We start from the raw sequence: 72,089 nt of genomic DNA on the forward strand, positions 1-72,089 counted from the left end.
GTACCTTCATGGGAAGAAAATACGTGGCATTAAAGGGTTCTTTAATCTAGAGGAGAAATGCATAACAAGAACCAATAGCCGGGAAGCTGAAGCCAGACAAATTCAAACAGGAAATTAGGCACATTGTTTTTAAAACAGTGAGGGCAATTAACAAATTACCAAAGGAAGAGGTGGATTCTCTTGGATGACTTTCTGAAAGATAAGCTTTAGCCAAATATATTATGCTTTAGTTAGACATAGTTACTGGGCTCAGTACAGTGGTAACTGTGTGAACTTTAAGGGCCTTGCAATACAAGGGGTCACACTAGATGATCTAATGATCCCTTCTGGCCTTAAACTCTATGACAACATCTCTTATTCTTCCCTTTATGAAGAAAGTTTCCATTAGAGTAGGTGGCAGTTCCTGGATTATGATGATAAAGCACTGTAGAAAGATAGAACAGCAAGCAAGAAAGAAGGAGATGATTATCACTGAGCTTCCCTGTTCACGTCAGAATGGTTTATTTTTGCCCCGCTTGATAGCCTTGGAAATCTCAAATTGGGCAAATACGCCAGCTGTTTCCTGAATCTTGCAGCCGTAAGCAATGGCAGGTTAGGGTGTGCATTGCTTGATACATTTGAGGTGTGGTCTGAGGCCTCGGGCCTAAAGTTAAGGGCTTTCAATGAACTGAAAGTTCACCAATAGCCATGTAATGTACAGGGGCGGCTCTAGGCATTTTGCTGCCCCAAGCACGGCAGGCAGGCTGCCTTCGGCGGCTTGCCTGCAGAGGGTCTGCTGGTCCCACGGCTTCAGCACTCCTGCGGGAGGTCCACCGAAGCCACAGGACCAGTGGACCCGCCGCAGGCTAGTCGCCGAGGGCAGCCTGCCTGCCGCCCTCGTGACGTCGGCAAAGCGCCCCCCACAGCTTACCGCCCCAAGCACGCGCTTGGCGTGCTGGGGCCTGGAGCCGCCCCTGGTAATGTAAATCTTGTTGTAGCTTATTGCTGGTACAGTATGTTAAGAAATGGCAACAGATGTTTTGGAACATTAACAAGTTTAATTTGAAAAAGAAAGAATCTTATGTAGATATCACTATGCCAGAAAAAATAGTCACTTACAAAAACAAATTAGAGGGCCTATTTCAGCTCTCCCACCAGTTTTACACTGAAATAACTCCTCTGACCTTGGGAGAATTGCTCAGATTCTAAACTGAGGTAAGGTGGAGGAAACCAAGCACAGAATGTTTAAGAGCAGGAGCCTGAGTTGTTCTCATACTAGTTTTACTTCAGTAGAGTAACATTTGGTTTATAGTGTGGACAAAAGGTCAGAAAGAGGCCAAAACAGCCACGTTGCAACAATCTGTACTGGATGGCATCAAACCAGTGATGGGGACACTAACAGCAGCATTAATTGGATAGCAGCTAGGCTACTAGACAAAAATGCTTTTCATTTAGCTAAGTAACAAGGCTTACTTAGGCCTGTCTTAGGCCTGGTCTACACTACGCATTTAAACCGATTTTAGCAGCGTTAAATAGCTTTAACGCTGTACCCATCCACACTACGAGGCCCTTTATATCGATATAAAGGGCTCTTCAAATCGGTTTCTGTACTCCTCCCCGACGAGAGAAGTAGCTCTAAAATCGGTATTACCATATCGGATTAGAGTTAGTGTGGCCGCAAATCAACGGTATTGGCCTCCAGGCGGTATCCCACAGTGCACCACTGTGACCACTCTGGACAGCAATCTCAGCTCGGATGCAGTGGCCAGGTAAACAGGAAAAGCCCCGCGAAATTTTGATTTTCATTTCCTGTTTGCCCAGCGTGGAGTTCTGATCAGCACAGGTGGCAATGCAGTCCCAAATCCAAAAAGAGCTCCAGCATGGACCGTACGGGAGATACTGAATCTGATTGCTGTATGGGGAGACAAATCTGTTCTATCAAAGCTCCGTTACAGAAGACGAAATGCCAAAACATTTGAAAAAAAAAATCTACAGGCCACACAGTGCTGCGTGACAAGTGTAACGGAAAGCCAGAGACTCAAATGGACGCTCATGGAGAGAGGGAGGGGGTACTGAGGACTCCAGCTATCCCACAGTGCCCAGCAGTCTCCGAAAAGTACTTGCATTCTTGGCTGAGCTCCCAGTGCCTGTAGGTTCAAACACATTGTCCGGCGTGGTTCAGGGAATAGCTCGTCAATTTACTCCCCCCCCCCACGTGAAAGAAAAGGGAAAGAAATCATTTCTTGACTTCTTTCAGTGTCACCCTATGTCTACTGAATGCTGCTGGTAGACGCGATGCTGCAGCAGTGAAGAGAAGTATCCGCTCCTCTCCCCTCCCCGGTGGCAGATGGTGCAGGATTGGTAACAGTCCTTCTTATCAACCCGTGAGTGCTCCTGGCTGGCTTTAGGTGAGGCTGGCCGGGGGCGCCTGGGTGAAAATAGGAATGACTCCCGGTCATTCCCAGTAGATGATACAGAACGGCTGGTAATCGTCTTCATCATAGCAACTGGGGGCTGAGATTCAATCAGCCCCCTCCCTTTCATGTGAAAAGAAAAGATTCTGTACTGCCTGGACTATCATAGCAGTGGGATGCTGGGCTCCTCTCTCCCACACTGCTTAATGTCCTGCCTGGACTATCATAGCACCGGGAGGCTGCCTCCCTCACATTTTATGTCACTAAAAACTCAGTGTTTCTTATTCCTGCATTCTTTATTACTTCATGACACAAATGGGGGGGGGGGACACTGCCACGGTAGCCCAGGAAGGTTGGGGGAGAAGGGAAGTAATGGGTGGGGTTGTTGCAGGGGCATCCCCCGTGAATGGCATGTAGCTCATCATTTCTGCGGGATCTGACATAGAGCAGCTGTACTCTCTGATACACTGCTTCTCTAGTATATTTGCCCCATATTCTAGGCAGGACTGACTCTATTTTTAGAAACCATAAAGGAGGGATTGACTCGGGGAGTCATTCCCAGTTTTGCTTTTGCGCCCCTGGCGGATCTAAGCCAGGGGCACCCATGATAGCAGCAGACAGCACAGAAGGACAGATAACTGTCATCTCATTGCCAAATTACACTAGCAGCAGACGGTACAGAACGACTGGTAACCATCTCTGCTATCATGCAAAAGCAAATGAATGCTGCTGTGTAGTGCTGGAGTATCGCCTCTGTCCGCGGCATCCAGTACACATACGGTGACAGTAAAAAAAAAAGCTGAACGGGCTCCATGGTTGCCATGCTATGGCGTCTGCCAGGGCAATCCAGGGAAAAAGGGCTCGAAATGATTGTCTGCCGTTGCTTTCCCGGAGGAAGGAATGAGTGACGACATTTACCCAGAACCACCCGCAACAATGATTTTTGCCCCATCAGCCACTGGGTTCTCAACCCGGAATTCTAAGGGGCAGCGGAGACTGCGGGAACTAAGGGATAGCTATGGAATAGCTAACCACAGTGCAACGCTCCAGCAATCGATGCGAGCCTCGGACCATGGACGCGCACCGCCGAATTAATGTGCTTAGTGTGGCCGCGTGCACTCGACTTTATACAATCTGTTTTATAAAACCGGTTTATGTAAAATTGGAATAATCCCGTAGTGTAGACGTACCCTTAGATTGGCTGATCCTAGATCCCATATAATCCAATAAAAATAAGATAATTTAAAGCAGTAACTGAAAGCAAGAAAATTACATTTTTTAAAAATGTATTAATGCTCCAAGTTGGGTCATTTGTGAGGACTGAATCTTTTTCTAAAACAATGGTAAATTAACTTAGGGAAGAGTTAAAGCACGTACAGTTAACATTTATATGACTGACTGATGTGGGATGCAGTATCCTGTCCAGGGGGGTTATTTTTGTTCCATTGGTGTCTGTGATGGTGCATCTTCCCCCACTTCCCAATCAGGAAAAGGCTAACGAACAGCTCTGGGATCAATCAGCACTAAATAGTTATACCTACAGAGCCTGCTGCACTTGGATAAATTAGCTTAAAAGGGAGAGTTTGTCACTGGAAGGCGAGGCAACCAGAAGAAAAGATGCTATGCACCAGAGTTAGCAGACTCTTCCAACAGAGCTGCTGAGAGGAAGAGAGCTTGTGAATCTTTGCTGCCAGCAAGGACTCATCAGACCAGGTGCAAGTTGATTGCTGCTAGGAGGCATTGAAATAAGCCCTGACTCTGAGTCTAGCTGTACCCCGTCTTCACAAACAAGATTCTTTTTTAACCACTTGGAGACTGAGCACCCCGATAGCTGGAAGGACTTTTTGAAGGAGGACAGGTCTCTGATAATGGCCAATGTGACTAAAAAGAGCCCAGCCTATGTGGTAGCTGAGAGAGAAAGACATGACAACCTAATGAAATAAAGGAGAAGATGAGTTTCAGAAGGTGAAGATACCATGTGATGCCAACTGTTAGTCCTGCTGTTAGCAAGAAGCGAAACCTATTCCCAATATAAATATTAAAATAATACTTTGCATTTCTTTTGGGCATTTTGTCTAAGGATGTCAATGCCCTTTACAATCAGTAATTAATTTAGCCTCATTAGCATGCCTTTGAGGTAGGTGAATATTATTTCAATTTTACAAATGGGAAAAGTGAGACAGTTAACATCCGACTATCAATGTTAAACAAACAAAGTGAAGGAGAAAATGAGATGGCAGGAAGTTGACATATAGACTTGCTCCATATTCTCTGTATGGTGCAGAGTTAGCCTAGAAAAGGGATGTCTGAGACACAGTCTAACTTCCAGCTATTCTGAGAGACCAAAACCCAACATACAGTGACTTTGATCATCTTGTCTAGGATTGAACTCCAAAAATTACAGAAATGGCTCCAGGGACTTTCCCAGCATTCCATCACACATGCTATCTTTAGAATGCCCTAATATAGCTCCAGACTGAAGAATCTGTTTGTTTCTTTTTCTGAAACTGCTGCTCCCTGCTTCACCCAACTCAAAACAATAGAGTTCTTTGAGTGCACAAGTTTAAAACCCTGGTCCTTTCCACAGCCATATATATGCACTGACTACTTGCCAGTTTCTACTGACTTCCATCATCACTCTCCATGTTAGATTTACCCCATGAAATCTATATACTTATTATTTCTAGAGTATCCAACACTATATTATCTATAAACAAGTTTTCTTCATTCTTTTATAAGATATTTAGAAAATCTATACTAGGCTAATTTTTCTACTGTTTACAGAAGAAGTCCTGATATGATTTATTTAAATTATATACAAAACTGAAAAGATTTATTTGTACCACACAGAAGGTTAAACACAGTAAAGGAAACATTATGATGAAAGAATATTATGAAATAAACCACAACACTGAGAACTAGATTAGAGGCATTGGTAATGCAAGGAGGAAAAGAAGCTATAAAGAACACAAAGAGATAAAGCCCAGTCCTAACTGCTCTTGTCACCTTTTGACTTTGATAGGAGTTTAACTTGAATAAGGCATGTGTAAACAGTATATACATTATACATATAAAAGTAAATATACAACCTCACTCTTTTGGGGTCCTCATCTAGAGATTTTGGTGTCTCTGGCAGGTGAGAGCACTGGAATCCTGGGTGAGAGCAAGCCAAAGCACTGTTTTCCCATATAAACCATCAGACCTCCCTCACTTGCCCAAGCTTTCTGGTGGTATTAGCCAGGCTTTCCCTAATAGTCTCAGATAAAGTCACATAACTTTGGGTTTCATCAGCTTGGTGCTGGATGAATTTTTACAATCTAAATGTGCTTTCTTTAGTAACTCTAGGGTGTCAAACAATTCCTTTTGTGAACTATAAGTAGGTCCTAGGGTAGATAGGCCCTGGGATAATTAGATATTCTCTTGTTTTCATCACGTGAAATCAAGTGTACAAGTCCTGAGTCATTATTCCTTCCATTACAGCATACCAGTTTCCGTCTAGTCTCAAATGCAGGTCTGCACTCTGAATAAGGGGATTAAAACATTTAAGAAAGGCAAGCCACCTGAAAAATATGTTGTGTAATGATACAATGATGAGTAAGAGTTTAGTTGGCATTTGTAGTAACAGTGTGGCCCTTTCTCACAATTTTGGCCTGTGCTGAAAGCAGCCTCATGATAACACAAAAGGTTCCAGGGAAGTTTCAGACCAGCTAGGGGAAACCCCCCTCCAATTGGCTGCCTTCCCCACTTCCCTGCCTCCTGAGGAGGAATAGCTCACCGTAGCTTCAGCAGGAGGCCAAAGAATCCACAGAAGTTTATGGGTAGGGGAGCAGAGAAAGGGAGCAGCTGATATCATTGAGGGAATAGGGGAAGATGAAGCAAAGAGACCAGCAACAAAAAACAACCTTACTCCCTCCTCCCTTCTTGTTAAAATAGAGTGGTTCTCTGCACTCCTCTCTCCTCCTCCCCTCCTCTCTATCCCAATACCACCAGGCCTGGGAAGGGGGAGAAGCAGAGCCCTGCTGGAGGTACCTCCTGCCCCAGGCCTTGGGGGTGTAAGAATCCCAAGAGCTGACATACTGCCTAGTCTCGTAAATATCTGAATCTGTGATAAAAGAGGCCGAAGTGAGGGCGGACGGGTACAGAAATAATTAATTGGTAGTTTGGGCACTAGCTCCAAGTTCCACACCATCAGGCAGGCAACATGTCATACACTTTTGTATCAACTTTACTGCTTGGTTCTTACATCCAACACTTCAAACAAATGAACAGCTCCCCCCAAAACTCCACTGCAAGTCTCAGAGCCTGGGTCAACTGACTTGGGCTTGTGCTACAGGACTAAAATTAGCCATGTGGATATTCCTGCTCAGGCTGGAGCCTGGCTCTGAAACCTGGTGGGGGAGGAGAGTGGGTGGGTGATACTCTGGAACTACTCCATACGAAGCCAGTCAAGACTCTAGGGGACCATGCAGCCTCTCTCTGAGCATACTGTCTCTAGGGCAAGAAGCTTACACAGCTTCGACCTATCTGGGTCTGACCTCGGAGCATTCAGCATCCCCTTCCTCACCGTGCACTTCCCGCAGCAAATCCGCATGGGTGGGGCTCCTGGGGAAGCCAGAGAGCCTTGCACCCCAGCTCCGCAGTCAGACTTGACTCTCAGCCAGCCAGTAAAACAGAAGGTTTATTATTCAACAGGAACACAGCATAGACCAGAACTTATTAGCACAGAAATCAATGACTTTCAGCCAATTCCACCTTGGGGAGTCCTGGACCAGATGCCCTGGACTCCCCCTCTTCCTGTCCCCCCAAGCAGACTGCCAATTTCCAGTGACCCAACCTCAGACATCCCCGTTGCTCCTCCTCCTTGTCTTTGTCTTGCTTTCTGGGAAAAGGGTAACCTGATAGTCACCCGGTTGCATCCCCCTCCTGGGTCTCAGATTACAAAGGGCACTGGTTATAGCATATGTGCAGGCAGCTGAAGCAGCCTCACCTGCCCCAGAGGTCTCAGACTAAGTCACACACCCCTATTCCCACCACCGAGGTATTGGTGCAGCACACAGGGAAACTGAGGCACACACCGTATTCATGCAAAATGGTAAATCTTACATAGACTCAACAGGCAGATAGACAGCTGCAGCCACACAGGAGCCAGCAAACAGAGCTGTAAACAGGGGAGTCTAAGTGGGAGTTTGCAAGGGGAGTTTGAGGGGAAGACTAAGAAAGCCAGGCTAGTGAAGGGAGTGCGTGGTGATCTGGCAGTGTTTTGGTGCTCGTTGCGGGTTTGTGTTGCTGTGGCTCATGGAGTTTTGGTTTGGTTTGTGTTTCCCAGACTAACAGGACTTAGGTGGGAAGGCTATGACAGATACAGAGGCAGCAGTGGTAGTGACCCAAGCAGTGGAAGATGCAATGAAGATGACTGGATGTGGAAGCTGCAGCACGTAAATGATCCTGGAAAGGGTACCTGAAAAGAGCTTTGTCTGCATGAAGCGCCGCCTTATAGAGCTGAACGAAGAAAAAATCTGAGGATAGGAGATGCAGGTGGAAACTCTGGTTGAGTTTAGAAGGGGGTTCGAGCGGATGATGGAGCAAAGACAGGAGGAGGCTGAGGGGAAAAGCTCAGACTTGCAGATGGAAGCAGGACCAAAGATCTCTGAAGAGAGACTGCTGGGTGAGGAAAGTGGACATTGGAAGCATGTCACTAAGAGAACCAGGCAGAGGAAAAGATGGACTAGTGAAGGAGAAACAGAGCTCAGGGACAGGTTTGTGGAGTTGGAAAATGAAGAGGGGGCACAGCAGGTGGTGGATGCAGGTAGGAGGGCAAGGAAGAAAAGAGCAGCTAGTCCTATAGGAAGAGGGGAAGAGTCAATGGAGATAAAACCAAATATGAGCCCCAGGAGGATACGGAATGAGTTGCGGAGGATTGCAAGGGACAATAGGAATCGAGAGGACTTGCAGCTGGAGGGAACAGGGGATAAACCAGAGAATCGCACCATCACCAGGAAAAGGCAGGTCTACATGACTTGGGACTCCTTACTGAGAAGAATAGTCAGGCCTGTAACTAGAGCTGATCCAGAGAACAGAAGGGTATGCTATCTGCCGGGTGGTAAGATATGGGATGTGGACCTGAAGCTGAAGAGGATCCTAACGGGAGCGGGAAAGAATCCACTGTTTGTCCTTCATGTGGGAACAAATGATACAGCTAGATTCTCGCTGGAACGTATCAAGGGAGACTATGCCAAGCCAGGGAAGACGCTTAAGGAAATTGAGGCTCAGGTGATCTTCAGTGGGATTCTGCCTGTTTCTAGAGAAGAGCAACAAAGATGTGACAAGATTATGATAATCAACAGATGGCTCGGGTAGTGGTGCTATAAGGAGGGCTTTGGGATGTATGGCCACTGAGAAGCATTCATGGACAGAAGACAGTTCTCTTGGGATGGACTTCACCTGAGTAGGGAAGGAAATAGATTTCTAGGATGGAGGCTGGCACAACTGATTAAGAGAGCTTTAAACTAGGAATTTGGGGGAGATGTCCAGGTAATCTTCACACCGGATTTTAACATTGAGAGGGAAGAAAACAAAGTAAGAAAGGATACAGCTGTGAGTAGGAGAATGGACATAAGGAGGAAGGGTACTATAGATAGCATTCTAATATGTGATACTGGTGGTAGAATGTCTGGGCCTAATCAGGTAAAGAATGTGAGAGAAGCCAAACAGCAAAAATTAAGATGTTTGTACACTAATGCGAGGAGCCTAGGTTACAAAATGGAGTAACTAGAGCTACTGATGCAGAAATAGGGATAACAGAAACATGGTGGAATAGTAGTCATGACTGGAGTACAGGTATTGAAGGGTATGTGCTGTTTAGGAAAGATAGAAATGAAGGCAAAGGTGGTGGAGTAGCGTTGTACATCAATGAGGAAGTTAACTGTAAAGAAATAAGAAGTGATGGAATGGACAAGACAGAGTCTGTCCGGGCAAAAATCACACTGGGAAAGAAAGCTACTAGAGCCTCCACTGAGATAGTGCTTGGGGTGTGCTATAGATAGCCGGGATCCGATCTGGATATGGATAGAGACCTCTTTAATGTTTTTAATGAAGTAAATACTAATGGGAATTGTGCGATCATGGGAGACTTTAACTTCCCAGATATAGACTGGAGAACAAGTGCAAGTAATAATAATAGGACTCAGATTTTCATAGATTCGATAGCTGATGGATTCCTTCACCAAGTAGTTGCTGAACCAACAAGAGGGGTGCCATTTTAGATTTGGTTTTGGTGAGTAGTGAGGACCTCATAGAGGAAATGGTTGTAGGGGACAACCTTGGTTCGAATGATCATGAGCTAATTCGGTTCAAACTAAATGGAAGGATAAACAAAAATAGATCTGTGACTAGGGTTTTTGATTTCAAAAGGGCTAACTTTAAAGAATTAAGGAAATTACTTAGGGAAGTGGATTGAACTGAAGAACTTGTGGATCTAAAGGCGGAGGAGGCCTGGATTTACTTCAAGTCAAAGTTGCAGAAACTATCAGAAGCCTGCATCCCAAGAAAGGGGGAAAAAATCATAGGCAGGAGTTGTAGACCAAGCTGGATGAGCAAGCATCTCAGAGAGGTGACTAAGAAAAAGCAGAAAGCCTACAAGGAATGGAAGATGGGAGTGATCAGCAAGGAAAGCTACCTTATGGAAGTCAGAACATGTAAGGATAAAGTGAGAAAGGCCAAAAGCCATGTAGAGTTGGAACTTGCAAAAGGAATTAAAACCAATAGTAAAAGGTTAGTAAAAAATAGCCATATAAATAAGAAGAAGAAAGAAAGAAGAAATGGGACTGTTAAACACTGAGGATAGAGTGGAGGTTAAGGATAATTTAGGGATGGCCCAATATCTAAACAAATACTTTGCCTCAGTCTTTAATGAGGCTAATGAGGAGCTTAGGGATAATGGTAGGATGACAAACGGGAATGAGGATATGGAGGTGGATATTACCACATCCGAGGTAGAAGCCAAACTTGAACAGCTTAATGGGATGAAATCGGGGGGCCCAGATAATCTTCATCCAAGAATATTAAAAGGAACTGGCACATGAAATTGCAAGCCCATTAGCAAGAATTTTTAATGAATCTGTAAACTCAGGTTGCACCGTATGACTGGAGAATTGCTAACATAGTTCCTATTTTTAAGAAAGGAAAAAAACGTGATCTGGGTAACTACAGGCCTGTTAGTTTGACATCTGTAGTATGCAAGGTCTTGGAAAAATTTTTGAAGGAGAAAGTTGTTAAGGACATTGAGGTCAATGGTAATTGGGACAAAATACAACATGGTTTTACAAAAGGTAGATTTTGCCAAACCAACCTGATCTCCTTCTTTGAGAAGGTAATAGATTTTTTAGACAAAGGAAACACAGTGGATCTAATTTACCTTGATTTCAGCAAGGCATTTGATACAGTTCCACATGGGGAATTATTAGCTAAATTGGAAAAGATGCGGATCAATATGAAAATTGAAAGGTGGATAAGGAACTCGTTAAAGGGGAGACTACAACGGGTCATACTGAAAGGTGAACTGTAAGGCTGGAAGGAGGTTACTCATGGAGTTCCTCAGGGATCAGTTTTGGAAGCAATCTTATTTAATCTTTTTATTACTGACCTTGGGACAAAAAGTGGGAATGTACTAATAAAGTTTGCAGATGACACGAAACTGGCTGTAGAGTTGAAATTAGATGAAGGTTTCTAACCACTCAAGGAGAAAGCTCTGGCATAGCCTTCCAAGGGGAGCAGTAGAAGCAAAAGACATACCTGGCTTCAAGACTAAGCTTGATAAGTTTATGGAAGGGATAGTATGATGGGATAGCCTAATTTTGGCAATTAATTGATCTTTGACTATTAGTGGTAAATATGCCCAATGGCCTGTGATGGGATACTAGAGAAGGTGGGATCTGAGTTACTACAGAGAATTATTTCCTGGGTGTCTGGCTGGTGAGTCTTGCCCACATGCTCAGGGTTTAGCTGATTGCCATATTTGGGGTCGGGAAGGAATTTTCCTCCAGGGCAGATTGGCAGAGGCCCTGGGGGGGGGGGGTTTCGCCTTCCTCTGCAGCATGGGGCACGGGTCATTTGCTGGAGGATTCTCTGCACCTTGAAGTCTTTAAACCACAAGTTAAGGACTTCAATAGGTCAGACATAGGTTAGGGGTTTGTTACGGGAGTGGGTGGGTGAGATTCTGTGGCCTGCGTTGTGCAGGAGGTCAGACTAGAAGATCATAATGGTCCCTTCTGACCTTAAAGTCTGTGAGTCTATGAGTAAGACTCACATACAACATAACAAGGGAAAATCCCCATTTCGTCATAGGGGAACCTCAGAACCCAGGCTCAAGCCTGAATGGGAATGTCTTTGCTGCTAATTTTAGCCTCACAGCACAGGTCCCACAAGGCCAAGTCAGTTGACCAGGGCTCTTTGACTGACTGCTGCAGTGGTGGTGGGTTGTTTTGTTTTTTGGGGTGTTTTTTTTTTTTTTTTTTGCAATGTAGACATATGCCATGCTGTCTGGAGTGCTTCACGACCATGAGTGCCAACCTCAGGGCAGATTGTCAAGAAGGAGGGCCGAGACTCCAAACTGGTTGTACATTCTATAATTAGATTCCACCAACCTGTTAACAAATGTGAACTCCTCAAGCACTATAACATGAAGTCATAGATAGTCCCTTGGGCATTCCAGTCTATCTTGTCACCCAGGCAAGCTGGACTTTTGGCAGTTAGTTGCTATATACCAAAGATCACAAAAAATTCAGGTTGCTTCCAGTCCCAAGAGGCCAGTCACTTACCCCAGGTCAACTAGTACTGTAGTTCTCAAACCAAAGACAAACACTTGTAGCTAATTCTACAGCAAACTAACTAAGGATTTATCAAAAAGAAATGAGAGTTGTTTACAGGTTAAAGCAAGCAAATGAATTACACAAAAAATAGTTACAGTCTATAGTTTCAAAAGTTGACAGAGTAGTAATCTGTCAGCACTGAATGTCTTTTAGGGCTAACTCAGGTTGACCCTGGGATCTCTGCTGCTGTTTCATAGTTCTAGCCCTGTCAGTGTCCAAACAGCAAAGAGATGAAGATTTTTGTCATTTTTAAGAATTTCTTTCTTCTAAAATTCAAGCTGATGGGATGAGCCCCTTTGCATGTTGCCTCTTCATAAATCTGAAGGGGAAATTAACAAAGGCTTTGTATTGTGATTTCCCATTTAGTTTTGATAATCCTTCTTGATGAGCAGGAGATGTCCCTCCTGATAGGTTCACAGTTCCAGAGCAAAGGTTTTTACAGTTAACTATGATTGTATAGCATCTCATAAAGTGACATACAAGCATTTCATAAAGTCTAAACACTAAACAGTGTTAGAAGTTCAGTACCTGTTTTAGCCATATTAACACACAGGTGAGCTGGACTAGTTTCCAGCAATGAACATGTCAGTACTTGACTGTGGCCTAAAGCTTTGGCAAGAGCAGGCACCTGGTCTGCCAGTGTCACAACACACCCTTTGATAAAAGGTATTTTGCAAGATTTGGATTTTGGAGAAGCAAATGTGTGTGTGAGACAACAAGGTATCTCAAAACTGCTCACATGTTTGCAGTGGGCAAGAGAGTTCAACCCCCTCTCTCCTAAAAGACAAAAAAAACATTATTTCATTTTGTAAATCATGATGGGATGTGTGTGTGATGATGATGATGATGATTTATGAACTTTCAGGGTGTAGGTTTGAATTCAAGTTGAATCTTAGTTCCTGGCTTCTATTACAAAACCTGAGTGAGGGTTTTGAAGGCAAGCAACTTTGTCACTGCCTCCAGTGGCTACTCTTTTCAAAAAAAGCTCTGAAAATTATCATCCTTTTAGGACTAATGCAGCCTGGCATGTGTGTTTTAGAAAGAAACCATGCAGCACTAGAAGTTTATATTAGACAATGGATTACAATAGATGAGTAAAATATTAGAAAGTCTTTTTCTTTCAAATAGAACTTAGTTTTAGTCTAATTTAAGCTCATGATTAACTATATAAGTTTTTTGAAGAGGTTTTATATAGAGAATTAAGACCCTGATTCAGCAAGGAACATAAGCATGCACCTATCTTTAAGCACAAGTTGTCAATGAGACTACTTGGCCTTAAGCATCTTGCTGTATTAGGACCCAAAACACTGCCCTGGTGCATTGATGATTATATATATTTATTCAATCCAAGTTGCACAGAAGGAGACAAGAAATCAATTACATGAGACAAATTCTGATCTCAGTTACACCAGTGTTAGTCTGGAATAACTCTGTTGAAGCTAATGGAAATATCTAATTATTACTCAGTCCTGCCTTGAATGCAGGGGTCTGGACTAGATGGCCTACTGAGGTCCATTCCAGTCCTATACTTCTATGATTACAGATTTAGACCACTGTAACTGATCAGAATTGGTCTAAAATATCTAGCAGGTTTTTCTGCAAAATGCAGTTCTCTCCCCAGTGACTTAGGTAAGAGGAAGTGAAATGACTCCTATAGAGATTTATTTTAGTAAGTGGGGATTCTGTCTGTGTGACATCATTCCATTAAAATTTTAACACACTGGGCCAAATTTTGTTTTAGTTACTTGATGTATATCCAGAATAGCCAGTGGAAAAAGAACTCAGACCAGCGTATAAAACACTGAATAGACTGATGTCACACACACACTGAATCCCCACTTCAGTCAGTGGAAGTACTCTGGATTTACACAAGTGTTACTGAAAAAGAATTTGCCCCACTATGTTAAGTGACACGAAACACGCAGTACAAATATTTAAAAAATGATAAAACTCTAGAGAGATTAAACTCAGCCAGAACATTTGGGCAAGATGCACATATTTTAGTAGCTCATGAATCCCTTGAAATAAACCCATAACCAGACAGCAAAACCTAAGTCCCCTGCTGTGGTAATTCACCAGGGGAAATCTTACTTCCTGCCCAACACTAAGCATTTGTATAATCATTTAACTTAAATGCCAATAGCCAAAAGAATCATCATGGTTAATCATCAAGGAGTGGGGAGGGGAGATAGGGGGATGACACTTTTCTACATGTCAAGTTATTCAGACAGCACAGGCTGGAGGAGGGGTAGTCTGGGTAACATGATGTAGATTGTCTTTCAAGATGAGACATACGGAGTTTTTTGAAAATTAACATTGGAACAAAAGGCAGTCACCATAAAACTCCCTAGTAAAATTACCTGATCTTATTTCATGTTTCTTTTTGAAACCCAAAAGTTATCAGAGGATACAGCAGGTTACCTAAAGCTACTGCTTGAGAAAAACCCTTTGGTCCCTAGCAAACACTAGTGTCATGACAGTATTTATCACTAATGAGGGAGAAAACATGCACTAGGACACAAATTGCTATATATAGTCATGCTAATTTTTAACCCCTTCCCATCTACAATATGTTTGCTGTATGACATGTGACTTTAGCAAGATGAGAAACTGAGCAACTGGTTTTTAAATCCTCTTATTTTTAATCCTCTTTTAAAAAAAGCCTTGTCAGTATAACACAAGTTGAAATTGTGACTGTTCGGTGGTGTGGTTTTCTACTGTGTTATAGTGAAGTATGCTGCAGTAAAATGGTATGATTCCTGTTCCCCTGGGGCCCTCCCCAAACCAAAATATGCATCTCACACCTCCTCACTTAGGCACATGCATAAATTTGTCCAAGATCAGCACCTAACTTAGTGCAGTGTGGTTCTAGTCACACTGTATAAAGGTAAGGTCAATGTCAGGATTGGGGCCTTAGATACTACACTGCTATATACATTAGAAATACTTAAGCTAGCTAAAAAGACACAGCTATGCCAATGACCAACACTGTAAATAAATAGAACTTCTATGTTAGGTACTTATATGGCTCTCCCCATATCATAGTATCTGAGACCCTCACAAGCTAATAATATATTTATCCTTACACCACAACTCTGAGATAGAGAAGTGTTATTATGCCCATGGGAAAGCGAGGGTATGGCTACACTACAATTAAACACCCAGGCTGGCCCGTGTCAGCTGGCTTGGGATTGTGAGCCTGAATCAGGTGACATGGGACAGCAAGGAGTATTTCATTGCCGTGCAGACATACCCAAATGGCCCAGAATCTTAAAAGCATCTAAGTATCTAGCTGCTTCTTTAGGCACCTAAGTCCACCATTTAGGCAACACTGATATTTTCAAAGCCACTTCTCAGTGGCCCCCTAACCCTAGGCACCTAAGTCCCTGAGGCACCTATGTTTCTGCTGATGGGTGGCAAATGGTAAGTCCTGACACTGCTCCATAGCTAATGAGCTACTCTGAGCCCTAACTCAAGTCAAAGCCCCAGAGGCCATGAAGAGGGATTTTCAAACTAGGCTGGGGAACAGCTATTTTACCAGTGAGGCCCAATCCCATAGGCATGATCAGAGCACACCTAACATCAGTTACCTGCCCAATCCCCTCATCAGGAGGCAGGCAGTGGGTAGGTTGAAGGGCAGCAGAGCACCTGTACAAAAGACAGCTTGGTACACAGGCACACCTAGGGCAAGCATGGGAGAGGTACTGAATGAGAGCAGGAGGCAGAGATACCATTTCAGTTCCTAAGGCATAGGACACTGCATGAGAGGGTTCACAGCTGAGGATCATGAGCAGAGGGAGGCACCAAACTTTGGCACATCAGTGCACTGATTTCAATGGTAATTTTGAAAATTCCCTCTGAAAAAAATATGAAAATCAGGCCATTCATGGCATTTAGCATTCTACAAATTAATATAAATATCTAATTTTAGGTGCCCAATTAGGCTATAATGAACATAAACAGGTAATTTAGGAAGTAGCTACCCTGCACGTTATGGGCAAGAGTCTCAGGTGTGTGAACAGGTACAGCTCTTCTGAAGGCAATGGAGCGATGCTGATTTACAGCAGCTGAGAATATGTATCATCTGCAGCCTATAGCTAGTAGAAACCCCTTATGTTGCATGTGGGATCACACTTTATTTTTAGAGATCACTGTATGTGCCAAGGCCAGGCTGTGGGCAGCTTGGCCTAGGTATTAGCATCAGTCACAGACCAAGGACACAGGAGCCAATTAGCAGGAATTAGGCCAAGTCAAGATAGTGGGAGGGTAGGAGGCCAGGATCAGATGACAGAACTGGAGGACAGGAACCAGAAGGCAGTTACCAAGAGCCAGGCTGAACCAGGATACCAGAAGACAACAGGCAGGATGCAGCCCCATGGTTCAGAGAACTTCCAGTTTCTGCCTCTTTCTTAATTAGGGGCTGTGATGATGGGAAGTATTGATACAAACCCGTTTACTCCTACTCACATGGCTCTATGGCCTAAAGTAAAAAATGTGAAGTTTTATGCTCTTGTGTTGGTGTACTGCCTCAGCCATGATCTGGCTCTTATACTGTAAGCATTTCAAGATAGGGGCCACCTCTCCTAAGTTATTTGCATGGTACTACCACAATGTGGCTGTGACCCTGACTGCAGCCTTTGGAATATCAGTGTTAAAAAGTAACTGTAGTTGTTAGGTGAAGTCTATTTATTTCATGAGTCACATGTAGTTTCACTGTTTCATGCTGTCTCCTTGCACTGTTTCCCCACTCTGCCTAAATGGTCCATTACCGTAGATCAGCACTCTGAAAGCTGTCTTGCAGTCTAGTGAAATATCAAACACTGACATTTCTTCTGTGACCTAGGTTAAAGGATGGCATGTGACTTTCTTCTTTTCTGGACCAGAAGTTATCTACTAGCATAACATTGCATCACAATGAATTGTCATGTCCGCTGGTGTTTAACCTCAAGGTCACAACTAACATGCTGACCATTCATTTTCCCAGCTTGACTCATGTTAGAATCACTGTGTAGGTAATAAAGCACCCTGGCCCTACCAAAAATAAAAATGACTCGTGTTGCACTGTATTACAGGGATTTATAACGCTCCAAAAGACTGCATCCAAGCCCATTATTTCATAAAAGTGTTACTTTTTTGGCAAGAAAAGAAATCTGGCCAAATTAGGGTTTTTATTTAGTCATCTAACAGCAGAGATCTTTAGTAGTGGTCGAAAAGGGAGAAACCCCAACTATTTTATTCTCTTGCAATACAGGAAAGAAAAAGCATAGAAGCCCAAGGAGAAATACTAGGTGCCCAGGCAGAGGTCATCAAGCTTCAGACGATCAAAATCCCCCATAAGATTAGGGAAATACCAGGGTGTGTAAAATGTATTTGCTTTGTCGTTCCCCCACAACTAAATCACACGAAACAGAGTGCGTGGTCATTTACATAAGAGACATCAGAATGATATAGAACTTCATGTGACTTTAGAGTTATGACTAAGACCCCAGAAAGCTGCAGAGAACATATCATGGGGATTTAATGCTTTCAGTTGAAAGAATTTTCTTCCCAGGCTGAGAAATTCCAAGCAACATGACTGACTGTTCTTCGCTGTCCTTTCATTACTCACCGTAGGTTCAGCTCCTGCTGAGTGTCCTGAACTCACATAGACTTCAATGAGAACTATGGATGTTTGCTTCATGTGCAGGATCCTGAAAGGTGTGAAGCTCTTTTTGCAAGGCCACTGACTTCAGTAACACCTGAGCATGCTCAGCAGCAATAGCACTTTGCTCCTCAAAGGACTGTGCTACATGGTTCCAATTCAGGAAAGCACATTCTTCAGTCTTGTTCAGGACTACGCTTCAGGGCATATTTAACTTGAAGCACATGCTGCTGTGCTGTCCTGAACAGAGAGGCTTTCCTGGATCAGTGCCTGTGAAACCTAACTATGTTCTTTTCCCACCAATCACGAATGTAAAATATCAAAGTTAATCCGTCAATAATTTATTTCTTTATATTGGAGAATTTTTTTTCAATTATACATTTACTCTGTCAAAGTTAATGAGTAAATTATTATACTAAAAAAATTCCTAAAATATGTACAAATTTCGAGGTACATCATTTGAATAATATAAATATCTTAACAGTTTTACATATGGCAGAAGTTCACAAATATATACAGAAAAAGTTCAACACCACAATAGCAAAAAATTCCATTTGAAAAGTAGATCAGAGCAGCTGTTGTACATGCTGCTTCCTCCAAAATAATAGCAGCAATAAAAGCTGAAAAAAAACTGAGGGATAGGGTGGGGTGAAAAGCAGAGGGAAACAAGAGCAGTTCTGGCACAGCAATCAGACAAGTTTGCTAGAGAAAGAAATGTAGCTTGAGAAGTGGAGGCCTGAACTCCAGGAGTGAAATCGTGGCCATACTGAAGTTCCTGGCAATGCTCCCTTTAATTTCCAACCTCAAACAGCAGCAACAAAAGCCAGGCCATACCATTCCTGCAAATGTAAATCCCAATCTCATTCTAAAACCAGGAGAGGTACAAACTTGCAATCATTAGACATGGACAGCAGCTACAGGAGCCACAAAAGTGGCCATTGTTGTGTACCGTGGAGTTTACTTTTAAAACCTTCCTTACATTTTGGGTTTGGTTACAAAAGTAATCTCTAACATATGAAAGAGTAGGCAGCAGAATTGGTCTCTCAGCTGCAGGGCATGGGCTGGATCTCACGAATGATTGCATGTCTATATTACGACTAGGATACCCTGCCGCTGTAGAAAACCAAGTGTTACAAAAATAAAACAAAGTCCTTCAGCTGAGCAAACAGATACCCTGGAAGGCATAAAAATATCTGAGCAGCAACTGCAGAGATAAGCAGGGCCCAGTCCTGAGTTGTGCCCTTAACTTCCAAAACAGGAGATGAGCGCCTCTTGTACAGCGTTGGGAACTATCATCATTTTGCAGGATCGGGCCCTTGATGCCAGAAAAAGGGGGGAAGGGGGCAATAAAATACGAAAAGAGCAGCTTGCACAGACCTGACTGCTACTGTGCTTCCTCCTACACCAAAGCAAACAGGGTCAGGTTGGCATCAGCATTGAAACCTAGGGCTTTTCATACCTTGTGGTGGTATTTCCTTCCCTAGGGGATGGGGAGGGGAGTGTTCAGGCCTCCCTTCACGTAAATGCATTTGTAGCTAATGGTCATGGGCTTACTCGTTGGGTCCCTATTATTTTTGCATTTTGGAAAGGGAGGTACATTGGTTAAACATGTTGACTGGGCAGGCAGCGAGTTGTCCTTCATTTCTGACTTCTTTCTGCCCAGGGCTCAGCAAACACAGAACCAACCAGAACACTCTACATGCAAGACAAAGCTCTTAGACGAAGGCAACCAAGCAAAAGCAAGTTTCTTAACTACATCCTCACCCCTAGCTTGCACCAGACTCCTCTGGTCGAGAATGGAGTCCTCTCAAGAAGGGCCAGCCTCACCTTGAGCAAAACACTGATGTAGGTCAATTGAAGCAGCTCTGCATATCACACATTGGTTGAGTGTCCTTGCACTCTGAATGGTCAGTTCTGACAAGGTGCAGGGGAGGTATTGCAGAGGCAAAGTTACAAAGTCTTCCGTATTCAAATGCTTCACTCTGCCACAGTATGCACTCTAGGAATTTTGAAATCCGAGAGGAGAGGGAGTTTGGAGTCAGCATTATAGCAGACCATTCCTGCAAGATTCCTCTGTGCAGAAAGCAGACTGACTTCTCATTGTTCCATGTATGCAGTGTTTGTATTAAGTGGATATTTATTCATACCCACGGGCATAAATAGGTACAAAACCAGACAGCTTATTTTCCCCCCAAAGCCATATATACGTCACACTGTTCAAATGGACCTTGCCATGGCTTGCCTCTTAAGTGTTTTGTACATAGCACCATTTCAGCGAGGTAGAAGCAGTTGTTGCTTCCTTGCGCTTTGCCAGCATTTCTCCACTAGCCATACATCTCTTTGAACTGGTAGCATTCATTGCAGTAGCCGCTGCACTTATTATTGCCATAATGATCACAGCCAGTGGCTCGGCAGCACTGTTTTGGAGGCTCTTCTGCAGCAGGGCCTCTAGGATTCCCAGACTGAACTCGCTGGCACTCCTGACACAGCTCATCGTTTCTGCAGGCTAAGTTGTTCCTACAAGAAGCCATGGCACACTTTCGCTTCTGGCTCCCTGCTGTTGATACCTGTAAGTCTCGGTGTTGCCCAGTTCTCTGTAAAGGTTAAAAAAAATTGTCAGTTGCAATGCTGACTACATAAGTGGCTTTTAATTGCCTTGGACGCTGCTATGTTTTGATATTTAGCCACTTCAGGTTTGTTCAGTACACAGTGGCCGCAAGAAGTGCTGCAGCACTATTTACAAGAGCTTTCCAAGTTTCTGATTTCCAAAGCACTGGTCTTTTCAATTTCTAGGTAGAGACTTCCTTCTTCTGAGAATACAGTAGAGCACAAAGGTCCATGCTGGTTATGGGCCAGGATTTATCACACAATTTTAAAAGGCTTTCATTTATTACAAAAAGTTTCCTCCCTGAAAACTCTGCTCAATACTTCCACCCACCTTCTCTCCAAATTAACTAAATAAAAAGGTGGTGCTGGACATTATTAAAGCTGACTAACTTGCCTGATGTGGTTTCACAGCTGTGAAGTGAGAGATCTCCCAAAGCACTCAGCACTGGCCCATCTGTTCCTAGTGAACTCGATGATAAAACTCCCATACACTTAAATCTGAGCAGAGTTAGGGCAACACTGAACATGGTTGAAAAATCTTCCCCCTGCCTTGGAATCAATATGAAGCAAGGCTAACTCTTAAATACAGTAAACTTGATGTGTTGTACTAGATTTTAGGAAACTGTGAAATGGTTTGGCTGTGTTGCTTCTTTTATTTTCATTTTTAAATGAAATCTCAAAGGAGTAAATGTGTTAGTGTCTAAGGTGCCACAAGTACTCCTCGTTCTTTTTGCTGATTCAGAGTGGTAGCTGTGTTAGTCTGTAAGAAAAATTTGTAGCCACTGATGCTGTTCTTCTAGGATGCTCCAAGGCTTTTTATGCTAATGAGACAAAGGCTCTTGCAAGATATTTTGTGGTGTTCATCACCACAGTGTCTGCTGTAGATGTAACATGGGAAAGACTTACACACCTCCCTAGTGCTCAGTTCTGGAAGGCAGAGTAGTGACTTACTCAAAGTTTTCCTTTTCAGAAAGTGGAGGTGCAGTAACGTGGGGATTTTCTATTCTACAGTTGAAACTGTTCATTAAGATATATTAGGGTGAAGGGTACAGGGTTCAGCACTGGGGGAAGTTCACTTACTTCAGATTGTCCCACTAGCTGCTGTTCAGTCCTTATGGCTTCACGGAATCGCTGAGTCTGTGCTTCAATAAAACATTTCTGACAATACCCTTCAAGCATACTGCTGCCCAAGGTACCACATTCTCGCCCCAGGCAGGAAATAGTGTTGTGGAATGTGCCAGCAGAGCTCCCAGGCTGACCAGAAGCAGAAGAATTCCTTTGAGACCTTCTCTGATGAAGTAGTGAGGCACTGTCTACCATACAAAGCAAGAAGAGAGGTTATTTCAATGAGCACAACATTTCTGATGACAAAAATGGCAACATGGAATTCTTTGGTCTCCAAAACAAGTCATCTAGCCTCAAGTAGATATGAGGCCACCCCAAATATTCAGAACAGATTCACCTTTTTTAAAGATATATAAATAATGGTGGCTACTAATCTTATTTTTAAATTAAAAGTTGTTGAAACAAATTCAAAGTTTGCCTCCTTCTGTACTTTCAAGTTAGATCGCAGTTGCTTAAAAAGGACCAGGAGCATAAACCTGACCTTATTGAAGTCAAGGGAAATTTTGCTGTTGACTTCAATGGATCCAGGATTTCCTCCCAATATTCTCCCTCAATTTCAGTGGAATGTTAAATAGAAATGGTAGCGCAAAGGACCAGCAATGAATGGGTTACATTTCACTGGTTTATTAAAAAGCCTACATATATAGATTGTTGTGGAATACAGTATACACAACAGGGAAAAATTATATTGCGAATGACCTTGGAAAATAAACTACTAGCACACACAACTGCTACCACATGATTTACCAGGGAGCTTCCATAACCTGAAGATATGTGAAAAAAAGTTTCAGACTCTAGTCCACTAGTGTCATAAATGAGCTATTCTGCAAGACAGATGCATTATTTCCCCTCCTACAATCATCTCTCAGGTACTACCCCTGAGAGTTCTTTGCTCATTTTAGAGAAGAGTAGTAACATGGGAAGGACTGTATCCTTTGATTTAGCTACAGAATATTGCCCATATGAGGGCCTGACTTCACATAAAAACACAGCACTAATAAAAAAAAATGGTTAAAAGAAGTACATTTTAATAATGTAACTTCCCAAACGTGACCACTACTAAAGTCACTGCTGATCTTCTAATATAACCACATTTCTTACAGAGATTCTCTTGCACAGGTAACTTCAACAGCTACATCAAGGATGAACGTGGCCCTTGCATTACTAATGAAACCTGACTTTAGGCAGTGACAATGAAGTGGTATTTGACTGAGTCCTACAACTCCTATTACTCTGACATTAAAGCACTTTAATTACAGACAATTTGCACTAAAACACAATTGAAAAGTGGTTTATGGGTGAGATTTTCAATAGCACTCAGTGCTGGCCTAGCTCTCCTTCCACAGTAGTCAATGGGAATTTTACTATAGACTTCAGTGGGAGCCGAACTAGGCCAGTCCTGAGTGCTTTTGAAAATCCCACCCTTATCCTGTACCCTGGTTGACACAAAAATAAGCGCGTCAAGCATATATTCTCATCACATTAATGCCTGCTCTACACTACTGGTTGGCCCATCCTTGATATTTCTGTATTAGCAACATCCCCTCTCCCCTACAAAAACACCCTGTATCTTCAGAGACGACCTGAAGCTAAGGTGTTAGGGAACTAAAACTAGCTTCACTTACCGTTGTTTTCCTTGTACTCAAAGAAGCATAGAGTGCAAAAGCCTTCATTCTGAGGAGTCCCAAAAAACATGCAGCCAGGTTTTCTGCACTGGCTACTTCCATTCCTTTCCTCCGAATTGTGAGGAGCTGGAAGCATTACTGAAGAAGGCAGCTCCTCCAGCTCGTTGCTGGGTGCTGCATGACAGGAATGCTGGAGGAAGCTCTGTGATAGCTGTGAAGGGTCGGAGTGAGATCTCTGATGGAACATAGGCAGGAAGGCAGGATTGACAATTGAGGGCTCTGTAGTCCTTTTGAAACAAGAGCTGCAGATGCCATTAAAGGTCCTATTTGTGTCCTGAAGGCAGATTTTACATGTCACACTGTTTATATGTCGGAGGTTGTCCAAGTTGTTAGAGGGACTGAGCTGTCTGGAATTGTAGCAGCGTTCACAGAGTCCATTGTGTTGCACATTTAATGTAAAAGGGCAGTCTGGAGTCCTGCATTTCATAGCGGTGGTTTCACTATACAGAAAAAGGCTTGGAGCTGTTGGAGGTGCAGAATGAGGCCCTGTCACTGGCTCTTCAGATGGCCCTCCCCCAGGCTCACAAAACTCAATCCTAGATGAGCCTGCTCCAGTCTTCCGGGACTTTTCAGATACTGTTTTGGCGCTCGGTCTCCTTGGTTTATTTCCCTGTTGCCTCTGCTCAAAGCACTCATGACAATAGGGCTGGGTGCTCACAGACATAAAGAAGGGGCAATTGGGAGTTTCACATTTCACCTCTACAAGAGACAGCTGGGGTAAAGACAGTTCCAGTATATTCCCGGTATACGGCTCCCTTGTCATAAGCGTATTGTTCTTTTGCCATTTCTTGTACTCGTGCTGTACCAGTTGAAAGTAATCTTCCACCAGATTTATCTCTTTGGGTAAGTTGCCTTCATCTAACCTGAAGGCCAAATAAGAAAACAGACAATCAACATGTATATCAGTGTCTGAAAGGGGCAAGGAGTGGGCATGCTATTGAATATGAGCAACACTGGATGAGGAAATGTAAATTTAAGGAGGTAAAGAGATAATTATTACATATCCATATTGCTGAATTAAAAATACATGATGGTAAACTATAGCTTAGAGTGACTTATTTTGAAAGTTAGGTGTCTAGTAAAGTTCAATGGAGCCTTTCACCTCTAAATAAGCCGTCTGATGCAATCCTAGTTGGTAGTATTCTCAGAATGCTGAATGCTGGCCAATGCGGTTTTCAGCATTTAGTTCTAAGCACACTACACCTAATTTGTAATGCAGTAAATTGATGTTAAAAAATTCCAAACTCTTAGCTGCCTCTGAAGTCCAGCACTCAGCTCAGAGTAAACTGGGAGTTTTGTAGGTCCCACCAGCCCACTTTGCAAACAATTTCCATCTCTAAAGATGTTGATATATATTTTATAACACCTACTCCCATTTTTGCTTTGATATCTAGAACTGGAAACCCTGCTTATGTGAAATGAGCAGATGGCGGCTCAGAGAAGTTCCTATTTGTCTAATGTCCACATCACAAACCCCCTCCCCCCACCGCAATGATGTTAGAGGCCACAACTGAGCAAATGTGGAGAAGTAATCCCTTCAGTACAGGGTTGAGACATGAGCCCAGCAAAACTGGGGAAGTGATTTTACCACTGCCCATGCTGCACCTGGGCGGGGGAATTTTAATTTTCAAGGCTGTCAATCCAGAACCTTTCAGGAGCAGAAAGAGCTCTTCCTCCACAAACGGACAGGAGTGAAAAGAGTTGCAGGGAGTCTCTCCCTTATGCATCTGTTTGGGAACGAGGCAGAATGTTTCTGTTAGTGTGCCCTCAGAGCAAGGAGGAGGTTAGCACAGCCAAAAGCCCTCCACACCCAAAGGGGCATATACTAAGCATAAGAGGGCGGGCATGGGGTCAGTCTCCTGCTCCTCCACACTACACCCCTGCAGTGTCCTGCCTGCAGCTGCACTGCACAAGCAGAATGCCGGAAGCCACATGCACTTGGTCACAACAGCTGCACACTTTCCCTAATGCAATGAATGCGCTTCAAGGCACAATTTGCCCAAAAGTTGTTTAAATAAGAATGTGAGCGTTTAATTATTATTTCTCCGAGTTCTCATTTTCAGTCACACCCCTTTAGCTACCTGGCTGATAACAGGACTAATTTATTAACTAGCTTCTGAAACTGAAGACTGGAAATTTCAGAATTTAAATTTGAGCCTGCTTCAAGCTAGAGTCTTACGCCACAAAAGGTACATTATTATTATTATTAATTGTGACATGATTTCATAATGGCGTATATAAATATGCATGTTGCTGAGAAAGAAATAAAAAGTCTTATAGGATAATGTATTCAATCTTTTATCAGCAACAACTAGAAAGCTGTAGGAAGAGGAGAATACCACTCACTTTGCAGCATAAATTAAATGAGTTGTACCATGGTCCCAGCCTTGCACTGGAATCTCTATCACTGTCAGGTATTCTTTCAGTAGCTGCTCCTTTCCCATCTCCTCAGTGTCTGTCAGAAAGTGCACCTTCAAGTCTTCAAACCTGCCTCGTTCACTGCTGACCAGTGGGACAGCCCGAATTTCTGTGTGAAACAAAACAGGTGAGTTTTACCAAATGGGAGTGACCGTGAAATATGATAAGCAAAATATCATCCCCTCATTTGGTCTACTCTGATATTCAGCAATATTGCCTGTAAAGAGCATGCATGATTACATCTGTGTTCCCAAACAGTGCAGATGGAATGAAGATGCTCACTGGGGCATGCTGAGAACCATTTGGGGTTCAACGTCCTAATACATTTTTTTTTATACTTAGCGTGGAGAGGACAGTAGGTTTAGTTTCTTGAACATTATTACAGGACAATTTCCCAGTATGGATCTAGAAATGTGTTGTCCCATCCACAACAGGATACACAAAAAACACACGGACACAGCTGTCACTAACCCCAACAACATGATGTAGATGGGGCCCTAAAAAGTGCTTCCTCTGCTGCAGGGCACACAATTAAAGTCAGTGCGTTGCAATAAATTTCAATACTCTGCAGAAAAGGCAATACTTTAGATTGAACCCACCTATAGATAGGCATCCACTAAATGGTGCTTTAGTAGCAATAGGCGCTTTGGCTCCATATGATGCAACCTTTAATTCCTTTGGAAGCCCTAGCACAGTGGTCCCCATCCCCTTTAATCTGTAATGTAATCTGTCCCTGCCCGCTCCTGGGAGTCGGGACTGGGGGCTGAGTCTGTGCCTGGAGCTGCTGCTGGGGCCGTGACCAAGGCCAGGAGCTGTAGCTGTGAGCGGGAGCTGTGGCTGTGAGCAGGGCCAGGGCAGGAAGGCACGAGCAGGAGATGAGGTCGGGAGCGGGGCCAGAGTTGGCCCAGCATTGAGGTTGGGAACTGAAGCCAGGGCCTTGGCTGGGTGCAGGGCTGGAGCTGGAGCACAGCTGGGGGCAGAGTAGTACTCCCTCCCCGCCCGCCATATGTGCTGACCCAGGCCCCCATGTGCCCCCCAAAAGTGTTACTCTGTACCCGGCCCCCAGGGGGCTTATCCCACAGTTTGGGGACCATTGCCCTAGCAGGTATATATATATCATGTAAACTATTTACCTTTTGAAGACTCTGTCGAACATATAAATAGGAATAACTCATTTACATTTGTTGCGTCCATTTTTAAAGGTAACTCGATCAGATTATATTTTAAATGTTTTACTGTCAATAAGGGGGGAAGCAAACACACAAATACCAAAAATCCTACATACAGCCCAAGTAGATAACATACCTGGCCCGCTGTCCTTCAGAGTGACCAGTGGTGTGAAATGCATTCTGTCATAGCCCAGGACAATAGGATATCTATAGCATTCTTCAGCTGGCCAGTGGAGAGGCAAGTAAATTCCACCAACGTTCAGAGGGGCAAAGCTTGAACCGGACTCCAAGCTTCTCAGCATTTTGTCTATTGAAGGAAAAAACACTGAATATTAGTAACCTCAAATTCCTTTCAACTATGAAAAGTGCAATATCTTATTTCTAGGGTTTTAAAATACTGCAATAGAACATTTACAAAAGACATATTTTGCACTTAATGACACCGTCCTTAACATGAGGTCAAAGGCAACTGGCATGGAGGACTCACCTGCAAGAACTATGATCGGCCTTCTGAGGATGTTAACAAGGACAAATATATGGATTTCTTCCAATGCATTGTACTGAAGCCCGTTTCGGGCCACTGTTGATTCTGGGGATGTCATACTGACGAGGTTCTCCCATTCTTCTTCCCAGTTCTGAGGCAAGAATTAAATATTCGTTAGCACCAGCTCACAGACATGTAGATCAAGAAATGGTTGCAGCACAGCATGTCAAAACCTGTCCCCAAGATAATCATCTTTTTCCTTTTCTTCCAAAGAAGAAATTACTCAAGCTATCTACATACAATCCATTTTATTTTCTTAGGATTGTTTTCATAATTGTCTCTCAGCCTATAGTCTCACCCAAGCAAACCTAACCAAGTAAACATGACCAAGCCTTCGCACTTCAGTTAGCTTGCCCCAATGTCATAGCACTACACAGTCAAATTAACTTACCCTGGTGTTATAGTGGAGTCCTGTTTCTACAAACTCCTGCGATTTAACAGTCTCTAGTTGCCAACGAAGCTTAAAGTTGCGGGTATCCACTTCCTGCAAAGCGATGAATAGTGTTTTCCTCAGGACCAAGTCAACATCTTGAACACCCCACATGTACTGGGATGCAGCATGCAGGAGGCAATTACCATCACCTATGGGAAAGTTACTGGTTAATTTAAAAAAAAAACAAAACAAACACACAATTCCTGAAGAAGTAGCAAAAGGAGCAACTGGCTCATAAAGCACAATGAACAAATCCCAAATTATATAGTTCAGACCTGATCCTGAATTCCTCTCAACAGCCTCCACTAGTGGAGTTCCTAAGGTGGAGATTAGAGCCCCTCTCTTTAGGAAAACCCTGAGGGGATGCCAAAAACTACCACCCGTTCCCTCCTCTCCACTGGATGCAGGGGGGCAGCCTGTGGCAGGGAGGTATAAATCCTACTTTTCCTGCTCCAATTTGGGTAAACTAGCCCATTATATTTGACACTGATGGGCAAAAGGATGAAAAATTATAATAAAGCAACATGAGCTAAATTTTGGGGTTATTTGCAAATACCTCATACATAATTAAATTTGTCTTTACATTTATGATTTGTTAAAAGGATAAATCAAACTACAAAGTTTAAGAGAACATATTAAATAAACCCAGTAAACAGAGGGATTTCCTCTACTCCACAAGCACTGTTTACAATTTTTTAAGATGCAACATAGAAGACAGGGATTGAAAATACACTGGCCCAGATTTGGGGACTGTGCCAAAAGTGTAATACTGCACAGCCGGGGGACCAGTCTAGGGCTCAGCTCTAACGGATGACACTGCACTGCATTTTGCTTTGTAATGTATGACAGAAGAGTCCTGTCAAGAGGAAAAGCAAAAAGAAAGTAGTAAGTGACCTACATGAAACAAACTCTGCTGCTTTTCTAAGGCACCTCTCACTCTAATACTGAAGTGTATTGTTCAATGTCAGGTTGGTGAAAAATGTCAGACTGGTTTCTTTTTGAAAGACAGACTAAAAATGAAGACCAAAACTTTATTTTATTTATTTATCATTTACACATAGCCCCTTCCATTTAAGAATCTCAAAATACTTTACGAACATTATTGACTGAAGCCTCATAACTCCACGGAGAGGCAGGAAAGTATTATCCCATTTTTCAGAAGGACAGGCAGAGGCTCTGGGTCAGGGGTGGGAAAACTATGGCCTGCGGGACGCATCCGGCCCCTTAAACCTTTTAATCCGGTCTCCTGGGAGCAGGGTTGGGAGCTTGTCCCGCTCTGCCTGTCTTACGCTCACACGTGTTCAGGTGGGACCTGCATGAGGGCACACATGTTACTGCGGCTGCACAACCCAAATGCACCATCAGAACCTGGAACGTGCAAGCCCACGTGCCTGCTACTTGTTAGCTTAGGTGACTCTGCTGTTTAGTAGTGTTAATTTTCCATTGTTGAAGATAAAACAAAGAGTAGTTGGCCACGGAGTGCCAGCTGTATTGTTCACATTAATCAAAGAGGGCATGGAAAGGAGGTAAGTTTGGTTTAATTATTGTAATACTTCCTTGTGATAGTATATTTTTAATTGTAAGTACGGCTTAATCTTTATAAAACTAAGTTTATTTGAATCTCTCTGAATTGTTAACTTCATGAAAATTCATGGCCTACCACACAATTTCCAAACCCAGATGTGGCCCTCAGGCCAAAATGTTTGCCCATCCCTGCTCTGGGCAGTTAAGTGACTTGCCCAAGGTAAACACAAGAAAGTATGGTAAGAGCTGGGAATAAAACCCGTTTTTAACCCCTCCCCCAATCCTGGGCTTTTAACCACATGCCCCTTCTTCCTCCCCAAGGGTATCCTGAAAGGAAGACACAAAGAAACTATTCTTGGACACCACTTGGATTCAAGCCTGGGATTTACTGTTCACTGCAAATGCACTTATGTATCAGAGGGGTAGCCGTGTTAGTCTCAATCTGTAAAAGCAGCAAAGAGTCCTGTGGCACCTTATAGACTAACAGACGGATTGGAACATAAGCTTTCATGGGTGAATAACCCACTTCGTCAGACGTATGAGGTATTTAAGTCATCTAAGGACACGAAGACACATTAATCTCCTTGCAAGATTGTAGTACAAGGAAATTAAAGCACCAAGAATTTGTACTTGTGGTAATTTTTTTTTGTTTAAAACCTGAAGATACCAACAAGAAATTATTTCAGATTATTTTCCAATGTATCAGTTTGTTACATACATTAGGAGCTTTAAACCCCTTCTCATTCTCTGCTGTTCTCCAAAGGCCTAATCAAATCAAAGCCATGCACAATGCCCGCACAAGATCTTGAGCGCTCTATGAATCCTTTGTAAACTTGTAATTGGTTACAGACTTGCTGGATAAATTTCAGACCTTCTGAATAGGGTGAAATTCATTTTCTGGATTTCCTAACCTTCTCTTGCAAAATCTCCCTTAAAATGAGACCACACATTATGGGCTCAATCAGGGGAAAATACACAATATTAACTGAAAAAAGTCTTCTGCCTGAACTAGAAGAAATTTGATATAAAAGTAAGAGAATTAATACATCCTGTTAAAATTTTCCCTTTGCAAAATTGAGAGCAAAGATAAGATTTTTTTTTTTATTTTATTTTAGCACTTACTTTCAGTTCTTTATTGAGAACCACCAGTACAAAATTCCCTATGCAACACTTGGAATTCCCCAGGGTTAAGTTATTTGACTAGCAATTGAGCAACAGCTATTGTACTTCTTGTTCTGATGTATTCACATTTGAACTATGAAGTACATACTGGACTTTCCAAGTGGGTGTGGTTAGGGTGAGCTGGAATGACTGCCTAATCATTATACAAGTGAAATCTCTACAGCCAATAGACACTGGAATTTTTTTTTTTTAAACACTGTTTCAATTTTTATACCTCCTACTCCCTTCCTCATTTACTCCATTCTCATATCCTCAGAGCATACATGGTGAATCACCCAGATATATACTCTTTTGTACATATTATGTAAAGTTAACGTTACCAAAATCCTAGAAGAAGCATTTGTTTCCTTGGCTTTCAAAAAACTGAAGCCGTAAGGAGTTCTAAATAGTAAATCCGTCTTTGACTAAAAGAACTGTCAAATTCACTCTGTACACATCTAAAGGTTAAGTAAATGAACTCCCTTAAAGTTTTTTTATGCTATGTGAAAAACTTGTTCCATTCATTAAGACTTAACATTGTTTCCAGGGAAATTAAGGGGTTCCTGCAAGCCCCACTCCTACTCTGAAGCATCCTTCCCTCCAACCCACACTGTTTATCTTCTTTGTCCTGAACAGGCCTTGTGTTGTGGTGATTTTGCATAAACCACAGAAGGTAACAAGATGCATTTCTTCTTCCCCAATCCCTTGCAGTACCAACAACCCCTACTGACCTGACAGCAGTGGACTGAACTCAATAAAATTTTAAAAAAGGGGCAGTTTTAACATCCCAGAAACGCCTCTAGTATACATATGTACAGGTGGTATATAAGTCACATCCTGAAACCATTGCATTATTTCCATTTCAGATAATGTCCTCCACTCCTGATCTAAGCCAGTAAAATGTATTTAGTGGGTGCTGTGCAGCTCCCTGTTATTTTAATAGCAGAATTGGGCCTAAAATGTTTCTCTTCATTTCAGGGAGCAATCCACTAGATTATACATTTTTCTTAGTAAATCTGTTTGACTGAAATATATTGTGGGTGAGGTAATATCTTTTATTGGACCCCCTTGCCTCTCTGATATTCTGGAACCAGCATGGCTACAATTATACTGCATGAAATAGAGTGTGTGATACAACACTCGTGACAAGATTACTTATTTAATGTTTGCAAAATGCTGCAACAAGTGCTAAATGTGGCCTCAGTCCTGCGATGAGCTCCATGTGTGCGGACCCCACACAGAGGCTCATGGAAGTCAGTGGAACGCTGTGCAAGTACAGTGGACGATCTATGTGGGGTTCATTGCGGCACTGGGGCTTCTGTTACAGACTTATAGACCTTTATTGTTTTCTTAGTCGTTGGGTTAGTTACGACTAGATGATGTTTCTATGCTCATGATTAAATTTGTATTAGTCTTTGTAAAATTTAAACATATGTAGGAAGAACAGCAGTAATAGGACACTGTAGATTTTGAGAAAGAAATATGAACTAGGAGGGCTGGGTAGTGTGCATGTATGTCCACATGAAAAGAAATGATTGAGGAACATGCAATATTTCACAGCTCACACTCTCATATTTCATTAGAACTTACCGCTAATTAAATACAAGTCTCTTGCTCACAAAATCTTTGGACTCTAGCCCCATGATCTACTATATTTGCCTTGTTTTCTTTGGGGCTATAATAAGACACATTTATGAAACACCTCTCCCAAGTCATTCCCAAGGCCCTGAAATAATATATTAAAAGCAGCACCACGTGCTACTTTTCTTTAACTCTTATTTAAAAATCAAGGGGAATTATGTACCTGTCATTAATAAAAATAGGAACTATGCACAAAAAGTGGGGAAAAAAGAAAGCCCTCTTATCCCATAATGCGATTCAACATTAGCGAGCTTAATCAGGGGCTGACTCCACAGCCAGAGAGCTAAAGGCTGGAAATCTAAGACACTCCAACTGATATAGTACTTAGAGTTATACCAAAAAATCATTAGCAACTGAGTTCAGCCTGCAAACTACAATGAGGAGGGGTTATAATACTATACTATCTACTATTACAGAATCAGGTTCTTAGAAGGCATCATGGAAAATGACAGCATTGTAAGAGTTGAGGTCCTCATTGATAAAGACATATCACTCTACCATACCACAGATTTATGATATGATTAAATATCCATGAGACTTTCAACCTGTTGATATATCAGCGAACAAACACGGTATCCTTAGAGATTAAGAATTCGTTTGGCATATTGTGTTAATAGGATTTTAATTTGTGTTGCTAAAATAAAAACAGACATGTTTATTTTAATAAAGCAACTATGTTTTTATCTTAGCAATGCAAACTACAAGCCTATTAACACAACATGCTACATCCTTATGACCCTGTCTTAATACTAGTGGAGTGACACATACAACTTACCATTAGTCTTTAACGGCACAAGTTTCCTAACTTCCCTGCACCAGTTCAGCTTCCTCTGATGTTCCAGTGAGCTCTGGGTGGATCGGTCAATTAAAGCTTTCTGAAGGATTTCCCGAAACTGAGGACAAAACTGGCACATTCTGAACATTTCTACTGTGTATCTGTACATTGTTTTAAAGTGATGAATTATTCCATTGGTGGGTATGACAAGGTCTTCAGGAATTCTCTCCCTAATCTTCACGGCTTTCAGCATATTGCTCAGATACAAAGCTTGGGGAAGAACTTGTTGGCCAGCCATTTTCTGAGAAGAAACCTGAAGGAAAAAAGAAGAAAAACAAAAAAAACAGACAATTCTTTTAGTCTCACTTAATGTACATCACAGGACTCTTGCTAGTATCGAGATTTAGTCTGCAAATTCTTTAGGAAGAGATCTTGTTTGCAACTTTGTCTGTAAACCACACAGTCCACGGTGAGCACTATATAGTTAATATGAAATATATACCTAAGAATCTCTTAGCATTACTCGGCTATAGATCCTCAACTACTAAATCAGTCTCTTTACTCGGTCTTCTCTTTAATAAAAAAAGAATATATTCATAATGAAATTACAGTACTTTTAAAAGGAGAAGTTTAAATGGAAGTGGGGTGAAGAGGAGGGGAGATCAAGAGGCGGGGAAATTACAACAAGAGCTTTGTCTAATCAACAATGGAGCAGGGTAAGCTCCAGTGAACCTGTTGAACTTTTAAGTTTTCAACTTGACCACATGCCAGAGAAAACGGATTCTGATCACTTCAGATTTATACATGAGTAGCAGAGCATGCATAAAGCAACATGATGCGCAGTGCAATATTCAAAAGCGCTCAGACATCTAGAATAGTTACATGGAATGTTAGCACCCAGCGCGGGCTTATAACTTCATATGATGTTTAAAACTAACCAAGTAGCAAATGAAACATTTCTAACAAGGCAGGCACCTGGTATTGAATGAGACACCTACATAAGAGGAACATTCCTTAGGTTATGTTAATGCTAGAATTATTGCAGAGGCACATGCATGTGTGCGTGGGGGTGAGGAGGTACGGAATTAGAGGCCCATTATTACTCAATGGTAAATCAACAGAGCTGAAGAAGCATTTCCACTTTGCTCAAAAAAACCCCAATATTTTTCCGTTGTGGGGCAAGTAATGCTCACCGCCATTTGCCCCTTTCCTTCTTATCACATTGGATAAGGCGAGGAGAACGTAAACCCATAGATATGAATGGTATTCCACTGAGGACCAGACATCTCATGCTTGTTCTAGGCAAACCAGGTTTTTTCACAGTGTCAGGCTAGAGCCAAGTGTGAACACAGAGTGCATCCACACGCATGTACTTTCGTTGGTTCTCTCAGTGCTCACCCTCATTCAATGTTTTAAAATTAACTTTCTAGGAAAGCAAATGCATATAAACCTTAAACGTTCTAGCACTTGAGAACTCAGGAAGTCTTTTCTCATCAAATGTCTTAAAAGAATATGACACCTACAGTGTGATTTCTAATTTTGGGCAAAACAAAGAGGGGCCAATGGCAAATGAAAAGCCAACTTCACATCTGTCAGGAAATTCTCTCTAGTGATAAGAGCCTGGAGGGGCACAGAGCAAGCAGGTGGAAAGGTATTACAATCTCACAGATACACCAGGAAGGGAATCATGTATCTGCAGAGGCAAAGATATCCTGCATGGAAGACTGCTCCTCCACATAGCTATATGGCCTCCCTCTACATCTGCCTGGCTCTGGTAGCTGCCATTGTGATAGTTCCCCTGAAGCTGGTCAATAGCTACAAAGGGAACTGCCTAGCAGTTATTATTGCCCCAAACTGCTCTGCTCAGAGCTGCTTTGTACATCCCCTACCAAGAATCTGTGACAGAAGACCTCAGTGGGCACATTTAGAAGAGTTTCTATGGCGTCCTGGGTGGAAGTGATGGGGTGTCTGATGTTGAAGAAGCTGTATACCCCATTTCTGCTCAACCTGGGGGAGTTCTGTCCACACAGGATCTTCTTTGCTCATACAAATGGGGGTGGGAGATTCGGCCATTTGTCAAGGCCATTATGGCTTGGAACATGCAAAGAAGGCACCTTTTATAAGCAAAGGCTGTGTATTAAAAACATACACACGACTGGATGTTTTTATAAGGTATATACATCGCTACCTCGATATAACGCCACCCGATATAACACGAATTTGGATATAACACAGTAAAGCAATGCCCCGGGGGACGGGCGTACGCACTCCGGTGGATCAAAGCAAGTTCAATATAACACGGTTTTACCTATAACGCGGTAAGATTTTTTGGCTCCCAAAGACAGCGTTATATCGAGGTAGAGGTGTATGTTAACTAACTCGTTTCCTATCTTGTCCACTTCCCCCAGTCCCAAGCATCAGTAGAACCGCACCTATTTTCCACATCATACTAATTTTTAAAGTTAAAAATGGAATGAGAGAATAAAAAACAATATAAAAATGTCATCAATTATATACTATAATCCCAGCTGTACTTTTCTTTACCCTCTTCAGCAGCTTCCAATCCCTGATCCATCAAACTCTTAGTACGCAAGAGACTCACTGATTCAATAGAATTTTTTGCATGAATAAGGACTCATCACCTGATTATGTGTTGCACACTTGGGCCCTGGAAATGGATCTTTCCAATATTAAGAAACAATGGAACACCCAATTTGTTTAAAGAAGGCATATTAAATCTATGGGTTATTCAGAACTAGATTCCCATCTCCCCTTTATTCTAAGTGCATTCCCCCACCCCACACTACATGTGAAAACTGCTGTCTGTGCCATTTATGATTATTAGTTGTCAATTTAAAAAGAATGATTCTTTAAAAAAAGATAGTGCTTAAAACAGTACAATTTAAAAAAAAAAAAAAAAAAAAGCAGTTTACACCCAGATACGATAAAGAAACCAAAGCTCAGAAAATTCTTGAGGTGTTAAAAAACAAATAAAAAAATCTGATCTAAGTCATTTGTAAGAACTCCGTGAAATGGAGCAACCAAAATTTTAAAATCAGCCTTTGTTTTCAATAATACTTTTCATATTTATGTAACTGTACACAGAGCATTGGATGGGACTCAGGAGATCTACATTGTATCCCTGTCTCTACCCTTGGCCTGATGAGTGACCTTGGGACAGTCACATAACTGCTCTGTGCCTCAATTTCTCCATATGTAAAATGGGGCTAGGATAATGTTACCAACCAAAGCATTTTGAGATCTACTGATGAAATGTGGTATATAACAGCTGGGTATTATTAGGGTAATCTTGCCTGATACTTAGTACCCCCAAATTTCATTGACTTCAGTGGGCAGGGATGATCTTTGTGTGGGCCTTGTAGTGCATGGCACATTGTCAACGTTTAACAAATAATAATTTTAAAAGAATGGAAGGTGAGAGTATTTTACATCTCACACAAGGCAATCAACATCTAGCTGGATCTGGCTTGTTGGTGCACTATGATGGCCTGATTGTGAAAGAAACAAATGGGTGGTTGTGTAATTCGCCTAGCAGATTGAGGGGACATTGTTTCAAGGTGAAAAGTTGGTTGTCAGGCATGAGCAGGATTTGTAAACCTAATAGAAATATAATAGCAGAGAAACCAGAATAAGGCCTCCCGAGGCCACTGGGGGGCAGGATGTGGGACACCACGTCCAAACAAAATGGGCGGGCCAACAACTTCAGTAGAAGCCTTTTACGTAATAAGTATATAAACCAAAAAATGTAACATCTCTGAATGCTAACTACTGTAACACTGGATAAAAACTAATAAAAAAAATCAAAGTAATACCCAAAATTGTCACTGCTGATATATATCTACTGTATTTAATCTTCATAAAGTATCATAGTACACTTTACAGCAAGGGGTGGAATAAGGAACATACATTTTACAGAACTGGGTACAAGTAAACAACCAATTACGCTCCCTTTTCCATGCAAAATTCTTATTAATTTATACAGTGTTGTTTTCCTGTCTTGCCATAGTTTCCTACCTAGCTCATGAGCATGATAGGAAGTTTGATTTACTGATATTTATAAAGTACAGTATGAATTAGTGAGTGTTTAGCAACTTCCATTCTAGGGGCTCATATGGAACGTGCTATGTAAGTGAGCAGTATTATGTATGAATGCACTCTGTAAATAAGGCCAGATTCTTATTTTAAAAAGAAACCTGGAACTACTAAGTAATAACAAGGAGGTGCTTTTTTTTTTTAATATCACAAATAGAAGGTTTAAGCATATGTTTACATACATTATACTTCAGCTGTAGGTTTTAACAGAACAGACCCTGGCTCTGAGTTTGCAGTCCAGCTCTGTACCCCCTACTGCGCAATTTGACATGTGTACATGCAGGTTGTTTTTCTTCAAAATTTCTCACTGCTGCAAGCTAGCAATGGTGGGAACACCAGTGCAGACAACCCATTGGTGTTTTACCCGCTGTGTTGTTGAACTCTACCCAGTACAGGTCCAAATGACAGTGGCAACCTGTCTAGACTAACACTCCACCGGTGGAACTGCACTAGTGGTGTTATAATGGTGGGAAATTGGAACAAAACTGCTAGTGTAGACAAGACGATAATAGCCAATCCAATTCTCCTCATCCATCGTTAGTATTCCATAACCCACCAAATAGTTATACAAGTTTTTTAAACGTTCAGAACAATAGGTTTTTCATAACTACCTACAGGAGCGGTCATCAATAATTATGTAACTTACAACACCACAGCTGTGTGTCAGTACATAACTACACGTATACCTGCCCCTTCTTCTGTCTGTTCTCCAAATCCCCTTTCCTCCTCGTATTTACGTTCTAGAAAGGCCAGCGAAGTTTTTAAAGTTAAGAACACACTAAACTTCCCGAGATGAGGGTCCAGGGGGAGGGGAGACATTAAAACACAGCTCTATTAGATCTGCTACATCCTGCTGCCTCCGCGAGAGTCTTCCCTTCAGAGTATTTGCTCGTGTTACCAACCGGCCCTCCGAACTGCACTCTCACCTACAGAAAAAAACCCGAAATCCGGGCCAGGGCATGCTCGGGGGCCACCCCCAAAGCCCCTCGGTGCTCCGGAGCAGCCATCACGGAGCCGGCAAGCAAAGCCATTGCAAAGAGCAGCCCAGAGCCTGGTACCTTTCTGCCGAAGGGCTCCTCCAAAAGCGCAGCGCGGCGGATAAAATCCTTCTCAAATCCAGTGCACCAAGGTTAGGACAGAGCCAAGCTTGGGAGCCATGAATGCCCGACCAGACGGGGTTGCAAGAGGATCAGGCTCCTTAGTAGCGCCTGGCTGGGCTTCCCTCAGCCACCCCCTCCCTGCTGCTGCTGCTGCTGTGCTGGCTATAAACTGTAAAGACTCTTGTTTTTTCCTTTCTATTTTACTAAGCAGAGAAAAAAGCCCCAGCAGAGCGGGGATTTCCACCCCCAGCGCCAGGGACTTTCCGACATGTGACACGCCGCCGAACAGCTGCCCTGCCGCAGAGCCGGCCCCTAGATGGCGCTGCGCGAGAGAGTCCGGCCGCTCGCACCACACCTCGGCGGCAGATCCCACGGGCCCGCCTGCTTCGCAGCCACTGCCCCCCTCCCCGGTGCGTCTGAGCCGGAGAAATTCCTCGCTGCTCGCAGCCGGGCTTGCCCCGCCTGAGTCACCGCGGCGCGGGGCATTTCGGCGCCGGGGCTGTAAGTTTTTGGGCATTATTCCTTTTTTCCTCTCCGCGCAGCAGCAGCAGGGCGGTGATTAACTGGCCGGCGGGCTTCGCCTGTGCCTGGCCCGCTTCAGCCCTCCCTCGCCCTGCAAAGCCCAGCAGCTGCTGCCGGCAAACCCCCGGGGGCACCTGTGCCTTGTCCTGCACCTCGCGCGCACACAGCCGCGTGCTTAACTAATGACAGGACTAATTAAGTACAAACATGACCCAATCGTTAATTGCTTGCCCGGTGCCCCGTAGGTGAAAAGTGTCCCGACCTCTGGGCTACCCACCAAAATTGTCCCTGTTTATGTGGGTATCGTTAAAGCCGTTCAGCCTTCCCAGTGTGTACCTAGTGGTAGTAATAGGGATGATACCAGATCAGGAAGGCACCCTCATACAGGTATAACTGCATTTGTGCTGGTATAACTACCTAAGTACAAAGCCATACCTCTGACCAACAGATACACCCATACAAATGTGCCTGTAACTCAAGCCTTATTTGCACCATTAACTACCTGGGGTGAATAATGGCAGTCTGGTTCCTAGGCACTGTAACTCTTCCTGCATGGCCCTGCCCTTGCACTGGTGACTCTTCCTCCCACTTAGAGTGGCACTGATATGGGGGGTGGGGACTTTCTTCCTTCCCAGAAAGGCAGGGGGCAGCAACATGCGGCCCTCATCTCTCCCCTGCCAGGAATGACAGTTGTCCCCCCTTTCATGATCAGTGTGAGTTCCCTCTCACCCTCAAGACAGGTACAGGTAGCAATGGAGGTTCCCAGTATTTACCCCACCTGCTGGGATATATCTGCTTGGGCAGGCCAGGACCACTACACTCTTCTCTTGCCACACAAAGCTGTCTGCTGGCAGGGTCCCCCAGAACAGTAGGTAGTGGAGTTGACACTCCATTAAGATGCACGGGCATTTCACCTCATTCATAACTATTGTTTCACACTGTCCGCACTATATAGCATCACTACTTTGGTTATACTTGGTTCACATTTTCAAGCTTTGCTTGGTAACCCTGATAGAAACTTACTATTTGTTTCAATGAAAGGTTAGATTCTGATGTAATCCCATGACTTCAGGCCTTACGCGTGGGCCTATAATGCTTTAATATGCCTTAATCTGGTCTTGCAGGTGAATAGTTCCATTGTAATTGACCACAGAAATGCAGGACTACTTGCATAAGTAAAGTTACTCATATGAGGACTGGGGCCTAACATTGTAAATTCATCAAGACAGAGATCTGTAATTTGTATCTCTTTGTAAAGAGTCAGTTATATTTATCAGGCTATATATATATATCATGCTAATTAATAAGCACCAAGTATTTTTTAAAGCAGTACTCTCAAAACTGTGTGTTGGAAAAGCCCAGTAGCCGCCTTCTAACATACCATAAACAAAGCAGCCACCCATTATTGCTGTTTGTGTGATTTGTACAGAACAAACAACAGGTTCCTGCCCAGAAAGCTGACAACCTACAGGCACACACACGTGTAACAGAATCCCGCACAATGGAATGTCATGTAGTAATAAAGGGCCTGATCTCCCAAAGCGCTGAACTCCTCTCAGGGTACTGAGCACTCCCCATTGACTTCTCTGGGAGCTGGGGTTGCTCAGAACCTTGGTGTATCTGGCCCAAAATCTGGAATATTATCACAGAAAAAGTGGATTTTTTAAGGAAGAAAGTGGGATTCGGGCATCCGTATGCCCTCCCCTTCTCTCTGCCCTGTGTTCACTGAGTCAGGACTGTGCTTGGGAAAAAGGTAATCCCCATATAGATTAAACTAACTGATTTATTTTTACTTTTTTCACTGCAGTTCCTCCTTTAAAGTGCCCTTCTGCCTAGTGTAATCCACAATCCAAAGTTATTTGCACAGGCTCCCTACACAAGGCATGGAGAGAGTTAGGCGCCTAAGAATGGGAAAAGCCAGCAAGATGAGCAGGGAGCTGCCTAACCTAGGCAGTAGGAAATGTCAGTGTAATGGATGGGGCTTAAAACCTGCCCTACAAAGAGATTTAGGTGCCTAACTCTGGGCTGTCTTTTTGGGATTCACAGCCACGAACCCTCTCCTGGAGTTATGCAAGGCAATCCTTTCTCAGAAAACACTGAGGAAGTGGTGGTGCCCCCTCCCTGTATAACCAGGTCCTTTGCTCACTCACTCATAATGCAGGAACCCCAGGTTCAAGTCCACCCTCTGTGTGCTTTGGAAGAGGGACTTGAGTCCATATCTCTCATATCCTAGGTGTGTGCTCTAACTGCTGGGAAATAGAGTAAAATGGGGCTCCTCCTTCAGCTGTGGTTTGTGCAGGGTCCAGTCTGGTAGGCAAGCCCCATAGATGAGAGAGGTCAGGGAATGCCTAATTTGAGAATCTCACTGGCTTCATGTCCACCAGCAGAAATTTAGGAGCCTAGAGATCTTTGCTAGTAGAAATTTAGGCACCTAGAGAATTTAGATGCCTTCAGGGTTAGGCAGATGAGCAGGGCTCTAGGGGAATCTACATTTTGGATTTAGGCACCTAAATGGTAGTTGGGCACTTAAATTCCTTTGTGGATCTAGTCCTAAGTGATTTACCTGGTAAGCAGGGCAGACCTAGAGGTGTGGTCTATCCAATGTACTTGATATGTGCAAGAAGCAGCAGCAAGTGGCACTGCTCCCCTTTAATTTTAGCCCTGGAGGGAAGGAAGAGTGAAGATGGGTATGAGTAAGGAAGTTATGTAGACCCTGTCAGGTATTACCTTTCTGTTCTGAATAATGAGAGTGGTGGACTCACAGTGAAGCCACTGACTATTAGAAAATACCTGTCAAGACAAGATGTCATGATTGCTATTACAAACCATGAATATATCTAAACATGTATAATAATCTCCTTAGCCTTGATTAGCTTAAAGGTGAGCTGCACATTGCTATGGATAGACATTGAGTTTATAGTACAGGCCTTTTCCTAGCAAAGAATGACTGGTGCAGTAACCAACAGCACGGCAGGAATTCTTTTGGGACTATCTTTTTGTTCTGTTTCTGTACAGCTGACTGAGATGAAATTACTATAAGGCAGGTGAAAAACTGGTTGAAAGACCATACTCAGCGAATAGTTATCAATGATTCATTGTCAAATTGGGGGGAACGTATCTAATGGGGTCCTGCAGGGGTCAGTCCTGGGTCTGGTACTGTTCAATCTTTCACTAATGATTTGAATAAAGGAGTGGAGAGTATGCTTATAAAATTTACAGATGATACTAAGCTGGGAAGCACTTTGGAGGACAGGATTAGAATTCAAAACAACCTTGACAAATTAGAGAATTGGTCTGAAATCAGTAAGATGAAATTCAATAAAGACAAGTGCAAAGAACTACACTTGGAATGGAAAAATCAAATGCATAACTACAAAATGAGGACTAACTTGCTAGGCAGTAGTATTGCTGCAAAGTATCTGGGAGTTATAGTGGATCACAATATGGCATCTTAGTCAACAATGTGATGCAGTTATGAAAAAATTAATGTTATTCTGGGGTGTATTACAGGAGTGTCATACATAGGACACTGGTGGTAATTGTCCTGCTTTGCTTGGTCCTGGGGAGATCTCAGCTGGAGTATTTTGTTCAGTTATGGCTACTACACTTTAAGAAAGATGTGGACAAATTAGAGAGAATCCAGAGGAGAGCTACAAACATTATAAAAGATTTAGAAAACCTGACCTGTGAGGAAAGGTTAAAAAAACTGGGCATGCTTAGTCTTGAGAAAAGAAGAATGGAGGGGGACCTGATAACTGTCTTCAAATATGGTAAGGGCTGTTATAAAGAGGACTGCCGTTGATTGTTCTTCATGTCCAGTGAAGGTAGGACAAGAAGGAATGGGCTTAATCTGCAGCAAGGGAGATTTAGGTTAGATATTAGGAAAAACTTTCTAACTATAAGAGTAGCTAAGCTCTGGAACAGGTTTCCAAGGGAGGTTGTGGAATCCCCATCATTGGAGGTTTTTAAGAACGGGTTGGACAAACACCTGTCAGATATAATCTTGGTTTACATGGTCCTGCCTCAGTGCAGGCAGCTGGACTTGATGACCTTTCGAGGTCCTTCCAGCCCTACATTTCTATGATGTTATGACCACAGCTCCTAGAAACTATGGTATACAAATAATAATTATTATAATAATAATAAATTTGGGTTATAATAACCTCATCAGCCAGCCAGCCTAGAGACTTTTCATGCCCCAGACAGTCTTGGAAAAGGTGTGACTCACCTCTAAGGGAGGAAGAGGGTGAGAGAGAGAAGAAGGAAATTCCTTCTGTTACAATACCACAGCCAGAGGTCATGCTTGAGTTCGGCATCCATGACTTCCAGGGTTCATGTGGCTGCTTCACTGCTTGTCCTGACCAAAGAGCGCTGATGAGACATGCCTAACTATGAATGGGAGAAGGAGGGAGGAAAATCCCTAAAATATCTGTCAGACAGAGAACTAGTACTTACTACTGAGTCAGTTACTACTGGCAGAAATTACCCAAACTCACCGCCGCCACTTAGCAAGAGCTAAACTGTTTTGCTAATTTTCCATTGTACTCATTCAAATACAATAAAATAAACTCAGGATTCCCAGCGAGGCTTTTGGAGAGCAGTCCGCATTAGAGGCTACATTAGAATGTAGGGCATTCCTTGGTCCCCAATCCTGAGCTCATATCACTGGATTGTGCTTTGCTCATCTTCCCCCCCTTCTCCCCCCAGCACACTATGAAAGTTTGGGAAATAGTAACAATTCTAAATAATAATATCTTTCCACCTAGAGTTTTGGATGGAAGCCATCACTATGGTTTCTGAACACTGGAGGCCCAAAAGCCTCTGAGAGTTGCACAAAAATATATAGCTAAAATTTTACACTTTGGACAGAGAAACATTACTCGGAATTAATAACCAAATGCAATATGCGAGCCAGTGTAGAAAAACCTAACAAGCCACTAGCAATAAAGAAGCAGTGCAACACACAACAAAAATGTTTTTAGCCTTATCTAAAAAGATGCCATGAATGGATTTTGATACCTAGTCAGAGAAGTGGAATGGTTATGTGGCTAAGCTACTTGATTGGCACTTGGTTCTGAGTTCTGTTCTCAGCTCTGCCAAGGCTTCCTCTTTGACCATGGGCAAGTCAGTTAATCTCTTAGACCCAGATCCTCAAAAGTATTTAGATGCCTAACGCCCATTGATTTCAGTGTAACTTAGAGCAGGTCTGCACTTACAGCGTTCAGGCACTGCATGCCCCCCAGCATGGGTATAAATAACAGTGTAAATGGTGAGGCCCTGCTTAGGCTAGTAGGATTCGGTTAGTATTTGCCAGAACCCTAGAGCATGTACCCTACATGGCTCTCTACATGCCCGAGCAGTGCCTCCCATGTCTACACTGCTATTTTTAACAGCGTAATGTCCTGCTGCTGGAGCCTTTCCCTTCAGCAGTGAAAGGCTCTGGCAGTGGGGAAAGATCCTGGCAGGGGAGAGGCTGCCAGAGTCTTTCCCAGCTGCTTGCCCGCTGCCAGAGCCTTTTATTACCACGTGTAGCTAAGCACCACAGCTTGCCTTTTATTGTGTGTGGCTACACATGCCTTACATGCCTTCTCAAGTGTTGACAGGGCCTTTGGTGCCTAAATACCTTTGAAGATCTGGCCTTAGTGCCTCAGAGTATGTCTATACTTGGAGCCGGGGGTGTAACTGAGGACACATACAGATACTAGCTTTGATTGAGATAGCGGGCAAAAATAGCAGCGTAGTACAGCAGTACTAGTTACAGGAGGGGTTAGCCGCCCTGAGTACGTAGTTGTCCAAGACACTAAGCATATACTTAGATTACCGTGCCCTCCCTCCCATCCCACTGCTGCAGCTACACCTTACTTGTAGCATACTAGCTTGATCAGAGCTAATGCAAGTATCTCTCCTTAAGCAATGAATCGCACCCTCAGCTCAAAGTGTAGACATTTGTAAAGTGATAATAATATTTCCTTTCTCTTACTTTTACCTGTCATTTCTGTTTGTTAGATTGTAAACTCTTCAGTGTAGAGGCTATTACTTATTTTTTGTACTGTAGTAGTATCTAGAGGCCCCTACCCCATTGTCCTAGGCCCTGTACAAACATTTTTTAAAAATCCTCTCTGCCCCCCACCCCCGCAAGCTTACAATCGAAGTAAACTAACTTTCTCCGACTATGAGTTTTTGTATATCAGAATGGGACCCTGATGTAAGTTGTGAGCTTTAACCACTGCTGCAATACAAATAATCAAACATTTGAAAGGAGAATATTTCATGGTTGTGGGTTTGTGACAGAGATGAGCCTATCTTCTCAAAATGGGATGATTAGCACTTCACACCCCTCAACTGCACAGAGCAACGGACTGTCCCTTAGCTAGGTGGGCCAATGTTGTTTTAGGTCTTATATCCGCTTACATGCTGGGGTAGCTGTTCTATTGCCCAAATCACAGTAGGGGGCTCTAAAATAGTATCAGGAATTCCAAGAGAGAACTCTCACTTCAGTGAGCTGCTTTGCTGCTGTGGAATTGCACTTCCTTAATAAGAAAATGTGCAACTGAGGCGAATTATAGACAGTCTCATCTGAAGTGTGACCTAGCGTTACAACTGTTTTGTTTTCTTCTGGGTTTCCTATTTACCTGTTCACCAGACTTCATGAGACCTCAACACCTCTCATCTTGTGACTATGCTCTATGAGACGTCATCAGATCAAAGATATCGGGTTAGGAATTATCAGCAAATCAAGCTATTAGGAAGCCCAAAATTGACTCTGAAGTTGCCAGTTCTGTGAATCTCTTGTGCTGTGTTGCCACAAAGACCAGCCCTTCTTCTGAAGGAGGAAGTTCCTCCTTGGCAGTGCCCATATTACATGGCCACTAACCAAATTGTGTGGGTAGTTAGGTTTATGGAAATGGGGTCCAAGGACACACATTCAATACATTAATATGGATGAAGGGTCTGCAATAATTGACTCATAACAGTTAGTCATAGACCAAAATTTAAAGGGATTCCATGGCATGAAAACACATCTTTCTGGAGAAGAAGAGGGATCACCGGGCCACAAATTCCTCCCTATCAATGGGAAAGTGGATGAGGAGGAAGCATTTCTCAACCAACCATGTCAGCCCAGCGTAGCAAATACCGTGATCAGGGGCAGGAGTTACCTTGAAAAAGCTAGCAAGGGAGGAGAGTCCCCTTCCTCAAACTCTTGTTTTTATTAGACAAAAAGGCAACCAGAGAGAGATCCATCTGTTTGACTAATAGGATCATTTGAGGGAGTAACTCCCTACGGTTGAAATAATTTGCGAGATCGAGGCAGCCAAATCAGGGAAGAGGACTGAGTCCAGGATCCAGCTGGGAAGTTGCAGAGCTAGTAAAGACCTTGTCTGTTCTGTCTCCCATTCCCTGTACAGCTCCACAAGCATAATGAAATGGGCTGAGTTTCCTTGGACAGATCAGCTTGTTGCCTCTTTGGCTTTTTCAGATTTCCTGGTCATACATAGCCCTGGCCTTTAGCACTTTGGCTGAATGTCCCTGAGTCCTTTCCAGTCACCTTTCAGGATGAAATCTGGTTTCTCTGGTAGCTATTATTCTGTGCTATAACAAATGCTGTTTATCTAGCCTGAGTATCACTTTTTCTTACGTCTCCCATTGTATTTTCCTTTGCATTTTCATTTTTTAAGCCATCATTAAGCTCCTCTTTGCAATGTTTTATTTTTGTGTGTGTGTGTGGTTCAAATAACACTATTTTAGGTAATTTCCATATGCTCTGTGAACATGTGTATGAATGACTCTGTATCATTCCTTACTAATGCGGAAGAATCAGTGGAGCCTCTATAAGAATGGAAACAGCCCCCTCTCCTCATCAAAAATGGAGTTGTTTAGGGCCTTCTTCATGAATCTGAAGTGATCACATTAGGGTAACCATTAGTGGTGAGTCACTCGCATGTTCCCCTTCCTCCTGTGTAATTTACAGTTTTCCCATGATTCATCTTGCTGCTTTTCCTTTTGGCAGGGTGGAACTGTTTGTCTTTTGCTAATGCAGTCCAGATGAAGATTATATTTTTATTGGTGTTTTTTTAAAGAAGCACACAACATTCATAGAGTTTCCATTTAGAAGGATCCATTGTCATAATCCATTCTGAGCACCTAAGTAACCCTAGCCAAAGAAGCTCACCCAATCATTTCTGCATCCTGTAAAGCCACAACTAGAGCAGGGTGGTAAATTGTTTATCACCCTTCAAAAACATTTAAGATTTCAAATAACTCTCCCATTCTAGATCGGGATGAAACTGAGACCTTTCGAGGTGAGAGAGAGAGAGACCCGTCCCGAAGAGCCAGGTGTTAGGGCACTCACTGGAGATGTGGAACAGCTCCAACAGGAAAGATTGAAAAGAAGCCACCTGGTTAAGCACTCACCTGGGAGGCAAGAGACTCAGGTTCTAGTCCCTCCTCCAAATCAGGTTGAGTAGGGATTTAAACCTGATTCTCCTACAGGCCTATGCCTAGACCACCAGGCTGTTGCCGTTTTTAACCAGAAAGTCCATTCTGAACCTAAGAGACCTTCCCAATGGAAGTTTTATCAAAACCAAATCTTCTCACATAACATTTCCATTTTAATGATTCAGCATTTGCCAACAAAAGCAATTTTTTAAACAAATTCCCAACCAGCTCTACCCTTAACTTCTTTTTGAGCTATAGCCTGTCATTTAAAAAGAGATTCAGTCTTGATTTAATCAGTGTGCAAAGAGGTCTCTGACCCAAAAAGCTTACTCTAAAGCCTAATTCAAAGTAAGTCTAGGAGATACAGACGAGACCAGCAAAGCAGTGTTTTGCCCTAGGACTGGTATCATTTTGGGCCCAAGAGCTTGTATTTTAACAGGTTAAATAAACCTGGGTTATGTTCAAAGTTCAAATATGCAGACACATTTTATGGCAATAAGGAAACGCAATTCATTCCTGTTCTTTGGAAAGACATTTCCCAAATGTAAGGCATATCCTGTGCACGGGGAATAACCAGCCACGACAACGTGCCCTAATAAGTGTCCAGGAAATCTAGCCTAATGTGTCATATGGAGAGAACCGAATTCACCCTGAATCAGTGCAGTCAGAATTTTCCCAAGAAAAATCCGCCAAAGAAGGATGTTTGGATGTGGATGGGAATTACAGCACTTTGTTCCCAAATGAAACAAGAGTGCCATGGTTTTGTTAATTTATAGGAAATAAACCTTTTGAGGGGAAATCAGATATTTGCTGTACATATATGGGTTCAATGTAATCAACTCCAGTGGGCCTGATTCTGACCTCACTTGACCAAGTTTTACACTAGCTTAAGTCTATTGTGTTCAGAGGAATTTCTCCGGATTTGCACCAGTGTCAGAGAGAGGAGAATCAGGCGCATTATCTTGACAGTGACAGTGTTTATTGCTGAGACTAATAATATCCTTTATTCCAAACTAAAATAGAGATTTATGTGTAAGATCTTGGCATCCCCAAATAGGGAATGTTTTGGTAGATTTGTTACATGCCCCGACTGCTATAACTGCTGCTGCTATAAACCACAACCCACAAACTGCCTGCTATAAAGTACTATCAGCCTGGTGCTGTCCTCTACATATGTGGGTGGAGGGAAGCAAAAGCTGATGAAGATGGTTTTGAGAACACAGAAGATGGAGTATCTTCTCAGCATGCTACTCCATTCATAGAATCCCACGTTATTATCATCGTCGTCACACCTCTGAGTCCCAATCATGGACCAGGATCCCACTGTGCTAGGTGCTGTACAAACACAGAATAAAAAGCCAGTCACTACTGCCTTCATCACTGCTTCACATGATTGGCAATACCTGGGTTAAAAGAGGGCTTATTACTCTCCTATCTAGTATTCCTATTAATTGCCTTTAAATCATCAAGGTCCTCATGATGGAGTATCTATCCTACACAAGGCCTGAAGAGGTAAAATAGACCAATTAACTTTATAGGCTGTACCTGGAGGGAAGCCAGGGACTGATGAGACTAATGAAGCCCAGCAGAGGGAGGAGTGGGGTTAGGTATAAAGAGAGGAAGTTGTGGTAAGAGGGGGCTTTTGGGGAGCTCTGGAGTCACTCCCTAGAGGGGAGGGGAGTCAGCTAGGTACAAAGAGGCAATCTAGGGAAGGAGTAAGCCCTGGAATCCTACCTTGGACTATAGATTGTGGCAAGAACCTGAGATGGGGTGAAGTTGCCACACGGAGTGGAAGCCCAGTTGTAACATCATAGACCCTGACTCCATGGGTGCTCAGGCTCGAACACCCCTGAAGAAAAAATAAGGGGTGCTCAGCACCTCCAGGGCTGTCCGGGGCTACTGCTCTGGTGGCCCTGGGGCTGGCTGGCAATCAGCTGCTCAGTATCTAGCCCTATGCTCGTAGCAGCTCTTCAGCAGTTGCCTCACCCTTCAGCTGTTGGGGGGGGGGTGCCCCACCGCTCGCTGCTCTCTACTCCCTCCTTGCCCTTAAGGCAGGAGGGGGCAGGAAGGAGTGAGAGGCAGGTGGGAGATGCTCAGCAGAGGGGGTCTTGGGGGAGGGGGCAGAGCAAGGGTGGGAAAAGATGAAGTGGGGCAGGGCCCTGGGGGCAGAGAGGGGGTGTGGCCTTGGGGGAGGGGGTGGAGCCAATGTGGTGCATGCACTGGCAAAATAAAACGTCAGTGCCTATGGGTAGGGCCCTACCAAATTCATGGTCCATTTTTGTCAATTTCATGGTCATAGGATTTTAAAAATTGTAAATTTCAGGATTTCAGCTATTTAAATTGGAAATTTGACAGTATTGTATTTGTAGGGATACTGACCCAAAAAGAAGTTGTGTGGGGGGAGGCGGTCACAAGGTTATTGTAGGGGGGGTTGCAGTACTGCTACCTTTACTTTGCTGCTGCTCTTGGCGCTGCCTTCGGAGTTGGGCAGCTGGAGAGTGGCGGCTGCTGGCCGGGAGCCCAGCTCTGAAGGCAGAGCCGCCACCAGCAGCAGCACAGAAGGAAGGCTGGCATGGTATGGTGTTGCCACCCTTACTTCTGCTCTGCTGCCTGCAGATCTGGGCCCTCAGTCAGCTGCCACCACTCTCCGGCCACCAGCTCTGCAGGCAGCAGTGCAGAAGTAAGAGTGGTATGGTATGGTATTACCACCCTTAATCTGTGCTGCTGTTGGCGGGGTGCTGTCTTCAGAGCTGGATGCCTGGCCAGCAGCCATTGCTCTCTGGTCACCCAGCTCTGAAGGCAGCACAGAAGGGTGGAAATATTGCGATCTCCCCCCCAAAAAATTACCTTGTGACCCCAGTGCAACTCCCTTTTGGCTCAGGGCCCCCAATTTGAGAAATTCCAGTCTCCCCTGTGAAATCTGTATAGTACAGGGTAAAAGCACACAAAAGGCCAGATTTCACAGCCTGTGATGCGTTTTTCCTGGTCGTGAATTTGTAGAGCTCTTCGTATGGGTAACCTGACGGGGGTTGGAGGGTGGAAGATGGGGAAGAAAGGTAGGAAAAAGTCATGGGAATCAGCAGCAAGGTCAGAGCTTGAGTAGACCATGGTTACTGGGCATAGGGTCCCTGGGCTGGAACCTGGAGTAGTGGATGAGTCTAGGTTCTGCCGGCCACTGGGAAAGTCGCATGGGTTGGGAAGTGGATCAGAAGACAGAGACTGCAGATAGATTGTTTGGCTGGTGGGTCTTTGCTACCCTGGAAAGGGAGAACTATAGTGATGTGGCTGGAGGGCCAAGCCCAGAGAGAGGGAGAGCAACCAAAGGAGGGGGGCGTCAGCCTGGTCGAGAGCCAATCCCCAGATGAGCTGCCAGGATGCACCCCAGTGATGAGTAGTGACAGTCCTACAGTATAAAAATGAGGCTTGCTCATTGTTCTGTATCAATGATACCCAGCAAAAGCACCAGTCTGACTGTTTCCTGTATTTTCAGGGAATAGAAGAATTCCATTTCAGAAGATATTTCAGACTCTGCATTGCAGGGAAATTTTTGTACTTTTTGAGTGACTAAAATTATTTCGCCTTTGGCATTGAGCTATAATTGTTGATTGTTCGAAAAGGCACTGTAGGTTTTGTTTAATTTTGTAATCAGAGAGATGAATTTCGACCACTATTTAGACTAGGAACATTTTATTTAATACACTGGATTTCTGTGCCTTTCTTATTACTAAATTAAATCATTTAAACTGGAGAGCTTCTAAAATGAAACTCAGTCCATTAAGAGCAGTCTGAAAATTTGTTTACGATTGAAGTTCTCTTTCTATAGAAGAATAGCTATTGCGTGTAAGAAGATTTAGCAGATTTTTGTTATTGTTGCTTGACGGTATGAATCTAGGGATATTTCCCATTGTGGCCTGTTTCAAGGCTGGTCAAAAGTTCAATAGTGGAAATACAGATACGTACCTAAGGCTTTATTCCGGTAAGTGCTTGTCTGCCTCCTGAAGCAGCAATCGAACAATTAACCTAAAAGGCCAGTGCACAGCAGTTTCAAGTTGCATTGCAAGTTGTTCTTTGTATGTACACTTCCTCTCTTCTTTTAATGTCATTTTTCCCTTGTATGTTTATATGTATTACAAAAACAAACACTCTCCTCCCAAAAAAACAACCCCCAAAAGTTTTTTAAACAGATACAAAAAAAACCTAAGTAGATGATTAATTTTCCAAAACATTGTCATGAAACTTTATGAAAATACATGAGACATAAACACAAGATTTTCATGGTCATTAAAGATTCCATGGAATTTTTTACAACTGTAGGGTTATTAACTTTGCTGTCTTGATCAAACTTCAACTTGGGTAATTACAGTACATCTGCCTACCTAGGTTCCACTGGTGATTTCAGTTGGGTCACAGCATTTTTTCATTTCCTGTCCTAATGTAATGTCCTTGTGTAATTTTGTGCACTGTTTAGCAGCTTCCTCATTCCACCTAAGAGGAGTCTGCGTTTGAGTGGTAATTGTAGCTCAAAGGAATAGGGAGACATTATTGATTTGCATTATCTGAGGACAAACAGATAGACAGTTTTATGTAATGTAAATAAGAAAGAGCTTAGAAGGGCCAGGTGGAGGGAAAATAAAATGACATAGTATAGTATGCCACCAAAACTAGGGCTGTCTGCAGCATATGCATGTCTGCAAGGCACTGTGGGAACATGGATGACATAACCTTCAAAAAGGTGGGAGTCATCAGGGAGCAGCTCCTAAATACAAAACTTTGTGAGATCAGAATGGATTTCCTGTTTAAACTGATTCTAACTGAATTAGTAACTTAGTCAAGCAGAATGTACAATGTAATTCCTGTGTTTATCAATGGTTTTATCATCACCAAACAAATACAGGGACATGAGGGTGTGGGAGGAAACAAAGGAGGACAGATGTCAGGGTGAAAGACGCAACCGAACGTGAATGACAGGAATAGAGATCTTGGAGCTCTCCCAGACTGAGGGCTGAAACACCATAGTTTGGAGAAGTCATCTCCATAAATTTCCCAATGACACTTTTCCCTTTTGATGCCCTCAGCAATGGGTTTCCTGACCATGCCCCATGAGCCCTTTGACACCTTGTGATTTGTGAAATGTTGTGTGCATGTGGTCTACTCAAATGATTGCTACTATTACTACAGTAACAAAAATGATCCAAACTGAACTGAACTTTCACATCTCTCAATCACTGCTTCTGCATCAGCCCTCACTCACCTGAACAAGAAAATACCAGATTTTGAGTATCACATGGGTTTAAAAACATTGTGCTCAGTGATGAATGTGATTCAGAGCTAAAACACAGCCAAGGCAATAACCCGATTCATTTCAGAGTGACAGAAAATAAAGTGTGGTGATAAGCTTCAGACTCTTCTTCTGATAGCACCAGACAGATCATCTGTTCAAGGAACTGTTTCTCAACCTCCATATGGCTCAAGAGGTGCCCTGTCATATGGTCATTAAAGGCAGGATTGTACAAATTATACACAGCCTGGAGTAAGTGGTCATGTGGAGCCGAGATACACTGCCTCTGAGGCAGAATTCCTCCATAGTTGTTACGAGCAGTGGTAGTAGCAGCAAGTAGTGCCCAGAAGCCAATAGTGCCCAGATGCCTCATCATAAACCAGGGCCTCATCGTGCTAACATTGTACAAGCACTGGACAAAAAGACAATCTCTGAGCTCCTGCTCCTACACACCTTTAGTGGTGCAATTACAGCATACTCTCACCCTATGTGCTGCTCCTCTGTGGGCTAGAATGAGGCTGTAGGCGGGCCTTCACTTGTCTCCTTTTGTGGTTGAGTGCATCCCTCTGGACGTAGGGAGGGAGCAGTCTCTGTTCCCCATCTTGCATTTTTGGGTGTCTCTTATACATCTTGCATAAGAAAGGTTCCTCGTGCTTTTCTGATTCCTGTGCAGCTGTATAAAGACAAGCTACAATCTGGCCTTAACAAAGTAAGGATCATAGCAGTCATCCTGTTTTACAGTGGAAACACAGAACAAGTGACATTGCAGCAGGTTCTGTTTACTTTAACCACAACAGCTCTTTTACTCCAGACTTCAATGATCACTGGCTGCCACCGTCATTTTAAAGCACCGTGTTGATTATTGTTTGGATATGCCTGAGACAATGAATCCCAGCAGGGTAAGTTAACATGTCAAAAAATGATTTGCAGCCCTTACTTGCAATTATAGGCAAGGCTAGCAGCGCTGCCTATTATTAAGGTTGTCTAGCACTTCCCATTATAAAACTGGTTTCAGTTGCTGATAACTTTGCCAAACTTTAACATTTTATGCTGAAATTTTCCATATCAGGTGTCTGCCTCAAGCTGAATTTTTTGGAAATTTTCAGCCAAAATTGTTCAGCTGTTTCTGAGAATAAGGGTAGGAGAAAATTCTGGTAACCTTTTCTTTGAACAGCTCTAGTGCTTCCTTGGTTTGGAGCAGAGGCTTGAAATTTGGCAGGGATGTGTTAGGAATGTGCCTTTGGCAGAGTTGGGTTTCCAGTTAGGCACAGTAGGCACGTGCCTAGTGGCACCAGCATTCTAGGGGCACCTAAAAGTAAAAAGTGGGTTAAAAGTTTAATTTTTTATGGAAAACAACAAAGGTTAGCTGTAAGCAGATGGAGAGGGGGGCGCTGAAGATGCTGTGCCTAAGGGGGCATAAGGTGTAAATCCGGCCCTGGCCTTTGGCCACCTCTATGAAAATCTGTCCAAATTTGCCTAAGCCTTTGCAAAATCAGAGTTTGCACATGATCAATAGAGTCTTAATGTTTAACAACTAAAATCTCAGAAGAGTTCATCCTCACTAAGCATGCTCTGTCCCCGCACAGCTATTGTATCTGAGAGGACTATGCATGAACCCCTAGAGCCGCTGATTATGATCCTTCCAAGCTCAGGAGTTACAGGGGTGAAGCTGGCCTTTCCCTATAATGGCTCCTCCCAGCTGCTCTGGGCTGGGGTGGGCCTGGGCACTAGGACTGTGAACAGGGACCCTGTCTCTCTTATGCTTTTATTGACCTGTTCTGCTCCCCTGCTGTCTTGCTCTAACACTGTCTGTATCAGTGTTATCTTGGATTGAGCAAAATTAGCAAAGCTTTTGATATGGTCTCCCACAGTATTCTTGCTGGCAAGTTAAAGAAATATGGGCTGGATGAATGGACTATAAGATGGATAGAAAGCTGGCTAGATCATCAGGCTCAACGGGTAGTGATCAATGGCTCCATTTCTAGTTGGCAGCCGGTATCAAGCGGAGTGCCCCAAGGATCGGTCCTGCAGCCAGTTTTGTTCATATCTTCATTAATGATCTGGAGGATGGCGTGGACTGCACCCTCAGCAAGTCTGCAGATGACACTAAACTGGGAGAAGTGGTAGATACACTGGAGGGTAGGGATAGGATACAGAGGGACCTAGATAAATTAGAGGATTGGGCCAAAAGAAACCTGATGAGGTTCAACAAGGACAAGTGCAGAGTCCTGAACTTAGGACGGAAGAATCCCATGCACTGCTACAGACTAGGGACCGAATGGCTAGGTAGCAGTTCTGCAGAAAAGGACCTAGGGGTTACAGTGGACGAGAAGCTGCATCTGAGTCAAAGTGTGGCCTTGTTGCCAAGAAGGCTAATGGTATTTTGGGCTGTATAAGTAGGGGCATTGCCAGCAGATCGAGGGATGTGATCATTCCCCTCTATTCGACATTGGTGAGGCCACATGTGGAGTACTCTCCTGTGTCTAGTAGAATCTCTATCCTCTCATAAATAAACCTTTTGTTTCATTACAAGAGCTGTATTATACAAGAGTGGTGGGTTATGGTTAAAGTGGGACATAATGCTTCTTTGGGGACAGAGCATCCGGGATTTCTGTGAGTAGCCAGTGTCATGGGGTTGGATATCAGAGGAACACTTCAAGGGACTGGGGTGCACCTTCTGTTAATCTGCAAGACAAAGATAGGACTGGAGTGACCCAGAAGAAAATGTTTCAGTGACTGAAAGTCTGGTGGTGCTAGGGAACTGACATCTGGTTACCACAAGCGGTGCTCGTTCATGCTTGAGGCAGCGCGTAACAGGATGACTCACAGGCCTGGGTACTCCAAGAACTGTCAAACTATATCCTGCAAATTCTATGTTCTTCACATTCTAAATGCTTGGAGAGATTAATGTGATCCTTGGATGTATAAACTGGTGAGTAGGAATAGAGAGGTGATTTTACCTCTGTATACATCACTGATGAGACCAATACTGGATTGCTGCATGTGGTTCTGGCATTCACATTTTAAAAAGGATGTTGAAAAATTGGAGAGGGAATAGAAAAGAGATACAAATGATTTGAGGGATGGAGAAAATTACTTTCAGTGAGAGACTTAAAAAATTCAGTCTGTTTAGTTTACCAACAAGAGGTGACTTGATTATAGTACCTAAGTTCTTTCACAGGGTGAAAATACCAGGCACTAAAAGGCTCTTTAATTTAGAGGAGAAAGGCATAACAAGAGTCAGTAGCTGGAAGCTGAAGTGAGACAAATTCAAATTTGAAATAAGGCACAATTTCTTAACAGTGAGGGCGATTAACCATTGGAATAAACTACTAAGGCAAGAAGTTGATTCTCCATTTCTTGTCATCACATCAAGACTGGATGCCTTTTTGGAAGATACGCTCTAGTGAAACACAAGTTATACTGTAGCCAAACACAACTTATTGGGTTCAATATGGATTTAATTCTATGAAATTGAATGGTCAGTGGTAACAGGAGATCAGACTAGATGGTCTAATGGGCCTATGAATCTATGAAATATCAGTTGGTCACTTTGCAGATACACATACACTGAAACATCCCACTGCCAGATAAACTGGTCACAAAAACCAACCACATGTAATCTTTGCATAATAAAGGCTTGAGTGAGATTTTCAAAAGTACTTCATTTTCAAAAGCATCTTAGGCCTTGTCTGTGCAAAGGTCTGTTACTTAACTACGCTGGCATAGTTAAAGCTGCAAAAATGCTTGCCATATTTCACAGTTTGGTCAATTCCCAGTCCCTGACTGGATATCTGTTGTGGTTGGATCCAGTCTCGGTCGTGATGGATAATAGTGCTTATGCAAGCAGAGCTCATTGTAGTTCAGGAAATGAAATAAGGCATACTGGTATAAAGCACCTTCTGCTGTTACAAGTGCATATACACTGGGGCTTTTGTGGGCATAACTATGTTAGCAAAAAATCACACCCCTAACTGACTTAGTTAAGAACCTAAGTGGCACTTACATTGAGACTTAGCTACTTAAGTGTCCTTTGAAAATGGGACTTAGGCTTCTAGGTCACTTAGGTGTTTTGAAAATTTTACCCCTTGTCTACACAGAAACGTATAGCTAATGTGGTACAACCCCACCCTAGTGTGGATGCATTTATATTGGTATAAAGGTGCTCTATATTAATATAGCTATTCCCCTATGGGTAGGGAAATAATCTTTATGGGTATGAGATATCTTTATACTGATATAACTGCCTCCACACTATGGGTTCTATTGGTAAAATATTTTAGTATAAAATCACACCCCTAACTGGTACAACTATACTGGTATAAAAATTGTGTAGCCCAGGCCCTAGAGGCTAACTCATGCCATTGTTATTATTTTACAAAGACTTGATGCTCACTCTAGTTAGCTAGTGGGATACTGACATTCATAGGATGTCTTGGATGAAAGTTGCAATCTATTTGGCTGAGGTGGATTCTAAATCCATTGACTTATTTTTCTACAAGCATAGGCATTAGGATATAAATTCTCTTCCCCCACCAAATCATTATCCACTCTACTTAATATGTAGGAAGACACCATTCTATTAAACATTTCAGGAAGAAGAGTTGTTTTAACTCCCTCCCGGAGTGGCAGTATCAGCACAGCAGCTCTGATTTCTAAAGAAAAACCACCGCCAAATTAGGTTATGGACAATTTCACGTATAATCTTGAAACTGAATAATGTGTACAAATAAAAAGGACAAATGTCCTGTTTAGAAAATTATATGTAGGCTGAATTTGAAAATAGTACAACCATTAACAGTTTTTAAAAAAATTAAAATAACTACTTTCTAACGTTTTCAAAAACGACTAATTAATTTTGAGTGCCTCAATTTTTGGATGCCTAACTTAGGCAACTTTATAGAGACCTGATTTTCAATGGGTGGGCTGCTCACTCACCTCTACTAGCCACTTTGGAAAATCTTGCCCCACAAATAAAATCATACATTTCAGTGTGTGCATTTGCTAGTCGACAGGCATTGTCTGTGGGATGTTAGGAGTCAACTCAATGGTGTGTGTATATGTTCACCTGTGAATGCACATATTGTGGCTTACATATCATGACGTGTTATGCAATAACTCCATTCAGTGGAGTTACATGGTAACATATTGTAGTTTATGCAATACTGCAAAGTAGTGTGGGAGGTCATTCGCATTACCATGGCAGCTACAGACAGCAGGTGCTTTTCTCTTAGTATGCACATATCTCCAGAAGGAAAATTGTTCAATAAGAATTGCTAATCTGAGAAATGAGGTGAGGTCAAACCACCCCAGCCTTTCCTCTTGCTTCCCCAATATATGGAACTACAAAATGTTTACGTTTATGACAGTAGGTCTCCCAAAGTGATGAATTTTCTAGTCCAAATTTTTAAATCTTTGTCAGCCTTCCCCTCTCCATCACCATCAGTGGCCAGAACAGATCAGTTGTTGCTTAGGAGCAACTGCTGACACACAACCATTTTTTTCACCCCGGTCACACGATAGGTATTACCCAAAGAGTGGCTTATCTGGGTCACTTGCTGGCATAGCTTTTTGAGGCAAGGGTAGATAAGATTTAAGTCACTGGCACATCATGTTTGTTCCTTAGCCGATTCATGCAGTGAAAATGCATGTTATATTATGGGCTAAGCTGGGCTGGAGAAAAAGTGCATGTGATATTCTTCACATCATTTTGTGCTGACCTATGGCATCTGGCAATCAGAAGTTACTATTTTCTTAGAAATGGATGTCCTTTGGAAGTGGTAAGCATTGTGGTGAATATTTCAGGCCACCAGCATGAGTATCTATATCTATCTATCTATCTATATATAGATGGCCTTGCTTGCTTGCATTCATTTTTTTTTACAGATCTACTTTTTTTTCTAAAGAGGGGAATGCCAGACTTGACTAACAAAGCCAAAAGCAGACTAAACGTTTCCTTGACAGGAAGCTACTAGCCATAAGCTTAGTAGCTGGGGAGGGAAAGCCTTTAAACGACTTCAAACTTGCTTATGCCAATTTTACTTGCACAAAAGTACAATTTTTGGAAGACAGTCCATGGGAAAGCCAATTCAATTGGAAATTGAGGACTCTGATTCCTTCAAAACATGGTTAGTGGCTTCCCCATGATTATAAATGATACACGTACTATGACCTAAAACTGTAGTAAGCATCTCAGACAATGATTCAGTTGTAACCTGGTGTAAGATCTCCATAGACTGTAGCTCAGTTGCACCTACCTACACCAGATGCGTCATAAGCTGAAGAACTCCGTGCAATTTCTCTTCTGAGAATGGTACTAGACAAGTTTTGAAGCAGAGATATACCACTGAAAGGCAGAGTAGACCTACTACACTCAAAGCAAAACAAGATCTTTAAATGTATGTAGTCATTGCAGTTTATACATTTAATGTTAATATTTAAATGAACTATTTGAGTTCTCTGATAGATATGGCCAAATTATTATAACAACACCTAGAAGCCCCAGTCAGAGATCAGGGCCCCTTTGTGCTTGGTGCTGTACACATATGTAGTAAAAAGATAGTTCCAGACCCAAAGAGCTTGCAGTCTTGAGACCTAATCCTGCAAAAGATTTACACGTGCTTGCCTTTATGCAGTGTGACTTCAGTGGGATTACCAGCGGCGGCTCCAGGCACCAGTGCTCCAAGCGCGTGCCTGGGGCGGCAAGCCGTAGGAGGTGCCCTGCCAGTCCCTACGAGGGCAGCAGTCAGGCTGCCTTCAGCAGCTTGCCTGAGGGAGGTCCACTGGTCCTGCGGATTTGGCGGCAATTCAGCGGCAGGTGCACCAAAGCCGCAGGGCCGGCAGACCTACTGCGGGCAAGCCGCCGAAGGCAGCCTGACTGCTATGCTTGGGGTGGCCAAAAAGCTGGAGCCGCCCCTGGGGATTATTCACCATGTGTAAAGTTGAGCACATGTGTTAGTCTCAGAGGCAGAGTAAGGTCTCCTAGGGTCCTGGGTCAGAGCAAGTGCCCCCCCCCCCACTGAAACCATGGCCCCACCCATGGCCCTGCCCCCATTTTCCCACTTCCACTGCAGCCCTGGCCCATTCTGTCCCCCCCACTGCAGTCTAGCTCCCATTTGCTTCTTTCTGTCCCCCCCACTGCAGTCCCAAGACCAGAGAAGCTCTTCTCCACCCCCTATCCCCCACCCACACACACACACACCCCGCCATAGCCCTGAGGCCGCAGTGGGGAGCAAGAGCTTCTCCAGTCCTGGGACCACACCTAGGGTCTGGGTGCTGGGGCTTCCCCCACCCTGCCCACCCAGCTCTGATTCTGGGGCTTCCCCCGTGTCACCCAGGACTGCTGCTGGGGACCGAGGTCAGGGCGCTGAGGCTTCTCCCACCCTGCCCTCCTGACACTGCTGCCAGGGATGGGTTGGGGTGCTGGGCTGCCCCATGGCTTCTGACAGGGCTCCAGGCTTCCGCCACCCCATGGCAGATTTATGCTGCGGGCTGCAGACCCCATTTTCCAGGGGCCCCCAATTGGCCGGGGGCCCTGGGCACGAGTCCCATGGGCCCATTGGATAATCCGCCACTGGTCTTTGTAGGAATGAGGCCTTGGTAAATGACAAGATACAACTGGTGGGTAGAAAAAAGTGGTGATGGGTGAGGGAATGGAGGCCAAGGTGACTATGAGCATGTTTTTGAGTAGACTAGCTCTGTGCACTATGTAACAGTCCACTAGATAGCTTGACTGTTATTTATAGGCTGTTTTTTTTAGGCATCAAAGGAAAAGTGAATTTTCAGGAAGATGAAGAAGTTCCAGTGAAATAAGAACCACGACAATTGCCGTAGACCTCCTAGGAAAATAAGGGCCAGCTGTGACAACCCTCCCCTGACACACTCAGAAGAGCACACAAAATACAATGATTGCTTCCATTGGATTCTGTAGGAGAGATCCCTAGGCCTGGCCAAACTACATACAGAGCATGTGTGTGTGTGTGTGCGTAAAAATGGTGTAAAGCTCAGCTTGCACGATTCAGATCCTGGGACCACTGTATGCATGGCCAGTCCCCTAGCATAAGTTAGAGCAGACGGAGAGGTGTTCTTGCTTAAGCCAGCTGCTAGTGGCACAACTAGCTGAAATATCAGATGGATACTAACGCAGCAGAGAGGCATTCCATCCATGTTCCCTTCTTGCAGTCACACCCCCTACACTGTCAGCAAGCAGTTGGCATCCCAGAAGCCATTATATCACCAGAGGAGTCCTCTTGTACTGGAGTGATTCACCTGGGGCCTAGATACATTAGCTCTATGGCCAGATTCTCCCAGAAAAACAGCATCAGGGGATCTAGCTACTTGAGTTACTTCTTCAAGACAAGCCCTTCTCCTCCCCTAACACACGGACCTGGGGGGGTTCCTGCACTAACAAAGAGTGATCTTACTTTCCATTTTCTAAAGAGATGTAGCAATATTATTAATGTGACTGGATCTCCTTAATGAGGAGTGAGTGCTTGTCTAATACTTAGTGCCTATTGTGTCTTTTAATTTTGGAAGGCTACTGGACTAGGACATAGAAGACCTAGGTTGCATTCCCAGCTCTGTCACTGTCCTGCTGGGTGACCTGGGGCCAGCCACTTCATCTCTCTGTGCCGCTGTGTCCCCATCTGTGAAATAACGAACCTGTCCTCCTTTGTAAAGTGCTTTGAGATCTACTGAAGAAAAGCCCTTATAACAGCTAGGTATTATCATTATCAATTCACTCCAAGTTGGTGGAAGAGGTTGACAGCAGAATATGCTGCCGCACTCTTCCTAAAAAATGACAACATCTCTGTTTTATTATGCAGAGGAGTTCAAAATGCATATGTTGCTCCACTAACAGCAGTACTCCACTTTGGCCAGCCAGAGAAAGGGACCGAGTTACCACAGTTACCTTCAGTTTGCTTATCTTCTTGAGGAAATAGCAACTTTTATAGATGTGGCTGACATTTGAGGCAAATTACATTCTCTAGAGAACTGAAAGTGTTTTTTGCATGCAGGTGAATTTTATTCTCTATCAAATAATCACAGAGTTCATTACTGGGGATAATCCTTACCTATTCTGTTGCCTTTAGCTACGTACCACCTTGGGTTGTCCAATCTTGCCAAACATCAGAAAGCAAACTGGTTTGGACCTGTTTAAGTACTTGGATGGGAGTCTTCGAAGGAAATTCCAGAGTGCTGCAGAGAATAATGTAGTAATGGAAGCAATGATTCAGTAGGTCGTATTCTTTTCTGAGTCAGTATTGAACCAGAGCCCCTGAATGGTGTTAAGAGGAATTAGTTGCAAGTGGTATTTTTCAGGTAATACTTAAAGTTGAGGTCCTGACATTTGTGAACATTAGAAGATGCCACAGCACTTTTTACATGAGTATGTTATTATTAATCATGCTCTCCTGGTCACCTGTTCGGAGCTAGAAGTAGTTACACGTACAAGAAAGCCATTTTGCACTGACCCCACTCCCCATCCAATTTTTAGGAGGGAAGTCAAGGATGTTTCCAGTGAAAACTATTTAAGTGTTTATAATAAAAACCAGTTTTAATTAGGTATTTACATTATAAACATCTAATCAAAACTGGTTTTCTGTGTCTGTAGCCAAATTCAAGCATGGCTAAATGTAACCCATTGGTGAGTGTCTGTTAGGTCACACTCTGTGCCTGGTCTGCAGAGGACATGACTGATTATGCTGCTAGCATACAAAGCTTTGGCTCACTAATTCAAGCTACAGCTATGCCTGCTTTTTGCTCTGGAGATCCCTGGTTCAATGGCCGTGATGGAAAATGTTACACAACTAGAGGGTCGCCTAGGATTCAAACAACTGTGGACTTCTGATGCTCAGGACAAGCTTCCTTTGAGCAGAGGAAGTGTGTAACCCACTGATGAGTGTGTGCTATAAGTCACCTTTTGTGCTTATCGGTGGAGGTTACAAGTCTGTTATAGTGTCTAGCGCAGCTCCTGTGTTTTACACTGGTGGTCGCCAGTTCAATCCATGATTCATCAACCAAGATGGCAATTGTTACAAATTGATATTCTAAGTATACCTTTAATAAGTCTTTCTGAAAGTATATCTTTCTATGCATATTATAAAAGACTGGGGCATCCTTCTGGATAAAAAGCACTGCAGAAATATAGGATGTTAATTTCCACTATTTTCCAAACAACTGAAGCAATAATCCCTAATGGAAATTACTCGGTTTCTTCAGTTTAATAACGAAAATTGTAAATGGCCTATGTCTCATATATTGTGTGACAGTCAATTTTTTATAAACCTCACTGAAGTAAATGAGTCTTTCCATTTATTAGGGACAGAGCCTATAAGTTTTCCTGTCTTAAAGAGTTACATTCTGTGTCATCTTACTAGTGATACTTAAACAAAATTTGAATCGCTCACTTAAAGTCAACAGAACTCTGCTGATTTGCACCAGCTGAGGATCTGGCCTCAAATTTTAAAATGAAGTTACTGCAGGCCTGGATACTGAAATCCTGTATTTGGCCATAGAGCAGATACAAGCTTTCCAGTACTGCCCCCTTCTCCCCAGTCAATGCAACTCTATCCTTATGGATCAGTTTTAAGAGTCAGAGGGTAGGTCAGTCTCCATACACATTCATTCCTTTTCCCCCTGCTGAGACTGCCATGAATATTGTATTATTTGAACTGGTATCTATGATTACATGATAAGAAACACTGAGTCACTGTATATTTACCTGGTACTTAATACTGTGCTTCTATCTCCTGCTACTTTTTCAGTGGGTATGTAGTAGTTTCACAAGAATGAATTACAACAAACCAATGTGAATTTCAAGGGAAATAACCCTGGGATACTGATACCACTTTTCATTTCCTAGGAACCAGACCCATGTGTGGAAACTGATATTTTTGCAAACATTTATTAATTTGACCTATGGGGAAATGAAGCCATTTTCCATCAATGAACCTTGAGGACTACACAGTGAAATTAGCACAACTGTGCAAATGTGTCATTTCCATTTTTAAAATGTCACTATTTCTACTGTACAGATGATGTTTGAGTTCAGCTGGTCAAAAAACTCAGAAATGTTTTAATGCAAAATTATTGTGACTTTTTTCATTGAAATTTAGAATTTTTGAAAGATTTGGACCACACTTAACTAGGCAAAAAACAGCTGTTTCAAAAATGTTTGAGTAGCTCTAATGTCAGTCTCCCGTTTGTGGAAGTTTACTTTGGTTAGAACATAAGAATGGCCATACTGGGTCAGACGAAAGGTCCATCTAGCCCAGAGTCCTGTCTTCCAACAGTGGCCAGTGCCAGGTGCCTCAGAGGGAATGAACAGAACAGGTAATCATCAAGTGATCCATCCCGTCACCCATTCCCTGTAATGTAAGTAAATTCAGAACAAGAATAAAAGCTGGTTTTGTCTGTTTGTCCTTTTTCACATGTTGACGTATGATTTTTTCCCCCATCAGTCATTTTGCCAACAGTGACCAAGAACGTATTTCACATATGGCAATTCAGACCTAAACCTGATCTCATATACTGAGTTTTCACACCACTTTACCTCTATCGACATTGCTCGGCTTCCTGATTTACATGGTAAGAGAAGCTAGAATCTTGCTTCTCTCGTTTGGTGATGGGGTGACTTGCAACCTGTTAAACTTCACCCTTCATCGTTGATTTTTTTTTTCATCAGTTCTTTGTGCATGTGGATGACATTTGCAGTGCTTATCACAGTGCAGTGCAACAACTGTGCATTGTGTGTCATCAGAGGGAAGGGAATGTCCCCTCCTGAGGTATTTTGCTTAGAGCAGAGTAGGAGAAGTAGGTGTGTGTGAGGGCAAAGGAGGTGGCTCAAGTTTCAGACATTTTCTATTAGCAGGAAAGAGATGGCGGGTGTTCTTCCTCCCCCGTCTTAAACCTGAAGGTTTTATAGTGGGCTGGAACATGTGGTGTCACAGGCACAAAAATAAAGAGATCTCTTAGGTGGGCTGGTGGCTGGGGAGGGGGCAGTGGTGTGGGTGAATCTGATCGTTCCTCTTTTGGCAAACAGAAGCATTGGTCATTCCAGATTCTAGGTTGAATAAGTTTGCAGCCCTTATCAGGAGTAAAAGCAGCAAAGAGTTCTATGGCACCTTATAGACTAACAGACGTACTGGAACATGAGCTTTCATGGATGAATACTCACTTCGTCAGAGGCATGTTTTTCACCCACGAAAGCTCATGCTCCAATACATCTGTTAGTCTATAAGGTGCCACAGGACTCTTTGCTGCTTTTACAGATCCAGACTAACACAACTACCCCTCTGATACATATCAAGAGTGTTGTTACTAGTAATTGTGTTGTATGCACATAGCCAGGAGAGGGAAATGCCCACTATAAATAGGTTTTGGGTGCATTTGAGGTGAAAATAAAACCTGAAGTAACACCATCTATATCAATGGAATTACTCTGTTTTTTTATAGAAGGGTAACTGAGATCAGAATCTGGGATCATTTCAGTTTGTCTTTTAATTTCTGGGCTACTAGGTGTGACAGTGGTCTCATCTGCCAATCAGAGAACACGTCAGACTGCTTCATCCCTCCTCTGGATTTATCCTTCACTATATCTTCTACAGTGGCCTGATTCACTAATAATAATAATACCCAGCTTTTGAACAGCATTTTTTATCAGTGAGTCTCAAAGTGCTTTTCAAAGGACTTAAGTATCATTATCCCCATTTTATAGATGGAGAAACTGAGGCACATGGAGGTGATGTGACTTGCTCCAGGTCACCCCCATGCAGTTCTCCCTCACACAGGCAAATTAAAATATCTACAGTTTATTAGAATACCTTAGTAATCACGCTGCTTCTCTTATTTACTATTGAGAAAAAGTTTCCTGTCCCCTCAATGAAAGCAATAGCATCATAAATATATTTCACCGTACTGCACTAATGCTCAGTACATCCTAAAGAAATATAACCCTGTTAATCTTCACCAAAAAAACATAGAGAAGCTGCTTTTGTAGGGCTGGTTTAAAGTAAACATTCTCTTTTCCAGATGCAGCTGACCGCAGACCTCCAGTTCACAAGCATCAGATCAGCTGAAGAAAGAAAGAAATTTCCCATCCAGCACAAACTGGAAGATGGTCAGCAGGATTGCAAAATGTCCCTCAGAGCCACACATGGCCAGTGTGTCCCACAGAGTCTCAAAACTGGGCTGAATGTCGGGGAACATAAGAGGAACACGCCTCATCCCCCTCAAAAAGAAATGCTTTTCAAATCCAGTAGCATTGGCGCGTCTTTGGAATTCTATAATTAATGAGCTGGTGAGATGGAATGTGGGTGGTCACCCTGGCCAGGTCTACCCTACGGACTTATATTGGTATAACCGCCTCACTCGGGGGTGAAAAATCCAACCTGTCCCCCAGTGTAAACAGCACTATGCTGATGGGAAAGCTTCTCCTGTTGGCATAGGAACATCTTCACTAGAGCGCTTCAGCTCTACCGGTGCAGCTGCGCCATTGTAGCGGTATACATGAAGACAAGCCCCAAAGTATGATCACGTAGTAGGCTGGTGTTAATGTTGGATTGGTGGCTCAGTTAATTAGTGTGTTAAGATGTTTGCTTTTTAATTGAATAGTGAGCCAGTTTTGCTGAGACCTGGTTGACTTAGAAGCATGGGAGCCAGTGATTGGGTCCACTCACAGTAGACTGGTGACAGTACAGGGAGGAACTGGGTCAGGCTGTGGTAGTTTTAGTCTGCACAGAACAGGTAGGATGTAAAACCAGCAATATAAACTCCAAAAAAATGACAAAACTGTTTTAACCCAGTTTGTATTCAGTGTTTTAGCCATGTGGGTCCCAGGATATTAGAGAAACAAGGTGGGTGAGGTAATATCTTACTGGACCAATTTCTGTTGGTGAGAGAGACAAGCTTTCAAGCTACACAGACATGAAAAAGAGCTCTGCATAAACGCAAACGCGTGTTTCTCTCACCAACAGTGGGTCCAATAAAAGAGATTAACCTTGTCTCTTTAACTCAGTTTAGTCATTTTATTTGCTGCTGCTTCTCCAGTGAAACTTCAGCTATTTTAGTCATTGTCTAAAGTTATCCGTGTGTAAATTTCTGTACTTCCAAACTGCAGGGAAAATACCAACATTACCATCCCAGATCCTCTACGTTACCAAAGTTGCCACCAGAGAGCTACCATCCCATCTTTCCCTCTGGATTTAGAAACTAGTGTTTGGTATGCCCTCTCTCCTGCAAACCCAGCACTATACAGTGTCGTCATCAGCCAATAGAAAATACTGAATTTCGCTTTTAAAAAAGATGTGTCTGGATTAGTGCAACTGAATGAATAATTCATTCATGAAAATAATGTCTTAAAAAGAAAAGGTTTCATCTGTTATTCTTGGAAAATGTTAAGTGAGTTTCTTTTGTGATGGTGGTGGTGTTATGGGGGATTACGACGTGCCTGTCATGAAGATCAAAGCTTTTGCTACTTGGTGAAAGTTTATGAATGGGGGGTGGATACATGTATGCATGTCGTTTTTCTCAGGATGAGTCTGACCTACTGTCACTGATAGTTTTTGCAGATGTTCTGTGAAAGTTCTTCTAATCTGCAGAATGACTCAGTGTCAGCTGACTGAATGTATACAGGAAGTGAACAGCAAAACTGGAAAGTACAGAGTGAATTGAATGTACTTAAAAAAAAAAAAGAAAAGAAAAAAGAACATGCACCATAGCTGATGGTCTGTATGTCACAAGGCTAAAAAACCCAGGAACATTCAGTGCTTCTTTTGCAATTGACTCGGGACTAGATTCCACCACCACATTCAGTCTAATAAGAGAATAAGCTAATTGATTCTGCAATGACTGACAGAAAACTTCTATCACTGACGTAAATGATCTTTACAGGCTAAGTGGGAAATACAGCTTCTTTGACAGGAAGGAATATAAAACACTTACTCATTGAACTTGCACAATGGCTTTCATGAGAGGATCTCAAAGTACCTCTGTGGTACAGGGAAGTCTTCTTATTATTTTACAGCTGGGGAGTGGAAATACAGAGGGATTATGCAGGAGGACATTCACTGGCATAATTGTAAATAGAACCCAAGAGTCAGAGTTATGGCAGCCTAGTGCCCTGCTCTAATCACTAGACCGTAGTCCTTCTGCATTACACTTTTACATTCTGCTGTGTGTTCTTCCTTTTCTTAAAGGCTAAGGACAGCAAGTTCAAACTTGAATGCCTAAAGTTAGGTACCTACAGCAAGTTCTTATTTAGGCACCTAATAAGTGGCTTGACTTTCAGTGACTTTTCAGTGCTCTGAGGTGTCAAAGTTGTACTAACGTGTGGGCCAGAGCATTGTGGAACTGCAGTGGGAGGACCAAAATCACCCCTTCAGCTGCTATGTCAGGACTTTCTGTCTATAATGGCCCTGCAAGGGTGCAGGGTGACACAATGGTGGATGACGTCATGCTCAGTCTTCTCAGAAGTGACATCGCAATGGTGGTATGAATGCCTCTGAACAGATGCCAGCACTTTAGTGGATGGACATGGGATATTACGGACATACTGGAGGTTTGAAGCAGGGCTTGCAATTAGACCATTCTCTAGCATCAGGGCTGGCTCTAGCATTTTTGCCAAAGGAAAAACAAACAAAAAAAGCCCTCCTACTGCCTGCCGGACTGCTGAAGGGAGAAAAAAAAGAAAGGCAGCCGCAGGGAGCGCGTGGAGGGCGGTCAAGGCGGCTCTCAGGGGGGTGAAGGATGGTGCTGCCGCCCGCTCACAACCGGGCAAGAGGGGCTCCCCCCTCCAGCCTTGGGGTGCTTCTCCCGGCTGGGCAGGCCTAGCCCCCGGGGGCTCCAGGAGGTGCTGGCTCAGCTGCTCCTTTAAAGGCGGCTTGGCTGGGCCGGGCTCAGAGCGGCGTAGGAGGCAGAGGCTGCTGTAGGTGTTGGGGAACGGCGCTTCCCAGGGAGCCCGGCGGCACGGTGAGTGGCAGGGATCACTAGTTCTTGCCCCCCGGGCTGGGGTCCATGTCCCGGGTGGGCTGGGACTGGCGGAGCGCGGGGAGCTGGCCGGGAGCTCCAGAGCTGCGGACCAGGCTGCCAAAGCAAAAAAAAAAGAACCACAGCAGGGTGGCCGGAATGTGCTGTCCCAAGATTGGCCGGAATGCTGCCCCTTACAATGTGCCGCCTCAGGCATGTGCTTTCTCGTCTGGTGCCTGGAGCCGGCCCTGTCTAGCATAGCTAGGACCTATAACTTTAGAACCATAGTAAGATAAATAACATAGAGGAGCTCTGTGTAAGCTCGAAAGCTTGTCTCTCTCATCAACAGAAGTTGGTCCAATAAAAGATATTACCTCACCCACCTTGTGTCTCTACTTTTTAAGAGGCAGATATAATTTGCACCCTCAAAGGATGCAGCGCGGCGTTGTGGAGAGGCACTGGACTGGGACTGCGGAGACTTGCATTCAGTTCCTGATTCTGCCATTGGTTTGCTGGGTAATCATAGGCAAGTCACTTCCCCATTCTATGCCTCAGTTTCTCCATCTGTAAGGGGGGATAATGATACTCAGTGCTTTGAAATCTACTGATGCAGAACACTATCTAAAAGCATGGTGGTGGTAATGGTCACAAATCAGGCTACAGCTGTTCTGTACAACTGTGTTCAAACTCTGCCCAAACATGACATCTGCTGAACGTGATTAAAATAAAGATGTTCAAAAAGCACCTGTCCTGAGGCCTCGTCACCTTTGCTGAAAATTCAAAATAGTTATCGCCATGTACTTCCCTCTGCTATACAGTCAACCTTAGAGACCACAGAAGCCCATTCACAAACTACACAACTTGGGCTAGCATAGGAAGTAGGGCCAGAGATGTGAAGGAGTGGAACAGTATGTTCCCTGAGGGAATGTGCAGATTTCCAAGCAGACGTCTCTGTGGGAATTACCTCTGGTGCAGTTGCATTACCCTTCACTGTCCGCACCCTGACCGATAGACTACTAAAGGGCAGGCACAAAGGGCATAGCCAATGGGAGCAAGGTTCCAGTGCCATTTGGGGGGTGGGAGGAGTGTAGGAAGCCAGCAACTTACAAGAGATGGCTTTCTGTGGGGATGGCACAGAGGTGCACAGGGTTCTACATGACATTACAATCAAAGCCATTGATTTTGGTAGCTACATGTCCTCCAGCTCCATGGCGGTCGAGACCTGCCCCCACCTCCAAGGGGCAATTTGCTGATTACTGTCAATGTTAGCTCAGAAATACCTGAGTGCATACTTTGCCCTCATGTGGATTCAGCTCATATTGTAATTCCCCTCAGTTGACCAGAACCCATTAGCTGTAGTAACTTGAGTAGAGTTATGGGTAAAAGGATGTAGGCTGCTCAAAAGGTTTTGCCTAGCCCTGCCTATTTCCATAGAATGTGAACAATATGAATAGGTAAGGTACAGTGCCTGATGCGTTCCTCTTATTCCATGCATTGCAACACCCAGCTGCCCTGGTGCTGGAAGGAGAGTGTGAACATGGCTGTGAGAGCATGTTCACGTAACATTCCTATGCAGTTTAAACTACGTTAGGTCAAACCATTAATTAAATAATTGTTCTAGTAGGGAGTTGGGGGAAAGGAACTGGCTGTGGAGTTTAGGGAAGAGAACACCCTGGCCTTCCCTTTTTCAGTCGTACTGAATGAGCTCCAAATTTTAAAGTGGGAATTTTTCAGAACACAGACATATTTTTCCATGGTATGCAGCATATGACAATCAAGTTAAGTTACAGGAATTGGCAATTTGCCTATTATGCTATAATCTTTAAAAAAAATAACTTTGAGGGACTTTGCTGACGTTTTGTACTCAACAAAATAGGAGTCTGATGACGCAGATGAGTGAGTTTGCGAAAGGCACTTACACCAGTGCTCATTTTCAGTCCCAGTATGATAGGCCTTTGTCTTTGCTCACTAGGGACAATTGATAGGAGATAATGGGGCAGATGGTGTACATATGTTTTGTTTCATTATGTGTTTATATTTTATATAAAAAGAATAAAAATAAAGTAATGTTGCAGAAAGAATAATGACATTAATGGTTTAATCTGAGGAAGGGCAAAGCCTCTGTGAAAATCAGGCCACGAGGGAGTGATCCTGTGAGTCCAACTCAGGCAAAGTTCCTTTTGACTTCAATGGGCCTCAAATAAGATATATGCCATTTTGCCTTACTGTGTAGTTTGCATGCCGGATGTATGGTTACAAAATCTGTTCTACTATGGGCCAAATGCTGAAATTTTTGTGAGATTTTTGTGTGAGTAAAGATTGCAAGATGCAGCCCTGTGTGTGCCTTTTAACATGTCTTCTGGCAGAGCGGGTATGTACAACTGGTGCTTGTAAAAATTAAATAATAATACTTTACACATCTGCACCATTCAGTGTCTGGAGGGGTTAGCATAAACATGTATGTTTATATGGAAAATGTCAATTGCCAGGCAACACTAAAAGAGATTATCGCAGAACAGAAATGAATGCACAGAAAAATACAATTCCATTGTTCCCAAAAATAAACAAGAATTTGCAAGATAATCCCTATAATTAAATAAAGCTAGAAATGAAATGGGCGCCGAGCTGTCGAGAACCACTATGGTGTCTTAATCAGGCCATGGAGCCAGAGAAAGGAGTGGTCACAGATTGGGTGACAGATCTTTGAAGATCTCTTTAAATTCACATTTGATAAAACGGGAACTGCTAAAACCATGCTGATACAGGATGTGGATTGGAGTTCCTCATCTTAATTGTGTTGTCTGGTTTGCAATGGCATGAGGCCCTATTAATCATAGTAAAAATACCTAACCAAAGATTAAGAATAAGAAAAAAGTACAATTCAGAGGAAACTCCCTTGGGTTAATTCCACTGTTCCCATTTGATCAGCTCTATGTCTGAATTGAAGTAGACAGTCTGTATATATAGGCTGATGTATACCATGACCTGCTGCTCTACTACCTTCTGTTTCTGGTGGCCCTGTGAACAGAGTGTAATTCTGGAGACCTTTGGGTACTTTTGTCCAAGAGAAAAGACCAGTTACCAAATGCTCCTTCTTTCGTTTTTGCTCTACTGCACTGTCACACTCAGCACTTCCAACTGCAGCCAAGGAAATGAACTCTACTGGTATTAAAAGAGTTTCTTCTTAACAAGAAAGGAATAATGAAAAATACTGTATATAGCTTTGCCTTAGAGAAGTTTTAGGTAGAGTTCAGCAGTTTGCTTAAACTTGTTCTAGGTAGATAATTTGTGAAAGATGTTAGATTGACAGGCCTACAGGCGGAAGTCATACAGCCACAGAACAAGCTGCAGCATGGGCAAACTTTTCCCTATTGTACTGCCAGTGTGCTTCAGCACAGGACTAGAGAGGCCATATATAGTGAAAACAGAATAAGGCCTGGTTTACACAACATGCTTAGGTTGATTCAAGGCAGCTTACATTGACCAAGCTGTGGATGCATCTTCACTTAAACTTGGCTCCCACCAACGTAAGTGCCCTGCTACAGCGATTTAATAACACTCGCTCCCTGAGTGGCATACAGTGGCAGTCAATGTAATTAGGTCGATGTAGTGATAGTTAAGTAATGTAGCGTCTAATGTCGACTAACTGGTCTCCGAGAGCTGTCCACAATACCCCACACTGACTGCTCTGG

At 43.2% G+C, this 72,089-nt stretch overlaps 1 protein-coding gene across 1 annotated transcript; it reads right to left on the reverse strand.

Moving 5' to 3' along the window:
- Window positions 1–19,427: 19,427 nt before the first annotated feature.
- Window positions 19,428–38,470, reverse strand: TNFAIP3 (TNF alpha induced protein 3). Its single transcript, XM_050949552.1, has 9 exons — window positions 38,154–38,470; window positions 32,983–33,295; window positions 27,840–28,030; window positions 27,392–27,539; window positions 27,041–27,211; window positions 25,664–25,844; window positions 23,258–24,180; window positions 21,588–21,820; window positions 19,428–20,494 (listed from the first exon to the last, which is right to left on the reverse strand). Exons 2-9 carry the CDS (start codon window positions 33,278–33,280, stop codon window positions 20,225–20,227), a joined length of 2,415 nt encoding a protein of 804 aa, XP_050805509.1. The 5' UTR covers window positions 33,281–33,295; window positions 38,154–38,470; the 3' UTR covers window positions 19,428–20,224.
- Window positions 38,471–72,089: the final 33,619 nt, after the last annotated feature.

Source organism: Gopherus flavomarginatus, chromosome 4 (assembly GCF_025201925.1).
Source record: "Gopherus flavomarginatus isolate rGopFla2 chromosome 4, rGopFla2.mat.asm, whole genome shotgun sequence".
Classification (NCBI taxonomy): domain Eukaryota; kingdom Metazoa; phylum Chordata; order Testudines; family Testudinidae; genus Gopherus; species Gopherus flavomarginatus.

Bases quoted from the DNA above. Each gene is read 5' to 3' on its own strand.
- TNFAIP3 (XM_050949552.1), bottom strand. From the start codon at position 33,280: ATGGCTGGCCAACAAGTTCTTCCCCAAGCTTTGTATCTGAGCAATATG. The intron at 25,845-27,040 runs GTATGTTATCTA...TGTTTCACACAG, and splicing joins TCTGAAGGACAGCGGGCCAG to AAATTCGGGCTGTCCCACTG. The intron at 20,495-21,587 runs GTAAGTGAACTT...TAACCTTTACAG, and splicing joins AGCTAGTGGGACAATCTGAA to AGAACTGGGCAACACCGAGA.